Raw genomic sequence first — 57,665 nt, 5'->3', positions numbered from 1 at the left:
ACTGATAGAAGAGCACTTCCGATACTTATCAATTGTTTGGAAATATGCTTATATTATGGTTCTCTAAGAAACAAAATAGTGTTGCTTAATCCACAACTGAAGCCGAATATATAGCGACTGGTAGTTGTTATCTCAAGTTTTATGGATTAAGCAACAATTGGAGGATTTTAGAATTACCATGGATCATATTCCTATTAAATGTGTAATACTAGTGCTATCAACTCACCAAAAATCCAATTCAACATTCTAGAATCAAGCATATTGAAATTACGCATCACTTTATTAGAGATCATGTTCAAAAATGTGATATTGTGCTTGAATATATTGATACCTTGCATCAATTAGCTGATATTTTCATAAAACCTCTTGATAAGGATAGATTTTATGCAATTAGAGGTGAACTTGGTATGATGAATGCTCTTTGAAATGAATTTCTTAATGGTATGATAAATGTTGCTACCTTGATTGATCAAATGTATGTTTATCTTGATGTATTTTTTTTAATCTTATGTATGATTGTATGATGCATATTTGAATGTTAATGTTGCGTGATTTTTAAATTATTTTAAAAAAATTGCTACAACCAAAATCGATCGATCCTTCTTGGATCGGACCGATTGATTTTTTATCCAGTAGTCAAATTAAGGGAAAATGTTGAGGAATCGATTGATCCCCCTTGGATCGAATCGATTGATTTTTTATCCAATAGCCAAATTAAGGGAAAATGTTAAGGAATCGATTGATCTCCCTTGGATCGAATCGATCTGTTTTCCATCTAGTAGCCAAATTGTGTGAAAAATAGGAAGAACCAATCGATCCCCTTTATGGACCTGATCGATCCCCTTCCATAATCGATCGATCGGTTTATGCAAAATTAGCATTATGCATACCATTTTGCCCTTTCAAAATTAGGTCCTCTTTTTTCATTGGCTGATCATTGAAACTCTTCATCTCTTCTTCTTCTTTTTTTCCAAACACCTTTGTCTTAAACTTTAGAAATTCTTGCTCTATTTACTCTCAAAATTGTTCTTTTCTAACCAAAATCTTTTGCAAATTGCTTTATTTCTACTTGGTTTCTACGAAAATCATCCTTAAAAATCTTCAAATCACACAAAAATTTTCACTTATTCTTCTCACTCTAGAAAATTGATCATCTTTTTGAAACTACCACATTCACTCAATCTTTTTGCCTCTCTCAAACATATTCTACTACTTATCATCTACAATCCCCAATTTCTGCATCAATTTCACATAAGCCTACCTATTTCAATCCCATTGTTTTCATGGCTCCAAAGACCAAAAGAAATGTTGGAATAAGGAGGAATCCTCTAAAGGAGGTTTTCAGTTCATCAATGAAGCCTTCATTCAATCAAAATTTTGCTAATCTTAATGTAAAAAGAGATATGAGACACACTTTGCTTATAGAGAAGTCAAGCATTGAAGGGTAATCTCTTGAATTTCTACAATCTATTGAGTTCCCTTATTTACATGTATTTGAGAGATTTGGGTAGATGAACTGCTTGTGCATGGATGAAATTTTGTTTGAGAATCTAGTTAAATGTTCTATAGCAATGCTACTTGTATTGAAATTGAAAGGTTTGCATATAGATATTATCCTGATAGATTCAAAACCTATGTGATGGGCAAAGAAATTATAGTTAGTAAGCAATTGTTAGCTAAAGTATTTATGTTAGATGATGAGGGAGACATCAACACTAGGTGTGACATGTTAGAACTAGCTCAAGATATATTTAGAAATGATAATTTAAGAGTTGCTCCTACTCAAGTCACTAGACTTTCAATGCATAATAGGTTGTTACACCTTATTGTCACTCATGTATTGGCACCTTTTGACATTCAGTACTCAATCATTAAGAAACAAAATTATTGGTGGATGAATAAAATCAAACATCAAGAAAAACCCAATTTGGTGCATTTTATTTTCAGTGATATGATGAAGGTAGTGCAAAATAAAGACTATGCCTTAGTTTATGGGTTTGCAATCAGTAATCTTTTGATGAAATTGAATATTAATACTAGAAGAGATAAAGAGATTATGTTTAATGATCCATTTAGTATTCTTGGTGCTCTTACGCTGCATAGTATCAAATATACTCAAAATGTAACAGGTTTATGGGTTAGAAAAACTAATATTGGGGCTGTGCAAGAAAAGGGGGGAAAGCATGAAATCTCTGATATTTCTGATACAACTCAAGAAGAACCTTTTACCCCACCATTTTATACCCAATGAGCTTTAGAAATGCTTATGCTTCAGATGAACAATCTACATTTAGTGGTAGAGATTATGAATTCTTAATTAGAAAACATGGAAGTGACCCAAAATGAGCTAGTTTCCTAAGTTCGCCAAGTTAGAGCTAATATTGAACACCTCTAGTCTACATAATAGCAAATGGAGCAACACGTTCCCCATTCTCCTCATTCTCCACCACCTCCTCAATGATCCATCCTAATGCCATTCTTCATATATTTTCCCACATCATTTTTTTATTTTGTTAATTTTTCCTTAAAAATACTTTACATTATGGTTTGTTATCAAACTTTGGTATTTGATGTTTATATTAATGAAATCTATATTTCATTTTCATTATGATATTTGCTATATCGCTTTGAAATTTGGCTTGTGAAATTGTTATATTGCTTGACATTGAAATTGGTATGAACTTTAGTTGTCAAATTGAGCTGATATGGCCTTGAATTGATTGCTATCTCTTTTTGATTGACTTCATGCTTTTTGCTATGAAAAAAAAAGGGAGAGGAAATGGTATGAAAAAATTTTATTTGATTGATGATCTTAATGGTATGAAAATTTCCTACTTGATGATATTGACATTGTTCTTGTTCTTAGTTGTTTTAAAATCTCTTAAAATTTCTTTATGCTTAATTCAGGGGGAGCTTATTTTTTAACTGAAAAAATGTTTTTAAGCAAATTTTTCACTTGGTTTTGTCATATAAAAAAGAGAGAGATTGTTAGCCTTGAATTGATTAAAAGTTTTGAATTAACAAAACAAAAATTTACCTACCTTGAATCAAACTCTCATAATCTTAAATTAAACATTTTTCAGCCTTCCATCTTGCCAAAATTCATTTAGGAGCCAAAACTAAACAAATTCTCAAAAACAAAATGGATTAAAGCATGTTTTGGATAGAAAAGATTGATCCGCTAAGAGAATGGATCGATCTCCTACCTTGATTGATCCCCTAGCTAAAAAGATCGATCCATTTTTCTTCCAATAGCTAAAGTTATACGAATTCATCAAGAACCAATCAATCCCCTTCCTGTAGGGATCAATTGGTTAGGGTTTGAACTTACCCAATTGATCCTTCCCTTAAAGTGATCGATCTATTTTTTTTTATATAAAATGCAATCTTGGGTTAAAAATCCATAAAAGGGATCTACCTCCCCACATAGAGGATCAATCACCTAAGCATGGGATCAATCCATCTCTTAAAGGGATCAATCTAGTTTTTATACAGAAAGTAAAATGGGGTTGAAAATCAACAAAAGGGATCGATCCCCTCATATAGGGGATCGATCACCCAAGCACTGGATCGATTAAGTATACTAACTGATCGATCAGGTATGTGTTTTCTTGCACAAATTTGGGCTTTCCTATAACTGACCCAATCGATCCCCTATATAAGGGGATCAATCCCCTGATGCCCAAAAAGCCCCATGGCTTTTGTCTGATATTTTATAGGTTTGAAGCATTAAATACAAAGCAACGACTATCTAATCCTTTTTACATATAAATGAAGGCTTTCACTGTAAATCAAGAGTATAAAAAGCTAAGAGAACATATTGCCTCCACCATCCATCTTGTTCAAGCATTCAAACCAGTTCAAAGAGAAAAAAAGATAGAAAATTCTTCTTGTATCAGTTTTTCTCTAAATTTTCTTGTCAATATTGCTTTGTACTTCAAGCTAGTAAACACCCAACCTTAGAAAGGTTCTTTAAGTTTGCATAATGCTTCAAAAACTTTGTATTGTGAGATTATGAGCTTAAGGGGGAGGATAACCCTTAAGAGTTTGTGGTGTTGATTGTGTAAAACTTTGAAAAGTTAGGTTGTAACTTTTAACACATAGTGGATTGAACTCTTTGGCAAAGGCTAAAGGAGATGACATAGATGCCTAAAGAAAGGACTAGACCTTTATAAATCTTGGTGTCTAATTCTCTATCTCTATCTCTTATTTTTAAGATTGTTAGTTTACTCTCATTTATTGTGTTCATTTGCTTAGATAAATTGTTTTACATAATTTATGTTTATTAAGTATTGATTTTTAAAAATTTTATTATCAACCAATTCTCCCTCTATTGGTTTATTTCAAGTCTTCAAGCTAACATTTTGTTATATGAGATTTATCATCCTAAAACTATATCCATAGAAGTGTTTGATTTGCTCATAATGATCTTTGACTTCATCTAGAAAGTTTACTAGGCGCTATCTATATTCTCCTACAGGATTGACTTTTTTTTAACACTTTTACCTTTTCAACCATCTTTCATGCCTTCTTTACTACCTTGCTAACTTGACTTGTCAGATGCTCTATATGTTGTTGCCTCTCAAAGCTTTCTACTCTCCATCTTATGTGGACATCTCTTTCTAAATCATATGTGAAGATCTAATCTTTTTTCCTTCTTTGCACTCATCTATTATTGCTAAAATATGGTGCTTATGGTTTGTAGTTGCAACTTTAACCCTTGGATCACCTGGTGAAGTGATTCTTTTTCATTCAGTACTTTAAGGTGCTTTTTTCGCTCTTTTGCGAGCATGGCTTTTAACCTTTGCTTTTTTTTTTTTGGCATTTCACCAATCTTGCTAAAGCTGTAAAGTATAATCCTTTTCAATTTTGGCATTCTTGAGAAATTTTGGTGGCTTCCTTTTACTTTTCTTGAGCTTTGCAATTCCCTTAGTTCATTTTTTCTCAGAGCTCATCCATTTCACATTGTTGACCAAGGTAAAACTTGGTAATTTTTTCAGTCTTGAATTAGACTCACAATCTCTTATTTTCTTAGTGTAGATCTTTCAAATCATTGTTGGCCATATCCTATTCTTTTATGACCTTCTCTAATCTATTCCCTTGTACTTTTGCTTCGTATTTCAACTATCCCATCTTTTTGTGAAGTCTTAAATTTTTCTTTCTTATTTTTTCTTTTTCAGCTTCTAATTATTTTCTGACAAGCTCAACTTTTGATAATTGCACTTTTGCCAAAAGATTAATCGATTGATATGAGCCATTATTAGGAGGAAGTACTATGTCTCTAAGCCACCTAATTTTCCAAATCTAATAATTATGGGTGATTTTGTCGATGAGAGGCCCTAATATCATTTTTCACATTTTCTTCCATGTTTGGATTAATTCTCTGAAGTTCTTAATGGATTCGGTTCTCCGTAAATAAATTATACTTAGACCAGGCCATAAGTGGCAAAAACAAATTGTTTTACACTAAATTGCCTAATCACCATCAATAGAGTGTAACTTACAACACCCCATAATCCTAACAATGGTATCCATGGTTTTGTTTCCTCTATTATACAACATGGGCACACGAGGCATCCAAGGTGCCATCCATTCTATTTCATTTTCGGTAAGCTTTCACAAGAATACAAGCCACTCTTCTTTGGTCTTTATTGTCAGCCATTGGCTTATATAAAACTCTTCAACTGGTGCTTTGTTTCAAAGATACGGCTTTGAAAATGTAATTTTTCCACACTTGAAATGATTTCTAACCTAAACATATAACAACGGTGCACACTCTATGAATCGTCTTTTTTTATTTCATCAACATAAATTCAATGACATAATGGTTTCAGCTAGGATTGTTGGTGTGGGATTAATTACTTAGGTTTCAATTTGCTCAAAAAAGTTTATCATAATTATCTCAATGTAACCCAAAGTCTTTGGAAAGAACACCATGCCATACAATGCTAAAGTAAACATAGCCATACCTTGATCATCAGTTAAATGTCCTCGAATAAAGTTTTAGAAAAAGTTCTAATAGATATTGAGATGTTCACCTTTAGGCTTTATGAAGGAATCTACGGTTTTTACTTTAACCCTCATAAATTTGGCCAACTTTTTGTGATAACCTAATTTCAGCTTTTGGGTAAACACTTTATCCAGACACTATAGTTCTATCCCAAGCAAAATCGAATACTCCTCAATAGTTAGCATTAGATCCTCTGGACTAAAAGTGAAACATCTATAGGATGGACATTATAGCTGCCCTGACCAACTATTCATCAATCACTATTAGAATGAGGGATGTAATCTACTCGTACTTTTTGTAAAAGCTTTCTTTCCTTTCTTCATTTAACTAACCCTAGATGGGAGCTAAGTCTCCTAAATCATTTTGTATGGATCTAAATATACCTTTTTGAGCAACTCTGAAACATAATCGATAAGCAAGCAATCTTTTTTTTTGTTGGGCTTTTTTTGACCAAATATATACTTCATTACATGGTTCATATGAGACATTGATAGAGGATAAGCAAACCTGTAGTTCTATAAGATCTATGAAGACTTCTTGGAAGAAAGATGTCTTAGAGCAAATATCTCGATGCAAGACTATATGATATGATTAATGTAAAAAAAAATTTTGAGTTAGTGTGAAGATGTGGTTTCAAATTAAAAGAGTTTTTTTTTAGATTTTTTTTGTTTTGTTTTGTATTCTTACATGTTTTGGACTTAGGTTTTTTCTAAAAAATGGTAGGCGAAGCTCTACCTAAGGTTGGTTTTTTATGGCTTATTATATGCTTGGCTTAGGTTGAAACACGTCTAAAGGTTCCCAAATTGTTCTTCACTATCCTCAACACTAGACTAGTAAGGCACCCGATCCTTACCCATTATAGGCTACGAACAAAAAGTGTTCAATATAAGAGGAAGTATTTCACTTGCCATTGCAGAGGTTATCACCTTATGAAAGCATAGGTACTTTACTTGCTCCTATAAATGATAGAGCCTAGGTATAGAGCTCATGCATGAAGTGCATCATATCATTATGTGTGCAAATGTATCTTACTTTATCAAGATTAATATATACGAAAAAATTAAGCATAAAAGGCATGTGAAAGAAATGCATGTGAAATTCTTCGTTTTGTTTTCGATTTGTTTTTGTTTTTTATTTTTTTTTTGAAAAAGAATCAAAGTTAAGGAATTTAAAATTAAATACCAATTAAGACTGTTTAAAGCAAAATCGAGGATAACACATAGTTAATCTTGGCCTAACTCTAGAAAAAAGATGGTATCCCTAGTAGAGTCGTTAAGCTGTCGTAATAATTTTGTGTCCGCCTGATGAATTTGGAAACGAAAGAAAAAAAAACAAAAAAAAAAGAATAACCACAATCTTTTTTCGCTTGGTATGATTGGCCACCTCTAAAACATTTTTTGAAATTTTTATTTAAAAAAAAAATTGATACTTTTAACTTTTCCTTAAAAAAATATTTTTTGAAAATTTCATTTTTAAGAAAAATTGATACTTTCAAATTTTTCTTAAAAACGTTTCTTGTGAAATATATATATTTTAAAAAAATTTATTTTCTAAGGAAAATTGATACTTCTAACTTTTCTTTAAAATCATTCTTTTATTATTAAAGTTGTTTAAGGAAATTTGATACTTTAACTTTTCCTCAAAAAATTTTTTTGAAAAGTTTTATTTTTAGGAAAAATTTATTCTTTAACTTTTTTTTTTGAAAATTTGAAATTATTTTTATTTTCATTATTATTTTTTTAGAACAAAGATTTACCCAAAAAAATAATTAAGAAAATAAATAAAATAACATAATAAAATTCCAAACAAGTCTCGGTTTGGCTTGGCTTAAAAAGGCTTGGCTAAAAGAGTGAATAAGGCTCGATGGCTCTTTTTTTGGTAATCCAAAATGCTTAAGAAGATCGAGGGTCTTTTTTTTTTTAGATTTTTGTGCATCATCAACGCCCTCAGTGCCACAAGTCACCACCACCACTTTTTTTTGTTTTTTGCCTTTTTCTTTCTTCAACTTTGAAATTTCAGCCAAAAGTCTTACACCTGAAACCCTACTCTTTGATAGCCATTGCTTTATCAATGTGAGTCACAATAGGATCTTGCACTAGAAACCCTACTCTTTGATTACTCCCATTATATGAATGTGAGTCATAATAGAATCCTATACCTAAAACTCTATTCTTTGATCACTATCATAAGTTACAACCACCATTGCCTTTTTTACTGCTTTTTATGATTGATCTTAGGTTGATGGTGGGTTGTTTATTGAGTTTTGGGTATTTCATAGGTGATTGATTTTTGGTAGCAGGTGTTTGGGCTACCGGTCATGCCAATTTCAATAGTGGTATGATCAAACAGTTTGGTGGGTTATAGGATTAGGTAGTTTGGTGGTGATAGATTTTTGGCCAACTACTTTTTTTCTCCTTGTGTTTTTGCTGGATTTTTTTTGTGATTTTCTTTCTGCTTGAGTGTGCTGTGTTGATTATGGGAAAATTTGGGTTATGGATTAGGGCTATTAAAGGTTGTCTTAGGAATAACAACCATGCACGGTGAAAGACTTAATGGCTATGGCTAAAGGATGAACTTTATATTTTTCACTCTAATCCCTTGGGTTTTATGTATTTTTCGCTCTTCTTTTTCACTCTCAAACCAGGGTTTAAATAACATGATGAAGATAGGGTTTCAATTAAAAAAACTAAGCATCATATCCCTTATAATATGAATTTTGAGTTAAAAAAAAAAAGCATCAGAGTTTTAAACATTTAATCTGATACTCCAAATTTCAAACACAAACCCTTATCACCTGATTTATCTTTTTTTTATTCTTTTTATTTATTTTCTTATAAAATTATAATAAAAGCAAAACAATTACAAATGGCCTAGTCTGATCCAAAATATCATCTAGCCCTAAAACTCAAATGCTAAATCCAATTCTAGATAGGTTAGGTCCAAAGCCTAAGTCAAACCAATTTGAAATTTGAGGATAACACAGGACAAAATAAGGTATCTACAAATATTAGATTGACCAAATTGACTAAACTACCCTTATTTGATAGGTGACTTATACTCTTAGGTGAAAAATCTATTTTGCCCATTGAACACTAAAATGCCCATAATATTCTATCCTTCCACCAAGTAGTCTGAGGTGTCAGACTAGCGAGAACAGGGTTGGTTGATTTGTTATCGGTAAACTGAGCTACGAGTCGAGCATGGATTTCTTTTAGAGCTTTCGTGATGTCATTTTGACAAGGTGATTTTATGATTATTTCAACCTCAATTCACTGAGCTAGTCATAGGGCTATGCCAACATAGATAAGGTGGTGTCATTGTTCAAGTTTGAGATGATGTGATAGACGTGGTCCTCGCATAGTATGATTAATGTGCCACTTATAGTATATGTATAGCATATTTGATGTGGTTCTCATATGGTATGACCAACATGATGCTTGTAGTATATGCATAGCATATCTGATGTGATATTACATGTATGGCTGATGTGACATTTATGGACATTCTATAGCAAATCACAACAAGTCTAATGTGATATTACGTGTATAGTTGATGTGATACTTGTAGATTTTGTATAGTTGGTTTTGTCTAATAAAATCAACATGGCCCTTGTGTAGATTCATCAGAATATGCATTTATTAAAGAGAGAGAAATTTTGATGATTCTTTAAATTTGGATTGAGAAGTTGAAGAGTCATCCCTGGTAACTATATAGTGACGTTGTTTAATCTAGGGTGTCCATTCGATCTGGGCCTTGGCTATATAAAGGCCCAAAGAGGCATCAATTTTACACTACCTAGACTTTTTTACTCTTTAGTTGACCAATTCCTACTAATCTAAAAAAAGAATCAATTTGATAGCTTGATTAGTGGTTATAATATAGAGGTATAACACCTCATTAGGCTTTAGCTTTGATAATATAATAGGAGAAAGGTAAAAACTTGAAAGCATAAGAGAGAAAGATCGATCAATGACAAAGGTTGGAAGTTTTTCTAGCATTTGTGCTCCAATTCTCAAATCAATGCTTAGTAAAAGAGTGAGAAAGAGAAAAAGATAGAAGGTAAGTATGGAAGCTAGAGTTCTAATTGGTTTAGAAATACCTAAAAAGGGATAATTATACTTGTGCAATGGGGGCACTGGGCCTAGGTGGCCCAAGCTCTTAGTAGCAAGTCTAGGGCTAATGTTATAGGCCCCAGCTTAGCTGGCAATCAACGATCCAATAGGGGGATGACTAGTCAGCATTCCCGCATGCTAGCTGGTGGTCCATTGAGATGATCAAGCTTATGTGGATCTTGTGAATTCAAATCAGCCTAACATGTTAGCTCGACCAAATTGACCAAACTGACTCTATTTGATGGGTGACTTATACTCTAGGATAGATGAGAAGTCCATTTTGTCCTTAGGACACTAAAATGTCCCTAACAATATTCACAATTCATTGTTCTTCAATCTAACGGTTGAGATCGTATTTAGAGTTTTTTACCTATAAAATTTATGGAATTTGCTATTTTTCAAATTTGACGAGACTTCTTCATTTTTTCTTATAAGATTATTTCTTTATGAAAATTATTTCATTTTGAGATATTGTAATTATATATCTCTAGTTATAGCTATAAAGAATTTGTATTTCTATTATTCTTGACAATGAAAATTATTTGTTGTTACTTGTGGTTTTAATATTAGAGAGATTTTTCACATAAAATTGCTTGGTTCTTTTTATTTGTGGTTTTGCAACTTATTTATTAATATTATTCTATTTGTTTAATTCTTACTAAATTTATATAAGAATAATAATTTTATTTTTTGTTGCGTCACATATTCAATTGAATATTGTTTGAGACTTTATTTCATCAGTTTTCTAACCAAAATAAATAACACAATTTGGTCATAATAAACTGAATTATATTCACTGCAACGGCACTTACATATGTCTCAACTTATAATCATACATTGTTAATGGTATATTGGGAGAAAAAAAAATTCAAATTCAACTTTTTATTTAAAATTATATACGTATTTATTATTAAATCAAAGTCAGACGAGATAAGATGTTAATTGCACCGATGATTTAGTTTAATTGATTGGCTCATGATTCTATGCATGTTAAAAGAATCAGGTTCAAATTTATCCTTTCCTAAATAAAAAATTGAAAATCACGTAAATAAAATGAAAGTAATAGATACCCTTTGAAGTGTCATTTCTGGTATTTATTTAACATTATCTTGCAACCATCGGACTAAGCTCTCGGAAGAAGCCGCCCGTACATATAGGTTTGGAAAATAATGTGGCATCTCAACATCATGCTGCATGCATATAATATATAATATTGAGTAATGATTTTATTTAAGGGAAATTATCAATTATATTGACAGTCAAGTTTTTACTTTTTAAATTTAAAAAATAAAGTTAAAAGAGTGATATATATTTTTAAGGTACATTTAAAAAATAAAAAAATTAAATAAAAATAAAAATGACATATATTTCAATCCTTTAACATCATTTATAAAATTAAAAATTTATTCTGACAGTATAAAAAAAAACTATTTCTTTATTTAAAGCCATCAACTATATAAAAAGGTAATCAATATATATGCTTTAGCTAAAAAGTAAGGATTGTAACTTTATTGCCATTTATAAAAAAGTACCGCTTAATATGTTTTGTTAAACTGATGTTATTTTATATTTGTTATGCATTAAATTTTAGATTTTATGTTATTTTACATTCAAGTTGAGTTCTTTCAATTATAATTGAATGATTTTAAATTGAATACTTATATAATCTATATCAATGCTCACATTTTGTTTGTTGCTTTTATTTATTACTTTTATTTGTTATCCTTTTAAGTTTGCCACGTGATAAGTTTTTAATTTCGTCTACTCATAATGAGAGTTTGTTAAAGTGATATTAACAAATATTTATTAAATATTAATTTTTTTTATAATTTTATATTTAAGTTGATTCTTTCACTTATTGTCATTTAATTTTAAAGTAAATACTTAACATATTTAACCAAAAGTAAATCCAAAAGAACAAAAAGTGGGAATTTTGAAGATGAAGACGAATTAATCGTTAATAAAGTTGAGCGGGATGCTCATGAGAATGGTTAAAGCTCTTTTAAAATCGTTCCTTTGAGGGTTTATTTCTTTTTTATTGTTTACAGCAGCGCTTTGTTCAGATGCGGTGCTTGCAGAATTTTATTTGTATAAATTGCAGGTGTTTTCATTGAGCAGCTCTACTTGTACTCTGGATGTGGGGTTTTTTTATCTGTCATGCGAGAAAAAGCTGATTGCTGCGATGCAAAATCTTGGTAGCAAAAGAGGCTTATTGCTATTGTCTGGTGGTTTGTTTGTTATGAGTGCCGGATTTGGGATTTTTTCGAGAATGTTTGTTTATAATTTATTTATATATATATAAATTATGAAAAATTTATTAATTTTGTCAACGGAAAAAGTTATTTATATAAAAATTTTGGTGAGTCCAAGGAACATTTTTTTTAATTTTTATGGAGTGTTCATATAAACTTTAATTTGTTGAAAATAATGATTTTATGGACTACAGGAGATTAATGTCTTTATGAGAGTATATGTTTATGAGCGGATTATAGGAGACTAAGATAATCTATATAGATAAGGTGTATGGGTGCATATAGGTATATGTTTCTTTGAGTTGAAAATACTTCATAGAATTAAAAGAAATTGAGAGGGTCCATAGGTATTAATTTTAAGTACACTTGATTTGTTTTTATGTAATTCTCTACAACTAGTGGATCTTTTTTCTAATTTATGGATATAAGTCGGTTGGAATAAATCACGTTAAATTGTTATCTTTTGTGTAATTGATTGATCATTTAATTTTACTTCTGCTAACATGAATGATCAATCGATTGGGGCTTTTTGCAAGATTATTAATATCATATCAGATAATATTTTTCTTTTCTTTAAAAAATGGTATATACCAATTATAATTGTTTCGACATATTATTTCGAATATTTATATTTACTACAAATATATTTATAAATATACATAAACTTGTACATAATAATACTACTAATAATCTACAAAATTAATATGCAATATCTTCAAAACCAAACAAATAAATTTAAAGGTATAAGAAATAATACTATCAATTTATCCATTTAATCTAATTATTTTATATTTAACTTAATTATTTTATATTTAACTAAGTAATTTTTTTTATGTAAATATTAAGATAAAAACAAAGAGATGAAAAAATTAAACCTTGGCTTCATGATTGTTAAACTTTAAAAAGTATTGCTTTCTTGAAAGAAATTAAAATACTTATAAACTTTAATTTGAAAAATAAAGTATAAAAAAGTTATAGTAAAAAAAATAAACTTAACTTTCAAGAGTTATTATGTCAATTGCTTTTATTTTTTGTAAGGTTAAAAATAGTTAAATAATAAAAACCAAGTATGTTTCACATTCACGTACTAATTAAAACAAGTTAATTCATTAAAATTCACCAAAATAAACTGAAACGAGTAAAAATAATGGGTATTACCTACAACCAAATCTGACACAAAAAAATTACCATTAGATATATCGTGTTTTCATATAACTAGAGTATACCGACTGGTATAGATAGTACCGAAATGAAATTAATAATATTGGTTTTTTACTTAACAAGTGGTATTAAAGTTATCGTAATCCTAACAAATGGTATCAGAGCTAAAAGTTTGAGATATGGAAAGAGGGAAACTCAGAGGAGTTCGATTTAAGAAAAGAGTTCGAGTTTGTATTTTAGAGATTAGTTTGCATGATGTTTGAAGACATACAAGAGAAAATGATTATAAGATCTCCATTGCAAGTGAAGCTAAGTATATTTAGTATAAAAATTGATAATTGATAAAATTTGAGTTAAGTTGGAGATTATTAGGAATAGTGACTTAAATCCTATAAGGGATTTGTTTGAAATTGGAAAGATATTGTTTGATGGATGAGAAAACTTGCAAAAGAAGAATTCTAAGAGGAAAGAGATTCTTGATAAGCAATTTAGTATTGTTATAAATAGATGAAGTCTTTATAGAATTAGATATGATAAAAAGATGTAACAGAGTCATAGGATTTTATTGGATAGATACCTCATAAGACCATAAAAGATTAACGTTTTTATGATAGTGTATGTTTGTGAGTGAACTAGAAGAAACTGAGATGATCCACATAGATATAGTGCATTGGTGCATATGGGTATGTATTTATTTGGGTTGAGAATACTCTATAGAACTAGAAAAGATTGAGAAGGTCTATGGGTAGTAATTGCGAGTAAGTTTGATTTGTTTTGATATAATTATCTACAACTAGTGGATCTTTTTTCTTATTCAAAGATGTACATCGGTTGGGCCGAATCATGTTAACTTATTATCTCTTGTGTGATTAATTGATCATTTGATTTTCCTTGTGCTAGTGCAAATGGTCAATTGATTGAGACCTTTTACCTAACATAATTCACCATTTGAATCTGCCCGTTTTAAAGTATGATTTCATAGTTTTCTTTTAGTACTTTTTTATTTCTTAACTACTAGAACTAAATGTTATTGCTTAGCAAATTATCATAATTACGTATGGACAATTTTCATTAATTAATATTTATCTTCAATCATTCTATATTCCATCCTGTTAATACATTGCTACTTGCATCATTAACTCACTACCTAAAAAATCTAATTGATAGTAATAATTCAATTATGGTCATACCATTTTTCAACCTTAATACATAGACATAGTAATACACATGAACTTAAAATTTAGTTTAGTTGTTTTATATAATTACTTTTAGAAAATAATATTTAACAATTTTGGGATCTAAATCTCTTCATTTGTAATCTTTTTCTTTATCTATAAATTAACACCTCTTTTATAAAAAAAAAATTTAATTAACAAACATGTATATCTTCTACTTTAATTCTATGTCATAACAATTTTTCGTCCGGTAACTTGATCGCTAAACTTAAAGGTTAAGGAGTTACCATCGATCTTTTTGGTTGAGATGTGATTGGTCACCAATCTTATTTTGGTCTATGAATTTGAGGTTAGATTTGGGAGTACAATTACATGTGATGAAGGTTATAGCATCCCCACAACATCCGTTTGAAATAACTTAGGAAATTTTCAATATTCAAATAATAAAAATATAAAAATAAAAATGATAAAGTGCTATAACCTAAGTTATTTCCAATACTTTCAATATTCATTAAGAAATTTTCTCACCTTAACAAGTATTCAAAGAAATCATTTATTTCATTGAACATACATCGTCGTCAGATTTATTTTAATATATTTTAAAGTAAATTATAATTTTTTTATACCAACACTTTTGGTATGATTTTAAAAATTTGGAGGAAAATCATTACTTATAATTCCCTTTTAATTTTATTATCAATGAAAATTTTAATCTACTTTGTAATGTCTATTTATTGTTTGTTTTATTATTGAGATAAAAATTTTATTAGTTAAACTCTCAAAATATTTTCAATACTTTCGAACTATTTTGAGAAAAATGCCTTGTCTAAGATATTTTTATAAAGTCACTGTTTGTGACTTTTATTCTTTTATTTATTTTGATAATTTAAATATTTTATATTTTATTAATTTTTATTAAAAAGATTTTCAAAAATCTTACTAATACTTTTGGCAAATTTTCGAAAAAATACTTTTTTTAAAAATCACCACTTGTGATTTTATTACTATTGTTATTATTATTTTTTTTGTATTTTTCTTATTTAATCAAAGTGAATATTATTATTATTATTATAATGAAAAATTCAAAAACATTTTCAACACTTTTGAAATTTTTTAAAAATTTTCTTTGTACGAAAAAAATTGACACTTACGATTTCATTTTTAAAAATGTTTTTTTTTATTTTTTATTATGTTTGAAAACTTCTAAAATATTTTTAACACTTTTAGAATATTTTATAAAATTTCTTTGTGTAAATATTTTTAATAAAATCACCATTTGAAATTTTAATTTTTTAATTTTATTTATTTTTCATTATTCATTTTTATTCATTCATTATTTTAAATTTTATATTTATTATTAGTATTTTTTATGATATTATATTTATTTTTACATATCCCAAATTATAAATTAAAATACTAAAAATAACATAAAAATAGAATAAATAATAAAAATTAAAAAAATAGCAATTTTTTGCCAGTCAACGTTGAAGTCAATGTTGATGGTCCAATCCTAGTCTGGAGCAATTAAACAATTTAGGACTGGTTCATTTAGTGGTTTAGCACTCCAACACTGATTCAAGTGAACCAATCAAAGTCAACAGCAAGCCAGGTCAGGTGCACAGACCTCAAGTCAGATCCAAGTCCAGGTCGGGTTCTTCCCCTAAATGATGTCGTTTTACTTTTTTTTTTTTGTGCAACACTATAAAAACAAAAAAAAAAATTTATTTCATTTTCTTTCTTCTCTCTCTCTCTTTCTCTCTCTCTCTTTACCTCTCTTTCTTTCTCTCAAACTCCTTCTTTCTAGCCCTAATCAACTACCCCTATTCCTATAATCAGGCAACGTGCTGCCCTCTTGTCGTTGGCCACCATCGTCGATCATCTGGAAACTTCAAAAACTCACAAAAAAATTTCTTTTGGCCCCCTAAATCTCGATCTAACCTCATTTTTGTGACAAAATACTTTGAACGGTCTAAATCAGGATTGAAAGTTTCAGCTAAAGAATTTTTTTGAACTTTGTGGTCTTTGTTTAGTGCTGTTGGTTCTCGTTCCAGCGATTGTGATTTTTTTGTTTGTGTTTGTTTGGTTTTTTTTTTTAAGGTTTTGAGTTTTTTAACAAAAAGTTTTTTTGTTTAGTCGGACTTTCTTTTTTCTTTTAATCTAGTTTCTTTCATTTTTGCAAGGTGTTTCTTCTTAGATGGCTTTTTTTGCGCATTTTGTGGCTTTATTTATAAAGCTAAATGAAGGTTAAAATCTCAAAAAATCTGAGATTTTGTTAAACTATGCTTGCCTAAAATTAGGTTAGCTATCAGAGTGACTCCCGACTGTTGACAAGCTTTCAGAGTGGCTGTCGATAGTGGGTCATAAAAGATAGTAGAAAAGAAAAAAGAAAATAATAATAATAATAAACAAAATGGGTGTTTACATTCTACATAATAAATCCTGCTAAATTGCTTACCTTGTCATCCTATTTTGTCAACTTATTTAAAGATTCCCATTCCCTTGTGTCATAATTATATTATCTCTTTTCCTCTTCCTCTTTCTGTCCAAATATGCTCAGGATATATTTAGTATATAAGATTATGATAAGATGATATTATAAATAGAATTAAATTAAATAATGTCATTTTATTTTGTGTTTGATATGTGCAAAGATTAGGATAGAATAAGTTATTTATTGATCAAAATTATCTTTCTTCAAAGTATATACAATTTAAATTATTGATGTAATTTTTAAGGATATAATTAGATATATAATTTCAATTCATTGGATTAAAAATAATCTTCTTTACTTTGGGAGTATTAAATCATCATATTCTAAAAGAATGATTAATTTTTCTTACAATCTTATTCTTTTATTTAGATACAAGTCAAATATAATACAAAATAACTATCAATCATCTAATATACCAAACATGACCTCAATTCTTTACATATCCAATATTAAAAGTATCTCACCCTTAAGAATTGGAAGGACGGGCCAGTATTCCAGAACTTATAGATATATATATATATATATATATATATATATATATATATAAACGTTAGTAATGTTTCTCGGACAAATAAATATATAAACGTTAGCAATGTTTCTCGGACAAATAAATAATTGAACTTATATTTGATCCACCGCCTGCTTCCATTTGTGCGACAAAAAGTGCAATCTTCTTATTGGAAAATAAGATCTTGTTTAAGTCCTTTTATAGCAAGTTTCTATACAATTGGAAGTTTCCATTTATATCATTGTAGTTCAAAATGGAACTTTAGTTTTTCTTGACATGCTTGATGAGAAATTAAAATAATGTATTAGTATAATTTTTTTATCTTCAGATTACAATTTCTTTTACATAAAAAATAAATAAAATAATGTATTGGTCAGAAAGTCTCAATTCTTTTTTAGTAAATATTTTAAAAAATTTATAGTGTTAGTCAATTAAATGGTATTGCTAATTTTTCACAAGCACTTATGAGAGGTGCTAGGATCAGCAATCATGGAAAAAATTACTTGCAAATAAGTGTATTTTCGAATCACCACTCAAGCTTTTTGTTCAACAACAACATCATGGACATTGTTTTCTCCTCATTTCCATCGGAAAAGACAAAGTAACAGTGTTGGCCATTTAGATATCAATATTCAGAAATCTTGTTTTACAATATCCTTCACATATTCTTCTTCAAAGGCCAAAAAAAAAAGGTGGTGATTGGGCCATCACCACCATTTCTTAATCATTATCGAGTTGTAAATAGCTAACCTCTAATAACGAGGAAGACAAAATTGGTGCAATCATCCTAGACCTAGTAGTGGGTTGCCCACTCGTGCTTTGTTAATTGCCGAGTCAATTGCTTTTTTGCTTGCTTTAGATTTTAATCAAAAGCAAAGTTGCTTGCCTACCCAATGCATTGCACCTTTTTGGTTTTTCCTCTCCTCTCTCTTTCGTTTTGGCCACGATGTTTTTCACTTGTTCATCTGTAAAAAAAAAAAAAAAAAATTTATAAGTGAAATACATCCATCTGTACTCTGTAAAGTCAATATAAAGAAATTATCAATTGGCCGTGCTTTCCTCAACTTCTTGCGCGAGCATTAGACAGATTTTACTTCCCTTTTTTGTACAAGTATTAATGCTACTTAAAAGGGTGCTGATTTTTGTGCAAATTTTTTTATTTTCATCGCTACGAGATTTTCTTTACTATCATTAGTTTTGATACCCTTATCATGATCCTAAAACTATGTTATTGGGAGAAGACCCGTAATGATCGAGAAAAGGTAAAGTTCTTTAGATCAAAATTTCTAAGTTTTTTATTAAAAAGAATTGATAAAAACTGAAATTAGAAAACTAAAACTTGTCGACAATTAGATTTGGCAATTCAAGTATTAGTGTGGTATTTGTTTATTATAAAATATGTATAAAATACAAAAATTATTATTTTAAATTTGTGCCGATTCGTTAAACATAAAACACGGTTTTTTATTTTATCAAATCAATATATAATTTTTGTTAAAATTTTAAATTGTGTTACTTTCGTATTTTTTTATTTCATTTTCGTATCACGTCATTACATAATATTAAAAATTATTAAGTCTAATTGTAATAATTAATATAAATTAAAATTTCATAAAGCATTTAAGATTGAACTTTGGTAAAATTTACAAATCTATACACAATTTGAAAGTTTATAGTGTAAATTATACACTTTTTTTCTTCTACTACTAGTATATATGTACATTTCACTATTATTCATGTACCAAATATGTTATTAACTCTTCTAAAAATTACCTATAAATTCCATCATACCATTTTCCATTAATCTATTATTATAATTAAAAGAAGTCTTCCAATTAAAACAATGTTCAAGCATAATTGAAGGTTTAATTGAATAATAAGTGTTTTGGCTAGGCAATTAACAAGAATGGAACATAATTAATTTGAATAATTAAAAAATATACATATAAAAATCTCATTAAATATATTAAGATTTCAAATAATTAAAAAATGTAGAAAATATATATTATCAATTAATTATTATTTTTATATTAAAATAATCATAAATATATTAAAAATAATAAAAATGACAAATTATCCCTCGAAGGAAGCTTTAATTTTAGTTATAAATATAGATAGATCTTTCTAATTTTACCATTATTTTTCTTGCACGGCAACTGATGTGGAATAAAAGAAAACAAAATGGGTTGAAAATTCAAAATGAGTAAAAGAGAAAATGATGGAAAATCAATATCCCTTCTTCCCAATTTATTTCCCTCCTAAATAAGTTTCATCCCATTTTATTTTCTTTAATTTGTCCCACATCAAGTGCAAATGGATGCTTACTTGACAACAAAAAGAACCCTCCATTAACGGTAGGTGATTTCTAAATTTATAAGTAGTCAAAATGTAACCTATCAAGCAATGATATAACCCACATTTGAATTTTTGTTGCACTCCGTTAACAATAATAATGATAATATGATATAATGCTGTGCAGATCCAATTTAAAATTAATTGATACTAGATGGAAGAATAATTTGAATAAAAAATTACAGAAAATTTAAGATTTAATAAATGTAGAACATAAGGGTGGATCCAAAATAAAAAAAAAAAAATTAAAGGAAATTTTTCTTTGGACACCTCTAAAATATTCTCATGGACAATACTCTCAAAGAGGAGAAAATAAGAATTGAAGAAAAAAAATTTTCTGCACATCTATCATGCATTATATATATATATATATATATATATATATATATATATATATATACACACACACATATATATATATATATATATTATAAGTGGATACTTAAAGAATATCTTTAGTCCAATAATAGTATAATAAAATTACTTTAATGAGCTTATATCACTTGTAAGCAAAGATAGAAGACTATCACATGACAAAATTGAAAATAATATCAGGTAGGAGTAACAAGTAAGAATAACAGAACAAAACTTGAACCCTGATATCATATTAAACATCCAATCTAAAATTAATTGACAATAACTAATAAGATGTAACTTGAACACAAAATCGCGAAAGTAAAATTTGAAATGATGTTAACGTCAATAATGATCATTAAATTTAAGGGTGTTCATAATTCGGTTTTAACTGAATTAATTGATCAAATTGATTTAATTTGATTAATCAATCGATCACTAAATTAATTTTAATTGATTATCGAAAATTATTTTTAAAAAATATCAATTTTTTATTTATTCAGTTTGAAACCCAAATTAATCAAAATTTTAATTAAAATATAATAAAATCTATATATAAAACTAAAAATATATGAAATTGGGCATTTCATTTCAAGTTATTAGAGTTTTTAACTTAATATTTTAGTGCTTGAATATTTTGGTGGATGATTTTATTTAATTTGTTTCACATATGAGAAATTAAAAATTAAAAATATAATTTAACTTAATATATTTTATTATTTGGTTAATTGAAAAAATCAACTGAACAAACCAAATTAATTTCAATCAATTAATTTTTGAAATTAAGAAATTCGGTTCGTTAATGAAAATAATTTGATTTTGAATAATTCAATTTAAAATTAATCAAACCGATCGAATGAATACTCTTATTTAAATTGTAATAAAATATTTAATGTGACATTTATACTTTAAAAATATTTAATATAGTATCTGAATAATAAATTTATTAATTAATATAGTACTTAAAAAGCTTTTTGATTATTATATGTTATTATTTAAAATTAATCACAATAAAAATAAATATTATATTATTAATAAATTTATAATTCAAATATCATATTATATATTTTAAAATTTAGATATTATATTAAATATTTTACTATAATTTTATTTAAAAAACAATAACATTAAACCTATGAAGCAAATGGAAGAGGAATTGTGATGAAGAAGGTGAGTTTCGAACGGAAGGCAGAAAAATCTTATGACGTTATAGGTGAGCTCACATTTGTCTACTTTTCTTGGTTATAATTGCTTTGCCGATTACAGAGACAAAGATTTGCCAAGCAAAAACACAATAATCAAGGATCTTTTTAAAAGGTTAACAAAATGAAGTGCATGTGTCTAATCGCAAGCAGTAGCAATATATACCGAGTGGAAAATACGTCAGAAATCCTCCGCCAATCCATCCTTGACCTGTCTGTCTCTAACGTTACAAATTCTGATTGATTGGGCGACAATCGTCAGCATCAAATTGATACGTGGCTTACTCACTAACATGCATGGGTCCAGAATTTCTGATAAGTGGAGAAAATATTATAAGTTAATTTTTTAAAATTTTCTATTAAAATATAAATTAATATAAAATTTTCAAACAAAATTAAAATATAACATTTTTATAAAAATACAAATTTTTTCCACAACAGAAACAATGTTAACATAGGTAAAATTATCTATGTATTTGGTTTTATCATTTATTTTTAATAATCAATAATTTCATTTCTTGTTGATTATAACGTAGAAAATAATAAATACCTATTTTTTATATAAATAATTAAAATAAAAATGAAAACATATATCTATGTTAGTTAAAGAAATTTTTTATATTTTTATAATTAATTCACATTTATATTTTATCTATATGAACTCCAAAAATATTTTATTTGGCTTTCTACAAAGTTAATATATAATATAGTGAAATTATTGCTTATCACTTAAAGTGTAATTGCTTAATTACTAGATAAACAATAAAAAATTTTATTGTAACTTTAATTTAGTGGAGGCAAATATAATAAAAAGATTTTTAGGGGTGCAAAGTTTTAAATTTCTAAAACATGAGATTTTTTAATAATAAACCCAAAGAACTTTATGATGTCAGTGAAGAGAATTGCGCCACTCCCATCTACGTGGATACGTCTCGGTTCACTACCAACAACTTTGACAACAACTTCTATCTCTGATTTTCATTTTTAAACTATAGAGACCGAAAAGTTTAATGCTTTTTTTATGGATTTACTTTACCAAAATATTTATTTATTGCTAATAGGATTAGTTGAGTTTGTAAATTTCGAATTTTTTTTAATAATAAATGACGAATCTCGACATTTGATTTTGGAGGGACTACATAATATTATATATATCTTAATTTTTTTTCATAAAATGAAACATATGTATAAAGAAATAAAATACATCAAATAAATAATTATATTTAAAATTGTGAGTAATTATTTTTTAAAAAATATATAAATAAATCATTTTTTAAATAATAGATTTCTATCATAAATAAAAAAATAAAATACACATTTAAATGAGTAAAGTTGAATTTTTGAAATTATAAGTTAAAATACTTTATAATCTTTTATAAAGTGCTTTCAATCTTACTTTTTTATAAAAAAAAATTTGCACCACAACGAAAAAAGAGATTTAAAGTAGAATATTTGAAAGTAAAAATTATATGAAAAAGAGAAATTGTAATCCCCAAAAGGAAAAGTAAAACATGTTTCAAGATTTGAAATCTTGTTGAATTAATCAAGTTATAATATAATAACTTAATTTTAATTTCTTATAACAATGAAATGAAAATAATAACCATGCTACTAAATTAAATTTAAATTTTAAATTTAAATTCAGTAGATAAATAAATATAACAAAAAATTATCTAAACTAGTTAAAAGAATATTAAGTAAGAAAAATTGAAGAAAGGGATGTGAATGCAAATTCACAGGTCTTTGAATAATAAAAACTAGGAATAGATTTCATAGCGAGTACACAGCGGTGCAAACAATATAAGTGATTTTTCGATTTGGTATCAAAAATACACGAAATTGCAGTATGTATACTATGGTGTTTTAAAAACTTTGTTTTTTTTTTTTTTTTTTGAGGGGGGGAGGCCCCCTTTAGCTCCTATTACGGCCCTCCCCTGTTTGTAACACTTAAATTCGAGTCTTATTGTCAGTGATCTTTCTTAGTAGATGAATTGTAAATATAATTTAAGTTCTCTCCGAGACCAATTTATCCTAACCTTGAAATGAAAAAGTCCCTTCTCATCTTAAATTTTTGTACACTAAAAAAGATTATCTATATGTTCTATTTAAAATTTTTTTATCAAATGATTGATTAGCCTTATTTCAATATTTGTAGTTTATTGTATAGGAATGATAAGGGCAAGTTTTATTTTGTCTCTAACTTCTTATTTTGGTTTCATTTTAATTCTTAATTGTTAAATAATTCCATTTGAATTCTTAATCTTTTAAAATAATTATGTTTTGATTCTTTAGCGGCATAATTTTGTTAACACTAGTAATATCACTATAAGAATAGAGTCTTTTAATAAGGGTTACGAGTCTCACTAAAGGCCTACATAATTCTCATTCATTTTTTCAGTAAGAGTCAATATGACTCTCACATGCTCTCGTTATAAGTTTGCTTGTTAATTATATATGATAAGAAATAAAATGTTATTTTCATTATATCTATCATTTAGCGAAAGAAAAAAAACCCTCATTAAATGTAAGTAATTAGTGAAAATTAATTTTAACACTCGCTAAATGTCAAATTTATAATAATATGTTTATTTTGACTCTCAACTATATCATTTGCATTTACTTAAAGTTTTTATTAACTTTCACTTAAAATTTTGCTTTTAATGTGTTAATCCTCATTTAAATTTTTTTTTTTTTTAGATTTATGACCTTCACTACGACACTTAACATCATTTAATAAAAAATAAAACCGTCACAAAAAATATTTATTTATGTATTTTTATTTAATTTATTAATGGACGTATATATTTTTTTATATTTGTAATTCATACTCCAAATAAAACATAAATAATATTTATCCAAAAAATTATTGCATAAAACCAAAAAAGCATCCACATATACAAATTTCAAACATAGTAACTGTTTTAGCAATCTGTCCGTTCAATAACACAATCGGTAGATAGAAAATTTTTGCACCACTGCTGCATTGGATTCAGATCTTTCAAGGTTCCTTGTATATGCCTAAGAATCATTCATACAAAATTAAGCAGACTGTAAACTAAAAATGTAGCCTAAATATGTTTTTCGGTTCTGTCAAGCTTAGCCTGTTTAACAGATCAAATCCAATATCAGAAAGAACTGAAGATCTTGTGAAAGATGCTGTAGGAAACTTCTTATGCAACAAATTATACCTGGAAGAAGAAAACAAACACACCTAATTATTAAACTGCAGATCACATGACGACAAGGTAATCAATAAATACTGAACATATCGAAAATCATAATAAATAGAAGTAATTTAGATGAGAGGAGTAATTTTCTAGAGAGATACTTACGGTTGCTTAAAATAATTTGCCTTGGCCCCAGGTAATTCAGAAAAACCAACCCAGATTTTCTCGCTTGGAGTACCAAGAGTATCAAATATCTGCAACAATAAACCATTAGGACCAAACATCACACCATTAGAGTCCAACTTACATTCCATATCTTCATCGAGGATATAAAAAACCAAAAGCAAATGGAAGGTTCGCGTGGTGTATAAAAAACATCATGATTCATTGATAGAACGCTATTAGAAATCAAGTGATAGTTACCTTCCATCAAAGGACATGGCAGTCCGTTTGATTGGAGACTTTGACTGTGCATGAGATAGCCTACCGGAGAGACAAAATAAGAACATCATTAAATACATAAACAAGGCATTTCCTTTTAGTACTAGTGAGAGCAAATCAAGCAAACCCACTATCAGAAATTTTGGCTTTACCGACAAAACATTCCGTCAGCAAAAGCCCGAAAATACTCAGTAATAACATTAGCGACAGTTTTAGCAATGAAAAAATTCTATTGATGTTAGCTATATCGATTATACTATTTCATCGGTAGTGGTTGAAATCCATCAATAATTATTGACGAAAATTCCATCGATAATTACTAATGATTTTATTTTATACATGTCATAAAGAATTTTTATAAGACTACAATAAAACACAATCTCTCAGGCATTATTATATACATGTCATAAAGAAATTTTTGGCTTGAATGTACAAAATAGGGAAAACAAATAAAAATAAAATACAACTGCGACAAACCTGATATGCCTCCTTCATTTGATGAGAAATATAGATTCCATCTTCATCACCTCTACTCATAATAAATAATGACATGCAAATATCTAAACAAAGAAAACAAGAAAAGAATGTGAAAGAAATTGAACACTCAACAGAAAGTAAGATGCAACATGAAAATTCCACATATAAACCATATGTAGATTGCACATGCAAACTAAGATGGGATTGAAAAGAATATATTCTATTTACTAATCTCTACACCATGAAAAATCAAACATTACCACCCGAATCAAACTACTAAAAGCAAATCAAAAGCTATTATTTAGCAAATTCACATTCATATATACAAATATTCAAGGCGTCCAATCCAAAAAAACTTGCATTTACACTTCATAAATATTTAAATAATTGCACATTTATTAGATGAACAATAATTAATACTATTTTCAATTATGCTAGGTTTAGTATACAAAGAATAAGCAATAACCTCTCAAGTTTTGTCTCTATTTACCATTTTAGTAAATGCCTAAACCATATTTTCTATGTCTTGCACAATGCTTTCAGGTTGTCCCTCTGCATGACAAGTCAATTACCACAACTTACTAGTTAAATTAATCCACATCATGACATGAATATGTCAATATAAAAAAACTTGCAAAATGTTGAGACACTCACTAGCAGCTACTTTTGTAATGCTAGGAAGGTCAACCAATGTCAAGTTCACCATTACAAAAGAATTGAAGCAAAATAAACTAATAAATAAAAACAAGAGACAAGAAATACATTTAGTAGCTCTTACAAAAGAATTGAAGTTAAATAAATTGAAGGTAATAATTCAAGCCAATTTAAAGACAGCACAAATCCAATCTACCAGTAAACTAATAATAATTACTAAATGATGAGTGGTAGGCATACTTGTTAATCTCAAAAGTAAATTAAGTTCATGTTAGTATTGCAAAAAAGTTGGCAAGATGAATTGAAACCACTAAATAACTAATCTGAATCCTCCATTTTTTTTTTCTCAGATGAAAATATTTGGGAGGTTCATTTTAGGTACAAAGTAATTATTGACTAACACTCTATCTCACCATTAAGAAAGAAAAATATTGTGATGGATTGGAACACCCGAGATTTGTTTGGTATGGCTAGTTTCTTTATTTAACTCATCAGAAATTTCCTACCTAATAGCAATTGCAAAATTGTAATATATTCATATCTAAGCCTAGCCTTCAATATTAAACAAGGAAATAAATAACTAAATGAAATTGCAAAAATTAATTCAAGAACACAACACTAAAGTTAATTGATCATGCCTATAGTAGATTAACAAATGGATTCACTGATAGATTATGGAAAAAAAAAGAATAAAATAAAATAGCTTTATTTATTTATATTAAGTTTGATCAATATAATAAAACTACAATAATTTAATAATTAGTAATATATAAATTTCACTAAATTATAAAATATATAAATTACTTCAAAATAAGATAACTGTTAGTAAAATATAAATTGTAACCTCAAATCAACATAAATAATTTTAATTTTTATAATTATTATTCAAATTTAAAAAATATTAAATATAAAACATCCATTAAAATATATATAAATCTTAATACATATCAAACCCAAATTAACCAATATAAATCTTACACATCTAAAAATTAATAAATCTATAACAAAACCCAACAAATCTCAACAAAACTTTCACAAAAAAAAAATAAATTACTCAACAAATAAAAAAAATCCCCAACAATACTAAAAATAAATCCCAAAAAAGTAACAATACTCAACATTAATACTCAACAAAAAAATTCAATAAAAATATATAACCAACAAATTTCAATAAATATAAAACCAACAAAAACTCAATAAATTGGTAACCAAAACCTAAACAAATTTCAACAAATAAATATCCAACAAAAACTCAATAAATTGGTAACTAAAATCCAAATAAATTTTAACAAATTTATAACAAAAAATTAACTCCTAAACTCAATAAATATATTACATAAAATACAATATAAAATAAAATAATTAAAAAAAAAAAACTGATAGAAAGGAGGGGCAACATAGTGGACCGGCAGGCAAAGGAGCAACGGTAAAATGGCTGGGAGAAAAGGAGTGGGAGAGGCGAAGAGTGGAAGAGTGAGAAAGGGGAAGAGAAGGGGAATTAGAGATTTAGGAAAGAAAATGGGAGAAAATGAGGTTGCCTAATCGGTGGGCGATTTGAAATTTTGTTGGTTTTAGTGACGATTTTATCAATGAAAATTTTGTCAATAATGTTAAAATGTTTTTTTTCAAATACTTTTACTGACGATTTTAGTGATACAATTTCCATCGGTAATGTTAAATTTTTTTTTTTTGTAAATTTTTTTAATGATGAATTTTTCTATCGATAAAACCATCAGTAACATTTAACAATCATTTTACAAATAAAAAAATTCATCTGTAAATTTGGTAACAATTCGCACCATATTTTTAGCGATAGATTATCGACGGATTTAATTCCTTCATTAAATTTTGATAAAAGTGTTTTAAAAATTTCGCCAATAATTAACGATAAAAAAAATTCCGTTGGTAAAAATTCGTTGATAATAAATAAATTTCTGTTTGTTACCTGGCAATGAGAACAGGAGGGCTACTTTGCAGTTCCCACACAAAATTCTTTCCTTTTCTATTTCCTGGCAAGTCCAACAAAGCTTATAAATGAGTACACGCGGTAACAATATTCAACTTATCAAGATTGTTGACATTCGAAATAAGAATGACTGTAACTCAACAAGCAAATATACTGTTATTACTATATTGTTTACATCCAAAAGAGAAAGGCATTTGGCCTTCCACATACCTATAGCAGCAGCTGTAATGAAAAAAAAAAAAAAAAAGCCCGTGGTGTGGTGGCAACTCAAATGAAACAAATGAAGAATAACACAAAATAGGTAGGTTCCAAATATTCTGGAAGACCATATGCCTATGTCTCTTAAGAAGAGGACTCTTACAGGATTTAGCAGAAGTTTTGGGCTTGTCCTGCAAAATATAAAAAAGAAAAATATTAAAAAGTTCGTCCAGAAGCGTAAAACGCAGCACTGCAGGACATGAAAGTTTCATAGTTAGATCAGAGAGGTAATTTTTCCACTTTGATTGTTGGCATATATATAACAATACCAGAACTTAAAATATTTCAATCAAATTATAAAGTTTTTCACTAAATTTCTTTTGAGGTATCATTCACTACACTTGTGAATTAGTTATCAAAATGGAGACAGTATCATATGAATTACCATCAAACATGCATAAACGAGCAGATCAAAAGCTTCAAATGCTTAAAATATCTTCTAAAATAAATAAAAAAACAAAGATCTGGAGTAGAAACTATTAACATCCTTGATAAATTTCCATGCAGCCCCATTGCTGAAAATCTTGTTGCAGAAAAAAAGAAACTAGAACTTTCAGAATAGGCCGATGTCTTGGAGAGGGAGGGAACACCGCAGTATAAAGAAAAAAATTGAGATAAGAGAGTTGCAAGAACAGAACAACAAGATAAAAGGCTTGTAGACAAGAATGGCCTCAAAGACTTGAGGCAATGCCTACATCTCAGAATTTGAAAATCACCCCAAAGGACCAGAGAGCTTATTTAGCTAGTATGAGTTAAAAATAACTGGAGCTCCTACACCATGACATTAGTACTAGTTTTAAAAAAATAAAATAAAAAGAAAAAATATCTATGAATGACAAATTTAAACAAGACCTTGTCAATTTGAGGAAGAATTTGCCAATTAAATCTAAAAGCACAACTAAAATGCCAAATCACTTAAGATTGGCCAATGATAATTATGGAATGATAACACAATTCCACTTTTATTGCATCTCATAATTTAAATTTAAATTATTTAATCTCATAATTTTAAAATGTATTTTTTAACAAAATTTTATTATCAATTAATACTCTTTGTATTAATTCGGTTTATCACAAATGATTTTCTTTTATCATTGAATATAATTTTCTCTCTACCATTCTATGTATGAGTAAATTAATTTTAAAGTTGAAACCGGATTTACCTAAAAGTCATAAATGAACTTATAAATAAAATATTAATATTATGAATATTAGATGATATTACTTCATAGATAACAAAGATGTTTTCAAAGTGTCCAAATTAATAAGAAGGTTGATCATTTGCTCATATCATATGAGCCTTATCAATCTATTATTTGAGGTTACAATTTAGAAATGAACTATTTGATAGGGAGATACATACACTTATATCATTTATAGGGAGATGCAATAAATGATGTATTCTCCGGGAGTGGGAGACAGCTTATTTAGGAAAATACCTTTTTTTTTAAATTTATGCAAAGTTGACTCCTTCATCTAACTTTTATTCATTGCTAAAATGAAGCTGCATTTTTAATTCAAACATTAAAAAGATATAATTAGACTAATTAATTTAAGAATTGCTTCTCTATGTGTTAGTTTCGATATTTGGAATTAATTATTCAAAGTAATACAGAGATAGATTCAAGTAGGATAAGCGAGGTGACGAAATACATCGGGTATGTTGTGTGATTGCAACATGCCTTTAAAGTTAAAAGTGAAGTGTATAAAACAACTGTAAGGCTTGCATTACCATATGAAATTGAGTGTTGAACTATTAAAAACCAACATGAGAAGAAAATGAATGTAGCAAAGATGAGAATGCTTAGATGGATGTGTGGTGAGACTAGAAGAGACAAAATCAGAAATGAAGAGATTCAAGAAAAATTAGGAGTAGTTCGAATTGAAGAGAAGATGAGAGAGAGCTGTTTACGATGGCTTGAACATGTGAAACGTAGGCCTAGTTATGCACCGATTAGGAGAATTGAGTCTCTAGATCTAGAAAAGATCAAAATATCTAGAGGTAGACTATGAAAGATATGAACGCAAGTAATAAAAAACGATATGAGGGTTAAGAAATTAGATAAAAAGGTGGCTGTTGATAGAAATCAGTAATGCAAGAAAATTCAAACTACAACTTAACTTGATTTTCTTATTTGGTTTTTCATACAGCCGACCCTAGAGTATGGGATATAAGGTTTAGTGTGTTGTTGTTGTTAGATTGTGTACATGGATATTATCTTTAATATGAATAGTATTATGAAAATAATAAGTAATAATGAAACATAATTTAAAAAAATTGAACTTACCAGTTGAAGAAAGATCAATATATGTGGTTAAGTTCCCGACAACTCTTTAACAGAAATCAACACCCCTTCTTGCCAGGCCCAAGCATTGATGATGATGACAATGATGATGATAGGGAAGACTAGAAAGTAGCAACAAATTATTATTTTTATCTTGAAATAAAAATAAAAGAAAGGAAATTAAAGGAATTAAAGAAAATAAAAAAGAACAACAAAATAAATATTACAAGCAATAAGCCAATAACCAAAGGAAACAAATTTCATGTGTCATCAAGAAAACAAATTAAACTAAATCTTAATTTAATATAAACACTGTCCTACCTCCTCCATTTTGGTCCTTAAATTTATTTCAAGGAAGAGACATCATAATTTTAACATTAACAGCTATAATTAATTAATTAATCTATGATAGAGGACTAAAGTGGACTTGTGCCCACTAGGGAAAAGTAGCTCAAAGCAAACATCATGTGGGGCTAACCCCAAATCATAATCCAATCCATTCCCCTTACTCAAGAGAATGGCCTTGGATTATATTATTATTAGCATCCAACCTTATCCAACCCATCTGCTCTGCTTTGCTCTTCTTTTCAATTCTGTAATTATTACTATTATAATTAAAAAATTCTTTCTTACTATTATATTTAAAACTTCATTCTTTTCAGAATTTTGTAACTGCACATGCACATCATAAATAATACTAATTCAATCTCCTTTCCCTTATTTTCCAGCCAACAATTTTGGGAACCGTATATTTTTCCTCTAGAAAAACAAATGAAAAAAGGGACAAGCAATAATTGGATTTGTATTTCCCCACATTTTAATACCATTCATAGGCATAGAAACCCAGGTTGAGTTTCAGGTTTCAGCACTCATGAAATCCCCCTTGAAGACATGTCATTGAACCACATTTTTACTACATAAACATACCCTAACAAAAACTTGTCTTCAATGTTATTTGTCTTAAGCATCAAATAAACAGCCCATGTTAAAACGCAAATTTGGACTGGCATGGAAGTATGACAGATTAAAAAGGCTTCCGTAATGTAACTAAAGCAGATCATTACCCTCATATACCACGCATTAGCAAAAAATTAGGAAGATCATTTGAATATTGATCAAAATAAATGTAAAGACCAACAAATAATTTTCAATAGCATTACAGCATTGAGAAATGATATTTCTCCCTTTTCCTTCTCTGAAAACTATCGAATGCTTAGCAAAAAAAACTATCAAATGAGAAAGTACCATGGGCTAAGCAACTCACATTGGGATACAAACGGCAACACTGAGTTAGAAAGTACCAGACAGAAATTTCAGAAAAGATGCATGCTTAAAAAATACAGAGAAACTCCAAAGCCTGCTAAAATTTTGGGCCATGTACCAATTTCCTGAGCCCAATACATGCTCATATGCAAGTAACTAGCAACATTATGCTAGATCATTTGCCTAATTCCAACTATTGTGTGTCCTCGTCCACTTTCTTTCCAACTACTATTTCTTTATCTTCATTTCATGTTGATTATTAGTTAGGCATTACTTCAAACAGCTCAACCTTATTAGTAAGTTCTGACCATTTGTCTTCTTGTAAACACAAGAGAGAGTCTTCTTATGCCTAATGTTCAGGAAGTCACCAATGCTGATAAATCACATTCAAGATTTTGCAAGCTATCAGATGACCATCTAAATTAAAAGTCAATGCTGGCTCCCTGTCATATATAAATAACATCATAATGATTTTCTGCACAACACATTCACAGGATATGCTCCAGAAGAATCCCAGAAATTATTCATTCTCCACCTCCCAACAAGTGCTCTTAAAGATTTTCTTAAAATGCATCTTGAAGAATGGCAATGTAAGATCTTAATTGTGCACAAAGTTTTAGCATAACAGCAAGATTAGCTTTGTTCTGCTAAAGCTTACACTTTCCTATTCAGGCACACATTTGGCTTGAGGAATTGGCCTTATCCTTGCTATTATTTTGTCTGTTATGAATTTTTACCACTACGGTGGAAGGCAAATAAAAATACAAGTGGACTAAAACAATAGAAACAACATGGCCAAATCATATGAACTAATATCTTATCTCTTTTTCCTCGCCAACAATGGCTGGAAATGATCCCTTATACCTAGCATGTAGTGACCAACATGTTTTGAAATGTACAGAGAGAATGAAGCAGTGCAGGTTGGCTATGAAGGATGGAAGTACATAAACTAAATACTATTAGAATGGAATAAGCCCTCATCCTAATAGATTCAAATCAAAATACAGATTCATGCTAACAAATATTAATATTGCACAAAAACAAGCTCAAGAAATCATCAGTAATGATAACAAATTCGAATTTATGGATTTGATTGATGAAATTCCAGTTCTTACCGATCAAAAACTCTCGATCCATCCGCAAACTTTTTGTTGCGATTCAGATTTCGGATCATAATTGCAAAATTTTGAATTCAAAGCGTTTAAGAACATTTTTTGTAGAAAAAAAACAACAATAAAAAAATTCTGATTCGAAACTCTCGAAAATATTTATCCTTTTTGTAAAATAAAAAATCATGATTTGGAAGCAGCAACATTTTGATTGTGTCCAGGAATAATTAAAAAATGTAGAAAATTAAAGGGGAAAATTGAGAGAAAGGCGGAGTCTCCAAACCTAATGGCTAGAATGGGAGAACTTTTGGGTCTCCGAATTGGATTTGGTCATTTGGATACGATTGGGCTAGAGGAAAGGTGAATACGGTTTGGGCTTTTAGGGTTGAAGTTTGTTGGGCTTCAGGTCCTTTAAATAAAATAGAAAGAAAACGGGTAAAGAAATGGTGAATATGACGCAACATATTGAGTGGTTTATGGAAAGTAAGGTTTAATTTTATTTATTTTACTTTGAACAAAATCATGTATCGAATGCACAATATCATTATGTCTTTAAATATTTTTATATTTTATTTTTTAAAAAATATATTCATAGAATTCATAAAAACTTTATTTAATTATCATCAAATATCCCCTCATTAAATTTATTTATATTCATTTTCACATCTTCCTTTGCAATAATTAAAATAAAATTTTATAAGAATAAAACATATTTATGAGGGTTACTTTTGGATCTTCACAAACCATATGAAATTACTGAAAGTTTTATGTGATCCTCAAAATTGAATCACATTTAATGAAAAGTCAAAATACACCTCTCATTAAAAAAATTTTACAATGAAAGTTACTGGTGGTTTTCATTACAAAACAGCTTTTAGTGAGGGTCAACACACAATCATTACTAAAATCTTCACGGAAACACATTTTTCTTGTAGTGTATTCATGTTGTATTTCACATGGCATGGCACATTAACATTCTCTTCATATATAACATGGATATTTTTATTCATTTTTAATGAAAAATATCACAAAATTATCAAAATTGAACCACTTTATTAAGGATTCAAATAAAATAATTATAAAATAAGGGATTGATATGGAATCAAAATAAAAAGTTAAGGAAAATAAAAAGGATTTACTCAAATTATGGACATTCAATTTAATTTGGTACTACATTAAGTTTGTTACAAAGTGCAAGTTTTGTAAACTTTATTGACTGATGTTAAAAATGTTGAGAATAATAATTCAAATCTCATAAATGAGTGTTTGGTATGGGGTGATTCATTTAAAAATTATAGTGATATGCATTTACTAATTATATCACCTTATTTGATAGTAATTTAGAAATCTTATGTGGTAATAATCTCAAATCACTAAAGTGATAAGATTACTGTCTTAGAGAGTAATCTGATTTCTAATCTAAAGGATGGGAAAACTTTATTACTATTGAAAAATAATTTTCAATATTATTTTCTAACTAATTTACCTTTACGAAAAATATATTGAACATTATACCAAGAAGCTAGTCATTAAAAATTTTTAAAAATCAATTTTGTAATCACTTATTCTAAAAAAGGTTTTATGTTATAAATTTATATTGACTAAAAAAAGATAATAAATTTATTTAATATTTTTTTAGAAATTATTTTTATAAAAAATGATTTGTACTTTATAGTTTTTTTTTATAAAATAGTGTTTAATTATTTTATAATTTTGATTCAGTAAGTATTAAATATTTTTTAAGGTTATTTTAGTTATTTTATATTGTATGATTTATCTTTTCGTAGAATACCAAGTACAATAATTTAATAGTACTAATGATTTATAATATTATACCAAACATGATAATTTAAAATCATTGGTGATCAAATCACCTTAATGATCTTATCACCATGGCAATCACCATAGTGATCTTAAAATTAATACCAAACGCTATCTAAGAGATTTGTTTGAGATTGACAAAATATTACTTAATGGACAATAAGACTTGTAAAAGAAAAATTTTCAAAGGAAAGGGATTTTTAATAGGTAAGTTTATATATTTATAAATAAATGAAATCTCTACAAAGTTAGGTATAAAAAAATATGTAAGAGAGTTATAAGATTTTATTAGATAGACACGCTATAGAATTATAAAAGATTCACGTCTCCATCGGTGTTTATGTTTGAGTGGACTATAGGAGAATGAGATGGTCTATATAGATATGGTATATTGGAGCACATGGATATGTATTTGTTTAGATTGAGAATATTTCATAGAATTAGAAGAGATTGAAAGGGTCTATGAGTATTAACTGTGAGTAAGCTTGATTTGTTTTGATATAATTCTTTTTAACTAGTAGATTTTTTTTCTTATTCATGGACGTAGGTCAGTTGGACCAAATCATATTAAATTATTATCTGTTATGTGATTGATTAATTATTTAATTTCACTTTAGCTAGCACGAATGTTAAATTAGATTGAAGCTATTTAGCTTAACAAATGATATCAAAACTATCGTGATCCTAACAAAAAGAATCAAATTTTTTTTTGTTATTTAAACATGATTGATTATTAAATTTATCTATCATTTTTATTGAAATTTCAAGTTTGATGAACTCATTAAAATGATGGATTCGAAGTATAGTTATGCACAGAAAAGATATTAACACTTTTATAACACTCTTTTAAAATACAGTACCAATTAATAGTACGTAATTTTTTTATTTTCTTTGATAAATGGCTTTGAATTTCATATTTTGTTTTATTTTTTTAATTATTACTCATTTTAACATATTTTTATCATCTTATTATTTAAATATTGAAAATTTTTCTTAATTCTTCCCAACACTCTTGAAGAAGTTTAATGGTCAAAATTCATTTGGCATTTATGAAAAAGGCTTCGATTTCTTTACTTTTCTTACTTTTGATTTTGTCTTTTATTCTTCTTCAAAAAGTTTTTTCTTCTTTCCTTATAGAAATTCTAATTTTTTTTCATTTTTTATTAATTTTCATTATTATCTAAAAATTTTAACATTATTTCATTATTACCTTATTGTTGTATTTCCTTAAAACTATTTCTTGAATAGAAATTTAGTAAACAAAAATTCTTTATAATTTTAGTTTTTTAAAAAATTACCAATGTTTTTATAAAAATTAAAAAATTCTCATCACCTATAAATTTTTAAGAATTTGCTAGTTACAACTTTCTGAAAATTTTATCATTCATTAAATTACTATTTATTATTAATATTTCATTTTTAACAATATACATTTAGTTAGTTTACAAAATTTCATGTCAATTAAGAAACACACATAATGCATATATATCATATATAATCAATCATAGTTAATTAAATAAACTTGAGAAGTAAGAAATATGTCATAATATATAAATTCATAAATCTATTGCTAGACATAACTTTAAAAGTCATCACCAATTTTTTTTTTTGTATAATTGGTCACCTATGTGAATCTATCCCTGTGAGGAAGTCTTGAACTTGACTAAAGATTTCTAAAAGAATAGGTTTTGGTCTATGTTTTAGTACTAAGTTCAGGAGTTCGAAAGTTTAATTACGTATAATAAAATTATAGCACCTCCACACACTTATCCAAAAGACGATACCAATTGATCTTAAATTATCCTAAAAAAAATTAGTTTAAATGGTCTTTTGTTTTGTTAAATTTTGGTATTTAAATATGAAAATAATTTTTAAAATTTTTCATAAATCTTATAAATTTCTTAAAAATATTTTTTTACCTCAAGTATATTTAAAAATCTCATTTATTTTCTTAAAAAGATCCTATCGTCCAAAACTTGGACTAAATAAGTTGTTTTATTAAGTCTTATCTTATTGAAAACATATTTAAATTTTTCATCATTTGAGTCAAATTTAAAATATTTTCTCACCTAAAAATTTTTTTAAAAATGATTAATTTGAGATTACTAAAAATTTCATCCTTGGACTTTTTTTTATTTACATTGTTAATTTTTAGGCTAATAGTAAATGACATTTATATTTATTGAAATCTTATCTAAACTTTTTTATCTTTTAGGTTGAATTTAAAAAATTCTTCACCTAAAAACCTCTTGGGAAATCAACCATTTGTCATTTTTCTAGGATTTCATCCTAGATAATTGCCATATATTTAAAAAAAAAAAAAAAGAGTTATATTTTTTTTACTTAATTTGAAAATGAATGTAATTACTTTTTTTGAAATTTTACTAAATTATTCCTTCATTTGGATTAAATACTACTACTTTAAAAATAACTACCAATTATTATTGTTAAAATTTTATCTAAATTTCTTTCATTTGGGTCAAATTTTAAAAAAAAAATCTCTAAACTAGAAATCTCTTAAAAAATTATCTATTTGTCATTTTTAAAAATTTCATCTTTAGATAATTACCCTTTATTTTTCAAGATTTTGTTAAAGTTTTATTTTACCTTTAATTTATTTCGATTTATTTTTATTAATCAAATTAATAATTTTATCTAATCCTAAACATTCCTACCCCAAGTAAAAGTGATAAAAATAACATAAAATAACAAATTAAAACACAATAAAATAAAAATAAACAATAAGAAAAACATAACCTATGATACAGGTCAGATTAGGTTGATGCATGTGAAACTTAAATCATCGCCAGAATCTAGAGATATTGTTGGAATCCTTATCGGGAACTTCTAAATGTACCACAATTTGAAAATCTTATTGGAGCTTGAGAATCTCACTGAAAATTTGTTGAGAACTGAAAAAAGTCTAATTTGAACTTGAATTGTCTAAAATTTTTTTACTTTCAAATTCTTCACTTTGATTGTTGTGTTTTGATTGTGTAAACTTGCAGGGTATTTATAAGAGCCTAGTCCCAACTTGATAAGGACTCTAACTTAATCAAAGATTATTCTAAAAATTATCTTTAAAATAATCTTAGAATTTTATCCACATCCTCACCCACTTTTTCCAGAATCAAACTCCTTAGATTTTTTTTTTTAGCACATTGTGTATTTGATAAAGAAATTGATTTTGGAAGAAAGCCCTTGAATTAAATGAATTCATCCTCCAAGAATTCAATCTCACCCACACCCTTTTCAACTTTTTTTTTTCAAAAAAAAAAAACCAAAGATAAAACAAAGTAAAGATAATTAAGAAATAAATAAAAGATATATAAGAAATAAATCACTAAATGTAATAACAAATAAAGATAAATAACCTATAAAGATAAATGAAAATAAATAATAAAAACTTAAAGTAATAAAAGGAAAATTAGCTTTTTAAGCTTAGATCCAAATTAGGTACAAAAAATATAAAAAATCAATATGCCCCATAAAATAATTTCAAAATTATAAACCTCAAACAAAATGAAATGTTTATAGCTGCTTTTCATTGCATGAAGGCATAGACATCCATTACGTCTAGGTATAACCTAAATAAAGACTCTAAAATTCTCATCAAAAATAAAAATTCACAATTTGCACAAATTTCAAAGATTCACAATTGAAAATTCAAACATTCGCAATTTGAAATTCAAAGATTGCCAACTTGAAGTTAAGAGGTTTGTAATTAAAAATTCAAAGAATCTCAAATTAAAGTTTAAAAATTCACAATTAGATTCAAAGATTCACAAGGTTTGCAAAAGTTCAAAGATTAGCAAGAAAATTAAAGATTTGAAAAAGGTTAAATATTTGTAATAGTTTAAAGTTTCACAATTGTAAAGAACAATTTTAAAGATTCACAAATGAAATTCCAAAGATTCGCAAATGAACTTCAAAAGTTCACATTTTCAAATTTAAAAGTTCACATTTTGATATACAAAGATGTGTAACTACAATTTCATCTTTTACATCCAAAGTTTAAAGGTTCAGAAAAATTTTGAGATTAGAAAAAATTTCCAATACCTACAAAAGTTTTCAAGATTTAAAAAAATCCAAAGATTCAAAGTTTAAAGGTTTGTAAAAGTTTCAAGATCCGCAAAAATTTCCAAGAGTCACAAAAGTTTTCAAGATTTGCAAAAGTTCAAAAATTCGGAAGACTTTAAAGATTCATAAGAATTCAAAGATTTTCAAGAATTCAAAGAATTGCAAGAACTCAAAATTTGCAAGGAGTCAAAAATTCACAATCAAAGATTAGCAAAACTTAAAGAGTCGTAAAAATTCCAAATATTCACAAATGAAATTTCAAAGTTTCACAATTGCAAAGATTCGCGAATAACATCCCAAGATTCATAGTAAAAAAATTTTAGAAATCCATATCCCAAAATCCAAATATTCACATTTGAAAATTTTTTATGGTTCACATCCAAAATTCAAATATTCATATTTGAAAATTTTAGTAGTTCACATCCAAAATTTAAAGATTCTAATTCAAAAAATTTAAAAGATTCACATCCAAAATTTCAAAGATTCTCATTTGAAAATATTAGAAATTCACATTTAAATTTAAAAGATTTCATTTGAATTTTTTAGAGATTTATATCCAAAATTCAAATTTTCACAATTGTAAAAAATTTTAGAGATTCACATTTAAAATTTCAAAGATTCATAATTAAAAAAAATTTAGATTCACATCTAAAATCTCAAAGGTTTGCATTTGAAACTCAATGCCTCTGATTTGAAAATTTTTAAAGATTATATCTGGAGGTCTTATAAATCATTCTCAATAATGAAAATGCTCTTTCAAAACGAAGGCTGCACAATTTTAAAATTTTAAAAAAGTACCTGGAGGTTTTGAAGATCTTGTAGTGTTATAGATCATGCCTGAAGGTCTTATAAATCATGCCTATCTTTAAAAACAAACTCTTTTAAACAAAGACTCTGCAACTTAAAAAGTTTGAAATGTTTTCCTCATGGAAAAAAAAAATCTCATTATAAAAATTTTTTCTCATTTGAGTATTCAAAATCTCATCTTGAAAAAGTTTTTCTCATTCAAGGAATCAAAATTTTATCTTCAAGAATTTTCCTCATTAGAGATTTCAAATCTCATGTTAAAAATTTTTCCTCATTCAAGGATTCAAAATCTTATCTTGAAAAGCTCTCATCATTCAAGGATTCGAAATCTTATCTTAAAAAGCTTTCCTTATTTGAGATTCAAAAGTTCAAAATTTCTTTTCATGAAAATTCTCAACTTCTCATTGAAGTCAAAATTTTGTATGCAATGAATGCCATGATAATAATACAAATGCCTTCTAAATGATGAAAATGAAACAATTCTGGTTCTTACTAAATGATGAAAATGTATGCCTTAAAAAAAAATGTAGATGTAATTCTCTAAACCACGATTCAAATGTTTACTAAATGATGCAAGTACATGTCTAAACCATGATGCAAATGCAATTATCAAAATAAATATTCAAATATTCACCAAATAATGCAAATGCATGGTTCAAACAACAATACAAATGCAATATTTAAAACAATGATCTATAAACACACCAAATAATGCAAATGCATGGTTTAAACAATAATGCAAATGCAATATTCAAAACAATGACTATATACTTACCAAATAATGCAAATGCATGGTTCAAACAACAAAGCGAAGGTAATATTCAAAACAATGGTTATACTTGCCCTCTAGAAAAATCACTTTTGTTATATTGGTTTGGAAACCATTTGTCTTTGATTCATTATAATGTAGCAATTCAAATTTGAGTGTTTTTTTAAAAACTCACAAAAAGAATAAAACAATAATTGCCTCAACAAGGTCATTAGAACTTCATTTTAACAAAATGTTAATACTCTCATCCTAAACTTATTAAATGACAACAAAAATTTACGCCATATAACTTATTTTCCTTGATCAATATGAAAATAAAACAATTCTTCATTTTAAAGACATGTGATCAAATCTCTTGAAAACTAGTAATTACTAGCTATAATGAATGGAGTGAATAACAATTTGGTTGTTCTAAAAGAATGAAATAATTTGGCACATCATGATCTTAGTTATTAAAGAGAGGTTGATCTTTTTAGGATTTTAAAAGGTCTCAAATGTCTCTTGATTTATCCAAAATGTCCTTCTCCTAATACTTCTTATTTCATCCTTGATGTATGCAAATTTATCAGTTACTTTCAATATTCATCTTGCTCTAGACTACTCTTTCAGGTTTTCACCCTAAAGCTTCATCTTTCTTTTTCTTTTTCATTTTTCATTGACTGTATCATTATGCATTTGAAAACTCAAAATTCATCCAAAACTAAATAATAATGATTCCCAAGGAACAAGCTCTCCAACTTAGGTATTCGCACATGATCAACATGAACTTTTAAGGATGTAATGTAGGCCAAAGATTTGAAGTTTTGAAAGAAATGATAAATAGGCTCAAAGTATGTATTCAAGGTAATTAAACCAATAATCATTTCTTTTCCAAAAAAGTTTTTTGAAACATGTTTTTTCTCCCCTTTTCATTTTTTTTCTTTCTTTTTTTCTTTTTCTTGTATATTTTCACTTTTGACAAACTGAGTTCAAAATTAATTTACTCAACTTACTTCCCCCTTAACATAAAGCATTTTTCCTTTATCCTTATCTTATGATCTAATGTCATCTTGTAAAGATCTATTTTTCTAACTCACGCCCCAATATGGAAGATTGATATTTGGTTAGAGTTCATGCAAAAAGAAATAAAAATCAACAGATTCAAAAGGGATAAGCAAATAGATAATTTCTTATTTTGGTAAAAGAAATTTGAAAAATGATCATTTTCCATTTAAAGTATTGATATTTTGATTGAAAAGCAATTCATGAGAGATGATTTTTTATTGGTCTTAGATTCATTTGAATTTCTCATATGCATGATGTTATAATAAATTCTTGTTTATTCTTTTTCATTTTTTTGCTTATGCTCAAAATGCACCATCTCAATTTTGTAATCAAGTGAAGGCCCAATGTAACAATCTCCATTTCAAACCCATTTAAGATGTTCATGCAATCTTTGTGTAATGACAACGAATATTATACATCAAAATATTGAAACAAAAGATATTGTAGGCATCAGATAATTTTACTTTTTTGGTAAATTTTCTATAAGAAGTGGGCAAAGAAAAATTTTGGAAAAAAATAATTGAAAGAGAAATAAAATGTTGAATAAGTCAAGGTGTTGGTCAAGAATATCGAGAAAAGATGGTCTTTTGGTAATTTGCCCTAAAGAAAAGATTGAAGAGTTTGAACTTCTTGAAGGAACCTAGGTAATAATGTGTTTATAATAACCTTAACACTTACCAAATCGCCACAACACAAAATCTTTTAAGAAGTGCCTTATGTTTTGGCTTTCAAAAAAATTCGAAAAAGATTTTACAAATTAACAAGTTTTTTCATTGCTTATAGCCTTAATGAAAATCATTGACATTGACATCATAATGATCAAAGTGAAAGTGAAGTCTATGAAACTCAAACTAATGTCCCTTAAAGATTCAAAGCTTTGAATGATCAGGATTTTGACTAAATTTGACTAAAACAAGATTAGTGAAACAAATGAGTATAGTCATTCTTAACAATAATCACTAATTCTCATAAAATTAATGTCACAATGTTTTATTTGATTTAAAAAAAAAAAAAGGTCACTTTCTTCAATCAAGGAAAAAAATTCATGTGAATTTCCATTATCAAACAATTCCAAACTCAAGAGATGAAAGAAAAGAATTTTTAATTTTTACAAATCCTTTGTAGTTCATGGCAACATGTTGTAATGCTCAAACAACTTTTTCAAAGAGTTAAAGCAAAAGTTTATTCTAAACTATGTAAAAAAGCAAAGATTGTCCCAAATAAATGAAACTATATACATAAAAAAAATGTTTTACACAGATAAAAAAAATTATGTACAATATTATGGACAATTACATGTGTGCAATACATAACGAGAAATGAGTATTCATTTCCAATTAGACTTTGTACAAAACTGAAGAAAATAAAATTGTCCCAAAATAATGTACATATAAAGGTGTTTACATAGATGAAAAAAATCTATGTACAAATGTGTCTATACAATACAAAAATTTATATCCAATTAGACTATGTGTAATCCTAAAGAGAGCAAAAACTATCCCAAACAAATGAAATGATGTACAAACAAAAATGTTTACATAGATGAAAAGATGTATGTACAATTACATGTATGCCAAACAATTATTCATTTTTAATTATGTACAAAAGTAAAGAGAGCAAAGATTGTCCTAAACAAATGAAATAAAGTACATACAAAGATGTTTCATAAATAAAAACAAATATATCCATTACATAATGAAAATAAAAAATTCATATTCCAAATTATATACCAAACTGAAGAGAGCAAATGAAATAATGTATATAATGACATATAAGATTTATTTTTGAATAAATTAAAACTAAAAATAGATAGAGTTGCCCCTAATTGCTGATCAACATCTTTCTTTTATATACATGGACAAGTAGATGATGTATGTATAAATGCATGTATGTAATGAAACAAGAACTTATGATACAAATAAAAATAAAAAATTTCAACTCAAAATCTCACATTTTGCCTTTTTAAAGTAAAAAATCTTTATAAAAAAAGTTTTTCATAAATTTAAATTACAAAAGTTATCTCAATAAAAAATAAAAATATCAACAAAGACAAAATCAACACGAAAACAAGTACTACCCAAAGGATCAACATATATTAAGCTTGAGTTCTTTAAGTTCACTATATGATTGGTTAGGATGTTGGGCCAAACTAAAGGTTTATAAATTGTTCCCTAGTATCATCCATGATAGACTAGTAAGGCACCAGAATCTTCACCCATCACAGGCTACCAACGAAAAAGATTTAATTTGAGTAAGAGTATTTTACTAGCCATTATGAAGATTATTATCTCACGATAGCATAGGTACTTTCCCTTATAAAAGAGACGAAACCCATGTATAAAGCTTATGTAATGCAAATAAATGTGATATTGTGTATAAAAGAATATACACAGTTTTCAACCCCAATTCTCCCTAAATCAAGCCAAAATGAAAAACAAAGGAAAAATGTTAGTAAACAGATAAAATAATTATTACAATTTAAGACCATTAAACCAAAGGTTAGGATAAATTTAAAATTTTATAGCTCGACTTTATATTGATAGTTCCTAGTGAAGTCACCAAATCTTCATAACGTATAAGTCCATAAACCTATCGCTAGACACAACTTTAAGTATCGCCACCTAAGTGAATTTATCCCTTAGAGGAAATCCTAAGCTTGACTAAAGGTTCCTAAAAGAATAAGTTCTAGTCTGTATTTTAGAACTAAATTTGAGAGTTTAATTATGTATGGGAAAGATATAACATCTCTACATGCCCATCCAAAGGACGATACCAATTCATCTTAAATTATCCTAAAAATATTAGTTTAAATGGTTTTTTGTTTTGTTAAAATTTGGTATTTAAATATTGAAAATAACTTTTAAGTTTTTACGATCAATTTAATAGAATTCTTAAAAATATTTTCTTATCTCAAGAGTATTCAAAAATTTCATTTGTTTTCTCGAAAAGGCTCCATCGTCGAAAAAAGGATTAAATCAATTGTTTTATTAAGTCTTATCTTATTGAAAATATATATAAATTTTATAGCATTTGAGCCAAATTTAAGAATATTTTCTCATCTAAAAATTTCTTAGAAAGTCATCCATTTGCAATTGCTAAGAATTCATCCTCGAACTTATTCTTTATTTACATTTTTAATTTTTAGACTGAAAATAAATGCTAATTATATTTGTTGAAATCTTATCTAAACTCTTCCACCCTTTGGATTGAATTTAGAAAATTCCTTATTTAGAAAACTCCTAAGAAATCAACCATTTGTGATTTTTCTATGATTTCATTCTTAGATAATTGCCATATGCTTTCAAAAAAAATTTATGAGTTATATTTTTTCATTTGATTTGAAAATGAATGCAATTACTTTTTTTATTTCACAATTCGAGCTTAATTTAGAGAAATTCCTCATCTAAAAATTTGTAGAGAATTGATCATTTGTAAATTTTAAGAATCTCATCATTGGATAATTGTTATTCGTTCCCAAATTTTTATAAAGTTTATTATTATTATTTTTGTACTTTAAAAATAAATACCAAATATTATTGTTAAAATTTTTTCTCTATTTTTGTCAAATTTAGAAAAAATCTCTCACTTAAAAATCTCTTAGAAAATTATCCATTTGTAATTTCAAAAAATTTCATCTTTGAATAATTACCATTTACTTTTCAAGATTTTGTTAAAGTTTTATTTTACCTTTAATTTATTTCAATTTATTTTTATTAGTCAAATTAATAATTTTACCTAATCCTAAAAATTCCTACCCTAAGTAAAATATAATAAAAAACAACATAAAATAAACCAATTAAAACACAATAAATAAAAATAAACAAAAAAAATTTAACAACAAAAAAGGTGAAACTTGTTGTGCAGGTTGAATTAGGTTGATGCTTGGGAAACTAGAAATTGTCTTCAAAATCTAGAAGTATCATCGAAATCTCCATCGAGAACTTCTAAATGTCATTGTAATCTAGAAATCTTGTTAGAGCCTGGAAATCTTGCCAGAAAATTGTCCAAAATTGAAAAAAGCCTACAAGTTAAACTTGAACTCTCTAAAACTTTTTTACCTTCAAATTCCCCTCTCATTTGTGTGTTTTGATTATGTAAGCTTGTAGGATATTTATAAAAAGAAAGTCCCAACTTGATAATTACTCTAACTCAATCAAAGATTATTATAAAATTTATCTTCAAAATAATCTTAGAATTTCATCCATATCCTCACCCATTTTTTTCAAAATCAAACTCCTTAAATTTTATTAGCACATTGTTTATCTGACAAAGAAATTGATCTTAGTACAAAGCCCTTGAATTGAATGAGTCCCTAAATTCTAACAATTGAACTTCACCTGCACCCTTTTTCAACCCTTTTCATTTTTTTTAAAAAATAAAAATAAAAATAAAACAAAGTAAAGATAATTAAGAAATAAATAAATATATATGAAATAAATCACTAAATAAAACTAACTAATAAACATAAATAATCTATAATGATAAATGAAAATAAATAATTAGAAACTTAAAATAATAAAAAAATTTGAATTTTTAAGCTAAGACCCAAATTTAATCCAAGTAATATAAAAAATTAATAGCCTCAAAAGTAATTTCAAAAATCTAAATCCTAGACAAAAAGGGGTGTCTAAAAACTATGTTAAACATATTGAAAGTTTTTTAGTAAGTGGGATACTATTACTTGGTAATTTATAATTTAATAATATTAGTTGATAAATTTAGTCTTAATACAAAACAAGCATGAGAGCCAAAATAATATAATTTTGATCACTTATGTGTGGGTTTTGTACATCTTATTGGATCAGTGTGGTTTAGAGATTGTGTAGGCCTTTAACCTAGTAATCCTTTGATGAGAGGTTTCTAGGATTTTCATAAAATTGGCTAAGGTCCTTTATTCACTTCTAATTAATGGTATTTATATTAAGAGCCAACAGCAAGAGAAGGGTGAAGAGGAAGACCTAGTCTCTACAGAAAACTATTGTTGCTTCTACTTATCAATTATGTTTGCCTAAACATGAAGTAATTGAGTGAATTTGGTGCTCTAATATTCACATATGGTTCTTGGGATTTAAGATTAAGCTTACATGTGGTATCAAAGCCTAATTATATGACGTTAGGACCCAAAATATTATTTTTAAATTTATTTTGAATTAGACACATTATTTTTGGGCAAAATATTCTAGTTGTCAATTATCTAGTTTTCAATCATCATTTCTAGAAATTAAATTAGGATTTTTGTTCCTCTTGAAACAAGGATTAAAACCATACCAACAATTTTTGGTAACTTATTTTGTAGAATAAGAGAAATTAAGGCTTAAAGTTTAGGTTCAAGGATTGAACAAAATTCAAGATTTAATTAAAACCTTGATATTTTATGTGTTTTAATTTGAATTGGTTCTTAATTGTTACCCATGTGTTTTAGGGTTGAATCATGTGTTTAATTACATGTAATTTGGTTTTAATTGACTAATTATGAAGAAACCATAAATGGCTTTTTATGAGTTTGTAACCTGAAAATATTTAGTTTAATTTATCTTGATTCATGTTGTTTTGATATGCAATTTGAAGTACGGGATTTGTAAGTCCATGTGTTAGTTGAATTTTAGAGGATTTAATTCCATCAAAACTCGAAGAAAAACATGAAAACCGAAGAAAAAAAATCAAGAAACAAAAATAGGTCTAGCATTTTTGGGTCTAGCATGGGTATGAACATAAAAATGTGTTTTCAAATTCATGGAGATTTATGTGTTTTATATATTCATGTCTTGATTGAATATTTAAGGGTTTAATTGCATAAAAAACTAAGAAAAATCATGAAAATTGGACTAAAATCTGAATCAAGTTAAATTGTGCTCCTGATGGGTTGTGTTGTCCTGGCTAAAAATGGGAGACAATGAACAATGTCGAGTTAGAACAGTGTTGATTCAGTGAATAGTGCTAAGTCGGCATAGTATCGAGTTATGAACAGTGTTAGAATCAAGAAATTGACCTATTTGGACTTATTTGGCCTCTATTTTTTATGTCATTTGTTTCATTAATTTTGAAATTTTATACCGCATTTATTTATTATTTTTATGAAATTTTTAAATGTCATAAAATATTTATTATATAATATTTATGCATGATTAAATAATCACTTTATATTATGCACATGAATTCTATTATTTTATTTTATAATAAAATATTTTGCATGCTAGGAGTCTATTGACAATACATACTCTCCTTATATGATATTTAAAATTTATGTTGCCTAAATTTTATGTACATAGCTAAATAAATTTAGTAAAATTTATTTTTACTAATTTTTTGCTATTTCAAATGCAACATGCATTGTTTTGAAAGGTAAGTTTGGTTTAAACTTAACGTTGATTTGGTATAGCTAATATCATATTGGTACTTTATTATGATTATTAGATAATATTGAATTATTATTTTATATGAAATAATTTAAGTTCAAAAATTTTAGCTTTGATTTCTTTTTCCTATGATAATTTTAGAGTTATGTATCATCATTAATTTGGAAATTTTATATTTCAATGGCTAATACATAAGAATAAATTATGGATTTAATATTGATTTATTCATGAATTTTAAGACACTTGGATTTTGAATGCAAAATTATTTGTTGATCCAAAGAGACACATTTGCTTTAAGTATCTCATAAGGAATGATCATATCTATAATGATTCATCAAGATACGTATTGATTATTGTTGTCTCACATGGAGCGATCAACTCTTTAATGATCCAAAGAGATATATATATAATCAAGTATCTTGTAATGAGTGATCAAAATACATATACTTAACTCAATATGAAAACTAAAGTTATAAGCAAGATAAATTTCTTAGTATGAGAAATATAATTGGTTAATATGAGTGCTTGGTTGCCAAAATAGTTCCTTCATTGAACCTTACAAGATTTTCTCATGCACAGAAACGAGAATATTCTCAAATTATCATATATAATCACTTGTCCAAAAAAGGTTATTGTGTTTGATAATTTAGAGTTGATATGAAACACCATTATTAAAGGTACATTAGTTTAGAAGGTTTTCTTACCCAAAGGGGATAGGATTTTTGAAAATTAGGATATTCTCATATTTGTTTCATGTGAAATATGCCCACTAGCATGTCACATTCTCTATCTAAAAAGAAGTTTTTGGTGATTTACCTTTACTTTTTAGTTTAATTATAAATAACACATCATGAATTAATGCTATTTGTAAGGGTTATTACTTAAATGTGGGACATTGCATTCTTTTGTCTTGATTGTCACAATTGATTTTTCGTGATAAAGTTTAAGTGGCTCTAATAAAAAATGATAAAAAATTATTTATAGTTTAACTAAGTTATGGGTGTTTTCTTGGAAATAATCGTTAATTTTTAAATATTTTTATTGATGATCGTTCAAGTTTTTAAAATGTTGCATTTTATGATGAAAAAATCTTTTACATGAGAAAATTTTTTAATCTTTTAAATACTGTCTAGTCATATGAATTCATAAAAAATAATTTTCACATGCATGATCGGTAAGTTTGTTATATTAGTTTATTCTAATATATCATAGCTTGATGAATTAACTTTATGAGTAATCATTCTTATGTAAAATGTCATATATAAAATTAAGGTTGGTTATTTTGAGAACATGTATTATTTAACATAAATATTTTTAACTTGCTTATAATGTTTTGTTTAATATATCATGTAATTATGATCTAGAATTTTTAGGTATTAGGTTTAAACCCTAATAAAGTACATAATGTTACATATTTTATAAACTTTTTTATGGACATATGAAATATATATAGGCTATAATGATTCATGAAAAGTATTTAAATTTTATACTAGTCTATAGAAATAGTGTGAGAGTTTTATTGTTAAAATTATGCAATTATATTATGAGAAATAACGTATTAAAAAATTGCAAAGTGAATTTGCTTCACATAAATTGTTAGCTAGTTTTTATAATCTTTTGCTTTTATAAAATACTTACGAAATCAAGTGTGTTTTTATAAGATATTAATTATTTTATAATTATCTCATTAGAGAACAACAAGTACAAATTTATTTTTTAGTAAGTGTTTGGAGCATGTCTTTAGTATATTGAAACTTGATAAATATTACTATAAAGATCATGGATATGAGTTGTAAAAGTTAAAATGTATAAGACTAAAATTTTCAGTCTATAAAAGTAAGCAAAATTATTTTTGCAAATTTCAAAGTAGTAAAGGTTGTGATTGAAATATAATTTGTTAAGCCTTACTAGATTAACTAGCCTTAATGTTTTTGTTACAGCTCATGTTTGATAATATTGAAATTATTATAATTCTCACATAAACATGAGATTTGTTTATACCATAATCATTGTGTGTATATGATTATCTATAAAAATTGTGTGCTATTAACATTCATCATATACTATTATGCTAAGATTTATGATATAAAAATTATGTAGTTTGTTGAATCTCATGTAAATATAAAGAATCTACATTAGTAGATGTTCTTTGTTGCTAGTCAATTTTTAATTTTAAAATTATGTGTAGTCATGCATAAAAGATTAAGATGCCATAATAATAGTATTAGCAATTGTTAAGATAATTTACTTAGTAATATGGCATGCTAAATGTTTATATTGATTGCTAGCATGATTATGGAATATGACTTGAACATTTTTAAAGTACATAAATGATAATGGGCATTCTATGTTTTAACTTTTAGTAACCATAAAAGCACATTTAAAGTAATATCTCAATTGGAGTGATTACATATATAAATAAACATAAGAAAATCAGTAGTACCATAATGATTATGAAATTTCTTTTGTTGTTATGGGAATGTTTCTAAGTTACTATATGTGATTACCTACACAAAGGGGTGATTATATATCTTTAATTTATAGATAATTGTGAACTATTTTGGTAAAGTGAAAATATACATTGATCTAGGAAATTTATCTGCCTAAAAGAGATAAATTTTTTAAAGTTTTTGTATTTTCATTATTTTGAGGTGTGATCACATAAACGTGTAAAGTCTTATTTAAAAGAATGTTCAAGATCAAACTTATGATTTGACACCTTGATTATTTTAATAAGAATAGTAATAATATTAACTTGAGTAAAGTCTTATCTACTTAGATCATTGATTGACCTTTGTTTTCAATTTTAATTTATTTGAATAATTTCATCATAAGTTAATATCTACTATGAGCAATAAATTTTTGGATGTTTTGTACAACATAATAAATGTATAAATTTTAGTCACTTTAATTTATCACATTTGGGAATACATCTGTTGTATAATGCCTTATGATAGCTAAGAATATTAGCTTCCACATAAGAAAGTTTTAGACCTTTTATGATATCTCAAATTGTTTAAAATAAAATTGAAAGTTGTTGAACTATAATTCTATTTTAACAAATATTTATTCCGATTGTTTAAAAAAACCTCGCAGATATAATTTGATTATCTTAGTTACCATTATCAATTAAGATGTTGGTTTGATTATCTCAGTTACTATTATCAAACCTAGCAGTTATTGATATTTAAGGGTATATTTGTTGCATTTGTTAACAGTGTGTTTTAAAGAAAATTAAATATATTTTTTTTAAGAAACTCACATGTGAAGGAGAAAATATTATTATTTTACATTTATCACACATGTGAGAGTTTTAAAAAATGAATTTTGCACAAATAAGAAAACTACTTTTGTTTTTATTGGTTCAACTCTATGCTTAATGATGTTGCCTGAATTTTTTATGTTGACTTTTGAGAAAAAGCAAAAATTTTACAGTTTTCTCTCGTTTCACTTTTCTTATTTTAAATTATATATTAAGTTCAATCTCAAAAGTTATTAGGAAGAATGTTATAAAGGTTTTGACTTTGTTGTATTTTGTCAACTCAAAAACAATTTTTTTAAAAGAAGTGAAAGTCAATAGGAGTTTGCAAATATCTAATTTTATCTGAGTTGATCAAAATGGATCCTGAATTACATCTGGCATTTTTAATGTGTCTAATTTAAACTTATTCAGGCATTTTGATTATGTTTGTTGGGATTAATTATTATACATATATATTTTTTATTATCTTATTAATTAATTAAGAAAAAAAAAAGTCAATAGAAATTTTAAACTCAACAATGGGTTGGATAGCTAAAATTAAGCTTCCAACATGCCTTATAGCAAAAAATTCAAGACAAAAGTCGTCGGCATTGGCTCCGAAAGGTTTTTCTCAAGTCCTAGAAAATCTAGGATTTGAATTCCCAGTTGGCACTTTAAATTCAGTCTTGAAACTGACATAAAAAAAGGAGGCCAATATTAACAAGCAAAATCTTTACCTATTGTCACCACCACATCCATATTCTAAGCTTTTAAACCATCGAGACTAGAAAAATATGAAACACTCCATAGCCCCAAATTACCTCTTGTCAACACATATTGCCACCACCCATTTAACCAAACCCTAAACCTATCCATGCAGTTACCACTACCCAAGCTGAATACCCCATTGTCATAACTAACCCTACCACCGAGGCCTAAGACCACCAAGCTCAACACCAAAACCTTGAACATCAAAAGTGGCCTTCCACCTCAACCACCTACTAGTTGACAACCAAAATAGTCAAAACATGTTCATCCAAAAATCGAGTAAGACAACCGTCATACCCAAAAAAAAAAAAAATCAAGCAGATTCCTCCTAGGTGGAAGCAACAACATAAACCTAAAAATATATACATAAATAGAAGTAGACTTCATATTTGGAGTTTAAAAGTTGTTATAGACTGAGATTTTTTGTGAGAAGGGAGGTTAGGACTAGGGAAATAACATAGTGGGAAAAAAAGTGATTGGCAGGCAGAGGTGGAATTTTTTGGTGTTTCTAGCCATGGCTTTCATTTTAGATCTAGGGTGAATTATGTATTTTTAGTGAAAATTAGCTTCAGAATAAGAAAAAAAATGAGGAAAGAAAATTTTTTTGAGTTTTAGGATTTTTTTGACACTGGTAAACGATGGTCGGTGAGGAACATGACCATCGATAATGGTAGAGGGCTATCGATTTTGGGTATTGTGTTGTTCGCTATCAAAGTTAGAGAGAGAAATATGGTTATGAGAAATGGAGAGTTAAAAAGAGTGAAGATGAAAATAATGTGAAAAAAAATTTTAGCTTTTATAGCGAAAAAAGAGCAAGATTTGCACGTGGACTCGAATCCGACCTGAGGTTCATGTACCCAACCCACTTTATACCAGTGTTAATTAGCCTTTAATTGGTCTAGTTGAAGCATTTCTAAATCAGTCCAAGTCATCATAGAATCGGATTTAACCACTAAAAAACTACTTTAAAGCACTAGAAAATTGAATTGAACTATTATAGAACTGTGAGTGGACCGTCAAACTGGTCTAGTTAAACCATTTCTAAACTAGTCTAAGTCAATATAGAACCAAATTTAACTGCTAGAAAACTACTCTAAACCACAAGAAAATCGGACTGAACTGTTATACAACTATAAGTGGACCACTAACTGTCCAAATTGTAAGAACCGCTAAATTGTCGACTATAGATAACTTGTGGCATTTTTGTTAATTTCTTTATGTTTTTATATTTTATATTTTTCATTTTATGTTTTTATATTTTTTATTCTTACTTTTATAATTATTTATTGTATTTTTGGATAAACTTTGATGTGACTTTATAAATATTTTAAAATTTGTATGGAAAATAAAATACTTTAGTTTAAAATTTGTTTAAAATAAATGTCATAATGTATAGATCTATCAACCTATCGCTAAACCCAACCTTAGAAGTCATCACCAATATTTTTTATTTAGATATGATTGGCTACATAATTAAATCTATCCTATTTTAAAGAAAGGTCCCAAACTTTATTTGGGTATCTTTAAAAGGTAGATTTTAGTATACGAAATTAGAATTAAGTTTGAGAGTACGGTTACTTGTAGGAAAAGTTATAACACCCTACAACGCCTATCCAAATGATAGTACCTGTTGATTTTGTGTTATCTAAAGCCTTCAAAAATCTAATCAAATAATTAATTATTGAAATGTGTCTTTAAATTAATCTAATATATTGATAATAATTTTAGAACATTTTCTCATTTTAGGAGTATTCAAAGAGACTATTTGTCACACTTGAATAAGCTCTATCATCTGATTCATTAACAACTTATAGAAAACTTTCATTCATGACAAGTGAAAATATTTGTAGGAATCTTAATATTGAAAATGTTTTCTAAATTCTCCAATATATTGGTAAAATTTAGAAAAAAAAAATTTCATCTAGGAATTTATAAAGAAATTGTTATTTGTAACGTTTTCAATAATTCTATTATCAGAAATTCAAAATCAATTTTCATTTTTCAAAAATTATCTTTCAATATGTTGGTAAAATTTTCTATCAAATAAAGTATATTCTAATACACTGGTAGGATTTTCTTGAAAATTATTTTTCCTCTTCAAGATATATACTTTTTAGAATTAATAAGATTTTTCAATGTGTTTGTGAAACTTTATTTTTAGATTTTTAAAAAATCACAAACCCTCCAATATATTGGTAGGATTCAAGAGAGCTATTTCTTTTCAAAACATACATCTTTTTATTAATAAAATTTTTTAATATGTTGGTAAAATCTTATTTTAAATTTTTAAAATCATAAAACCTTCTAATATGCTGGTAAGGTTTAATTTCTTTCACTCTTAAAATTATTTTTTTTTAATTTTAAAACTCTCCAATATGTTATTAAGGTTTTATTTTTGTTTTCAAAATTTTTTTCCCAATCTTTTCAAAATGCTGGTATTTTTTTATTTTCAAAAATTATTTTTCTTAAAAAATATTTTCTATTTTTAAATAAATTAATAAATAAAATAAAAAAATATATAAAATTTTCAGCTTGGCTCAACCTAAGAAATAGCTTGGCTCGTGACTAGCGTAGTGATTTGGTTTGGCTCAACAATGGTTCAACAGGTGATAAATCTCATGTTAGAACTACATGTCGAGTTGAATCAAGTTGACACTTGAGAAATTAGGAATCATGGTCACAATTTGGAGGTATCATTGAAATCTCGTCTGGAACTTTAACGCTCACTGGAAAATGTCACCATAATCTGGAAATCTTGTCAGAGCCTAAGAATCTCGCTAGAAAATCATAGAGAACTTAAATAAGCCCAAAATTTGAACTTGAACTGCCTAAAACTTTTTATTCTCAAATTCTCATTTATGATTGTTGTGTCTATTAATGTTCAATGCTAGACTATTTATAGGGACATTTCTTTGACTTGATAAGTATGACTAGACAAGTATTCTAAATTGAATAGGGATTAAACTCTTGAAAAATATACATTATCACCAAAGAATAATAATCCCTAAAAGAATTAGAATTTATCTCAAAAAATTCCTACTCAATTTTAACTCTAAAACATGAATTATTACCTAAAGATAAAATCCCCTTTATTTCCCAACCTCCATCATTTTTTGATATTCAAAATTTTTTTTTATATTAAAATTTACTTTTTATCATAAAAAAGATAAATCAATAACTAAAGATAAATCAATAAAGATAAATAGTAAAGATAAACAAATACAAATAAATGAAATAAGAGTAAAAAGATGAATAAAATAAAAGAAAATAAAGATAAAGAAAATAAAAAGTAAACAAAGATAAATATAACTTAAAATTATCAATTAAAGAATAAAAAATAAAGATAAATAAGTTAAATAAAAATAAAAAAATAAAAATTAGGCATTTGGCTTTGAATTAGACCAAGCCCAATTGGTTTAGACTCCAAACTAAATTGGATGTCTATAGTTGCCCATTTTTGCACATTTCTTATGAAACAAGAATTGTGCAAAAAAATATACACCTATTTCATCCAGGTTTGACTTAAAATAAAAATTCAATAATTCTATTCTGAAATAAAGATGCACACTATGGCCATATACAAAAAAGAGTAAATAGCATCTGTGATCCCTAAACTTTAGCCCAAATCCTATTTGGGTCCTAAACTTTAAAAAGTTTTATTCGAATCTTCAATTGCCCAAATGTGTACTAATGTAGTCTTTCCGTTTGATGGACCATCTAAATTAATGGAAAATCCCACTTGGCATGACACGTAATCTTTAAAAATTTCAATATGTGAAATTTTAAAGTTGTGTAATTAGAAAAATGTGGAACTAAAAAAAAAAACCTAAATCAAAACATAACATAATCATTAATAGAATATTAATATCAAACTAACTCAACAAGGATTTGCTTCTCACTAATAAGTTGAGTACATGTAAACTAACTCAACACATGTATTAATTCATGAAAGAATTTAGCATAAATTTGTATCAATCCATTGCTAATGTATACATTTACTAACAAAAGGAATTGTAAATCAAAATAACCCCAAATTCTTGACAAGATTCAATTTTTTTAATACAAAAATAAGGATAAATTACCCAAGTTTCCTGTAATCATATATAGCAAGCAACTTCATTTTTTTATGGGTAATAATAAAAGCCAAAAAAATTCTAACACAAGACACCACAAAATAGGAACCAAAAGGATACCTTTGCCATATTGAATATCAACAAATGCCATTAAACCATCACTCAGATCTAAAACAAATGAAAATGATTTCATCAATTTTTTTCTCTCAATTTCCTTTTGTTTTCTTCTTTTTAATTTTAGAAGGAACAAAGGAAAAGATAAAGAGAAAGGTCACCAGAATCTCTACTAGAGATGGGTTGGATTAGCCTTAACAATATTGAATTTGATCGTTTGCATTTCATCTGGCGAAGGCAAAGCTACTATTCAAATCTAGCTTTTGATGTAAGTAGTGAGAGGGCTATATGCAACCTTTCCAAATGGTTGGCCATCTCTTAGATGTTGGAGGAAACAAGGAACAAGAAGAAGGAAACAAGAAAATAGTAGGAAAAAAAACCAAAATCAAATTATGACACAGTATTGATTTAGGTTTTCTATTGTTTTTAATTTCATATTTTTTAATTACATATGTTTAAGTTAACTTTAAAATTCCACATATTTAAATTTTTAAAGGTTACTTGTCATGCCACATGGGATTTTCTGTTAATTTAGATGATCTAGTAGATGAAGGGACTATATTGGCACACATTTAGGCAACTAAAGACTTGATTAGAACATTTTAAAGTTTAGAGATCAAAATAGAATTTGGCTCAAAGTTTAAGGACTATATATGCTATTTACTCTATAAAAATTTTCAAAGATTCAAAATTTAAAGGTTCCAAACTTGAAATTCAAAGGTTCACAATTTGAAATTTAAGGATTCGAAATTAAATTTAGGGGTTTGCATTTTAAAATTCAAAGGTTTGCAAGATTTCAAAGATTCGTAACTTCTAAAAGAACTCAAAGATTTGTAAAAATTTTAGATTCATGAGAATTCAATGATTCACAAGATTTTAAAGGTTCACAAGATTTCAAAGATTCACAAGAATTCAAAAGGTTCGCAAGATTTCAAAAATTTACAAAAAATTCAAAGATTCACAACAATTCAAAGTATGTAAGATTTTAAAGATTCGCAAGAATTTAAAAGTTCACAATATTTCAAAGATTCACAAGAACTTAAAGATTTACAAGATTTCAAAGATTTGTAAGAATTCAAATATTCAAAAGAATTCAAAGGTTTACAAGATTTCATAGGTTCACAAGATTTCAAAGGTTCGCAAGATTTTAAAGATTTGCAAAAACTCAAAGGTTTGCAAGATTTCAAAGATTCATAAGGTTTCAAAGGTTCACAAGATTTTAAAAATTTGCAAGATTTTAAAGATTCACAAAACAAATATAAAAACTTTGAATTATAAAAATTCACATTTTGAAAATTTTTTCAATTCACATTAAAAAAATCTTAAAGATTCACATATAAAGTTCAAAGATTTAT

General features: G+C 27.0%; 1 long non-coding RNA gene across 4 annotated transcripts; it reads right to left on the bottom strand.

Annotated features, from left to right (window-relative positions):
* Positions 1–24,518: 24,518 nt before the first annotated feature.
* Positions 24,519–33,540, bottom strand: LOC149514654 (uncharacterized). Of its 4 annotated transcripts, XR_016328194.1 has the most exons (9): positions 33,244–33,540; positions 30,869–30,987; positions 28,684–28,711; positions 28,302–28,365; positions 26,193–26,254; positions 25,703–25,785; positions 25,208–25,267; positions 24,950–25,038; positions 24,519–24,805 (listed from the first exon to the last, which is right to left on the bottom strand). It is a non-coding gene; the product is annotated as an uncharacterized LOC149514654 (long non-coding RNA). The 4 variants fall into 4 exon arrangements; XR_016328193.1 differs by having other exon boundaries at positions 25,703–26,254; XR_016328192.1 differs by lacking the exon at positions 26,193–26,254 and having other exon boundaries at positions 33,244–33,538.
* Positions 33,541–57,665: the final 24,125 nt, after the last annotated feature.

This window comes from Durio zibethinus, chromosome 15, assembly GCF_047325235.1.
Source record: "Durio zibethinus cultivar Kanyao isolate XHJ-2024 chromosome 15, ASM4732523v1, whole genome shotgun sequence".
NCBI classification, from domain to species: Eukaryota; Viridiplantae; Streptophyta; class Magnoliopsida; order Malvales; family Malvaceae; genus Durio; species Durio zibethinus.
The sequence above is the reverse complement of the archived record's forward strand: the minus strand, read 5'-3'. Positions and strand labels throughout refer to the sequence as shown.